General features: G+C 35.4%; 6 protein-coding genes across 7 annotated transcripts in view; 2 read left to right on the top strand and 4 right to left on the bottom strand.

The window, feature by feature from the left end:
* LOC142625682 (protein NETWORKED 1A-like) overlaps positions 1–5,895 on the top strand; it is an 8,761-nt gene extending 2,866 nt beyond the window's left edge. For both annotated transcript variants that reach the window (XM_075799363.1, XM_075799364.1), the window contains 2 exons: positions 1–4,044; positions 4,518–5,895. The exon at positions 1–4,044 is cut by the window's left edge and continues 194 nt beyond it. In XM_075799363.1, coding sequence (XP_075655478.1) covers positions 1–4,044; positions 4,518–5,648 — 5,175 coding nt within the window. In that variant the 3' untranslated portion in view covers positions 5,649–5,895. The remainder of the gene's footprint in view (positions 4,045–4,517) is intronic.
* A 1,178-nt stretch (positions 5,896–7,073) lies between these two features.
* On the bottom strand, positions 7,074–10,407 carry LOC142624329 (small ribosomal subunit protein eS1). The gene is made up of 7 exons (XM_075797863.1): positions 10,252–10,407; positions 10,110–10,157; positions 9,884–9,989; positions 8,814–8,951; positions 8,520–8,705; positions 7,873–8,073; positions 7,074–7,418 (listed from the first exon to the last, which is right to left on the bottom strand). Exons 1-7 carry the CDS (start codon positions 10,260–10,262, stop codon positions 7,323–7,325), a joined length of 786 nt encoding a protein of 261 aa, XP_075653978.1. The 5' UTR covers positions 10,263–10,407; the 3' UTR covers positions 7,074–7,322.
* An 8,061-nt stretch (positions 10,408–18,468) lies between these two features.
* Positions 18,469–19,779, bottom strand: LOC142624260 (uncharacterized). The gene is made up of 3 exons (XM_075797788.1): positions 19,740–19,779; positions 18,876–19,538; positions 18,469–18,755 (listed from the first exon to the last, which is right to left on the bottom strand). The coding sequence occupies exons 1-3, from the start codon at positions 19,777–19,779 to the stop codon at positions 18,469–18,471; spliced, it is 990 nt and encodes a 329-aa protein (XP_075653903.1).
* A 4,530-nt stretch (positions 19,780–24,309) lies between these two features.
* LOC142623960 (leucine-rich repeat extensin-like protein 4) lies at positions 24,310–25,841 on the bottom strand. Its single transcript, XM_075797452.1, has one exon. It carries the CDS (start codon positions 25,813–25,815, stop codon positions 24,526–24,528), a length of 1,290 nt encoding a protein of 429 aa, XP_075653567.1. The 5' UTR covers positions 25,816–25,841; the 3' UTR covers positions 24,310–24,525.
* Positions 25,842–40,085: 14,244 nt separating this feature from the next.
* Positions 40,086–46,949, top strand: LOC142624757 (uncharacterized). The gene is made up of 8 exons (XM_075798499.1): positions 40,086–40,405; positions 41,681–41,774; positions 41,861–41,911; positions 42,024–42,197; positions 43,833–44,012; positions 44,252–44,371; positions 44,995–45,128; positions 46,483–46,949. Exons 1-8 carry the CDS (start codon positions 40,227–40,229, stop codon positions 46,556–46,558), a joined length of 1,008 nt encoding a protein of 335 aa, XP_075654614.1. The 5' UTR covers positions 40,086–40,226; the 3' UTR covers positions 46,559–46,949.
* A 3,152-nt stretch (positions 46,950–50,101) lies between these two features.
* Positions 50,102–56,331, bottom strand: LOC142624756 (sulfate transporter 3.1-like). The gene is made up of 12 exons (XM_075798498.1): positions 55,802–56,331; positions 55,494–55,701; positions 54,979–55,150; positions 54,792–54,857; positions 53,704–53,817; positions 53,247–53,363; positions 51,887–52,013; positions 51,381–51,667; positions 51,100–51,290; positions 50,919–51,004; positions 50,728–50,804; positions 50,102–50,632 (listed from the first exon to the last, which is right to left on the bottom strand). Exons 1-12 carry the CDS (start codon positions 56,115–56,117, stop codon positions 50,444–50,446), a joined length of 1,950 nt encoding a protein of 649 aa, XP_075654613.1. The 5' UTR covers positions 56,118–56,331; the 3' UTR covers positions 50,102–50,443.
* Between the last annotated feature and the right edge of the window lie 15,188 nt (positions 56,332–71,519).

Genomic DNA, 71,519 nt, shown 5'->3' with positions numbered 1-71,519 from the left:
ATGGCAGAAGTGTTTCCCAACCAAGTACCTTATGTGCTGGCTGACGATTCACCCTCAGGTTCTTCAGGCCCCGAGGTTGATCCCCATATACCAGAAATGCCACATCCAATTCGTGCATTGTTAGACCCAGATGACTTGCGCAAGGATGCACTGGGACTCTCTTCAACCAGCTTACAAACTGTGAAAAGAAATGGAGAGCGTTCAGAAGAATTTGACACTGGAATAAGCAAAAGGGGTCTTAAACAATTCAATGAGATGTTTGGGTCAAGAGAACTAGTGGCACAAAATTCAAATGTTGCTGAAGGAAGGATGAGAAAAGACCCAAAAGTTCATGAAGCAGAAGAGAATGAACGAAATTTGCAACATGGTTTCTTTTCCAAGTCTCAGCATGCTGGGGAAGCTGAAAGAGAAGTTGAGACCTTAAAGAAAACCCTAGCAGAGATACAGGTTGAAAAGGAAGCTATCCTTCTTCAATACAAGCAGAGTCTGGAGAAGCTATCTCATCTCGAGAGAGAACTTAATCAAGCCCAAAAGGATGCTGGAGGGCTTGATGAACGAGCAAGCAAAGCAGAAATTGAAATTAAAATACTGAAGGAAGCCCTTGTTGAGTTAGAAGCTGAGAGGGATGCTGGTCTTCTTCAATACAATCAGAGTTTAGAAAGGATATCTAGCTTGGAGAATATGTTATCTGTTGCCCAAGATGAAGCAAAAGGACTTAATGTGCGAGCTGTTAAAGCAGAAACTGAAGCTCAATGTTTCAATCAAGAACTTTCTAGATTAGAGGCTGAAAAGGAGGCAGGTCTTCTTCATTACAAACAATGTCTTGAGAAGATATCAGTTCTGGAGACTAAAATATCACTTGCTGAGGAGAATGCTCGAATGCTAAATGAGCAAATTGAAAGAGCTGAAACTGAAGTTAAGGAACTAAAGAAAGCTCTTACCAAACTAAATGAAGAGAAAGAATCTGCAGCATTTCAGTATAAGCAGTGCTTGGAGATAATAGAGAAGATGGAGAGAGAACTTTTTCATGCCCAAGAAGATGCCAAACGCCTGAATCGTGAACTTCTGAAAGGGGCTGCAAAATTAAAGAGTGCAGAAGAACAGTGTTTTCAGTTGGAGAGATCCAATCAATCTCTGCAGTTAGAGGCAGACAATCTGGTGCAGAAGATTGTGGTGAAGGACCAAGAACTTTCAGAAAAGCATGGTGAGTTGGAAAAGTTGCAAACTCTAATGCATGAGGAACACTCACGGTTTGAGCAAGTGGAAGCCACTCTCCAAACTTTGCAGAAGTTGCACTCTCAATCTCAAGAGGAGCAGAGAGCTCTGGCATTGGAGCTTAAAAATGGGCTTCAGATGTTCAAGGACTTGGAGATCAGCAAACGTGGGATGGATGAACAAATGCAAAGGGTTAAGGAAGAAAACAGGAGCCTGAATGAAATTAACTTTTCTTCCACCGTATCAATAAATAATCTGCAAAATGAAATCTTTATCTTGAAGCTAATGAAAGAGAAACTCGAAGAGGAGGTTACACTAAAAGCAGACCAAAGCAATGCTCTCCAGCAGGAAATTTGGCATTTAAAGGAGGAAATCAAGGGCTTAAATGGAAGATACCAGGCTATTATCGAGCAAGTAGCATCTGTAGGTCTGAATCCTGAATGCCTCAAGTCATCCGTGAAAGACTTACAAGATGAGAATTCAAACCTGAAAGAGGTCTGTGAAAGGGAAAAAGACGAGAGAGAAGCCTTACATGAGAAGTTGAAGCATATGGATGAAGTTTCAAAAGAGAATGCTGTTCTGGAGAGTTCCCTGTCAGGATTAATGGCTGAGTTGGAAGGGTTGAGAGAGAAAGTTGGGAACTTGCAGGAGTCCTGTCAGTTTCTCCAAGGAGAAAAATCCACACTTGTTTCTGAAAAAGCTACTCTGTTTTCACAGTTACAAATTGTCACTGAGAATCTGCAGAAGCTCTTGGAGAAGAACACCTTGCTGGAGAATTCACTCTCCAGTGCAAATATGGAGCTTGAAGGTTTGAGGGCAAGATCTAAGAGCTTAGAAGAAGCATGCCAGTTGCTTGGTAATGAGAAGTCCAGCATCCTAAATGAGAGAGACACCCTGGTATCTGAGTTGGAAAACGTTGAACAGAGATTGGGTAGTCTGGAAAGGAGGTTTACGAAATTAGAAGAAAAATATTCGGATCTGGAAAACGAGAAAAAATCCACATTTTGCAGGGTAGAAGAATTGCAAGCTTACATCTTCATGGAGAAGCAAGAGCACACAAGTTACGTGCAGTCAAGTGAGGCGCGATTGGCAGGTTTGGAGAACCAAGTGCATATCCTGCAACAAGAAAGTAGGTTGGGGAAGAAGGAATTTGAGGAAGAACTTGATAGAGCTGTCAATGCTCAGGTTGAGGTTTTCATCCTTCAGAAGTTTATAGAAGATTTGGAAGAAAAGAATTTATCTCTACTAAATCAATGTCAAAAAAAGGTTGAAGCATCCAAATTTTCAGATAAACTGATCTCAGAGTTGGAGAGTGAGAATCTTGAGCAACAAGTAGAAGTAGAATTCTTGTTAGATGAAATCCAGAAGTTGAGGATGGTAATTCATCAAGTGTTCAGGGCTATTCAAATTGATCCAGATAATGGGAATGTAGATAAGATTGAGCTTGAGCATATACCTGTACCGCGTATTTTGGATGGTATTGAGGATTTAAAAGATTCTCTGTTGACAAGCAAGGATGAGAAGCAGCAGCTGCTGGTTGAGAACTCAGTTCTCTTAACTTTACTTGAGCAACTGAAATTAGAGGGTGCAGAACTTGATTCTGAGAAAAAGATCATTGAGCATGAGTTTGAGGTCATGACAGAGCGGTGTTCTATGCTGCAAAAGAACAAGCATGAGCTTCTAGAGATGAACATGCAGTTGAGATCAGAAATGGGCAAGAGTGAGCAACGGGAGGAAGTTTTAAAGGCTGAATTGGAAACTCTACACATTTCTCTGGCAACTTCGAAGGGGGCTTGCCTGGTATTGCAGAAAGAAAGTACAATGTTGCTTGAAGAGAAGAAATCCTTGCTGAAGAGTTTTTCTGACCTGAAAGAGGAAAAGCATATTCTTGAAGAGGAAAACAGATCTATTCTTCATGAAGCATTAGCTCTCAGCAATATGGCTATAGTCTTTGAGAGCTTTGCAACTGAGAAATCTGTGGAAATAGAAGCACTTTCTGCAAATATCGACAGTCTCCATGTTGTCAACATTGACCTCAAGGAGGAGGTTAGTATGTTGGGGAAGAAGATGGAAATGAAAGAGGAAGAAAATCTATGTCTGAATGAAACAGTAGTGAAGTTAGGGAAAGAGCTGAGTGAAGCCAAAGACTTAAATGACCAATTATGCATTCAATTGTCCGTTGAAAAAGATTTTCTGAGACAAAAGGCAACAGAGCTTTCAGAAGCAGAACAGAAGCTTAAGGCTTCAGAGAGCTTGAATGTTGAATTATGCAGAACTGTTGAAGACCTGAATATGGAACATAAAGAATCAAACCTAATCAGGGAAAATCTAGAGAGACAGATTCTTCAAGTATTGGATGATAGCGCAATTCAGAAAAAAGAAATTGAATGCCTTCGTGAAGTGAATGAGAATATGGAGTCTAAAGTAGCAATATTAAACAAAGAAATTGAAGAACATAGGATTAGAGAAGAGAATTTGAATTCAGAGCTGCAAGAGAAGAGAGATGAATTTGAACTATGGGATGCTGAGGCTGCAACATTTTATTTTGATCTCCAGATTTCTGCCACTCGTGAAGTTCTACTTGAAAAGAAGGTTCAAGAACTTGCTGGAGCTTGTGAGAGTCTTGAAGATGAAACTGCTGCAAAAGGTATGGAGATTGCACAGATGAAGGAAAGATTTAGCTTCTTAGAAAGTGAGATAGGAGGACTGAAGGCGCAGTTGTCTGCATATGTTCCTGTCATAGCTTCTTTAGGAGATGATATAGCCTCTCTTGAGCAGAATGCCCTTCTTCACACAAAGCTTTCTGTGGCACGAAATCTAGAAACACAGGTATTATTTTTAATTTTTTTGAAAACATCATGTTAATGTGCTTGGCTTCTTAATTCTTGGAGCTAACTTTTTTAGGGGCCAAACAACAAGCCCAAATCTATGAAGCCAGACCAACACGCACTCACACCTGTGTATTTCATTTTAGTAACCTTATTGAACTGTATAACATGAAGATCTTGTTAATTCAAATGGCACTAGAAATTGATATTCAACCACTTCAGTTTTTACACTTGGCTTCAAATCCTAACACCTCCCCCTTCCCCCTCTCCTCTTTTTCCAAAATTTAATTTTAAACTTGAAGGATAATTGGAAACCCTGCTTTTTCTTGAAATTTTCTGCATGCAGAAACAGATACATGCAGGATTGCAACTCACGCAAGTGGACTTGAAGTCCTTAGCCCTTCAACATAGATATTGTGTGTATAATACCTTTTTGCTGAATCTCATACTTATTTAACATGCATATTTCTGTAGGACAAGGAAATGGAAATTCATCCTTATGAAAACAGCTGTCAAGAGCTTAAAGAAGATCAAAGGACTGCGATACCAGATGGAATCTCACATTTGCAGAAGATGCAGACTAGGATTAAAGCAGTAGAAAAGACTGTTATGGAAGAAATGGAAAGGCTTGCAACACAAGAAAGCATAAACACCAACATCAAAGTAGAAGATGTAATGAAAGAGACTGAAGACTTCAAACCAAAAGGCAAATTGCCTCAAGAGAGAGGCCTGGAATCACACAGGACTAAACCTGAAAATGGGATTTTGATGAAAGATATTCCACTTGATCAAGTCTCAGATACTTCATTCTATGGGAGAAGCAAGATAGATAATGGTAGAGCTGATGATGAGATGCTTGAATTATGGGAAACTGCAGAGCAAGAGTGCGGCCAGGGTCCAATGGTCAATGAGACACAAAAGCAGGCATCTGCACCAGTAGAAGATGTTAATGCATGCCACAGGCTTGAAGATGGGGAGAAGAGTCAGGATCTCCCTTCAGAATTAGAGATTGAGAAGGAGTTGGGCATTGACAAGCTAGAGGTATCTGCTAGTGTTAGACAGCCAAATCAAGATGTCAACAAGGGAAAGTTCCTGGAGAGACTTGCTTCCGATGCTCAGAAATTGATGAGTCTTCAAACAACTTTACAAGATCTGAAAAAGAGAGTGGAGATGAACAAGAGAAGCAAGAAGGCCAATGACATTGAATATGAAACAATCAAAAGACAGTTACAGGAAGTTGAGGAGGCTATTTTGCAGCTGGTGGATGTCAATGATAAATTGACAAAAGATATTGAGGATAGCCCATCATCTTTGGATAAAAGACCTTCTGTAGAGCTGGAGGAGGCTGGAAATGTCCGCAGAAAGAGAGCAACAGAACAGGCAACTAAAGGGTCCGAAAAAATTGGACGTTTGCAGTTTGATTTACAAAACATTGAGTATGTTCTACTTAAATTGGAGGATGAAAAGAAAAGCAAAGGGAAGCACCGATTTCCTGAAACAGGCAGTCTCTTGAGAGACTTTATTTACAGTGGAGGGAGGGGTAGTGAGAGGCGTAAGAAGTCTTGTTTTTGTGGCTGTACAAGACCTTCAACTGATGGAGACTAGGGTAATTACTAAGAGGAAAGCATGTTTCCATCAGCTGTAAGTTTCACTCCCTGAGATGATCCTAATATTATGTTTAGGGGTCATTTCTTGGATTAATCAGTAAAAACTGTGCCTTTTAGCGTAGAGGAACTGTAAGAATTTAGGACCAAACTAATTATAATAAGCTGCTTTTCCAGCATTTTAATATGTTAATTTATAAGACAATCAATATCAGTAAAGGAACTCAGTAGTACAAGTTTCTTATACATATTTGATAGTTTTCTTGAATGACATTGTTTGACACCAACTATGGTAGAGAAGCATGGACTTGAACAAGTTCATTTTGACTTAACTTCACCTGGGAGATGGGAAGTCCTCGCATATGGTCTTATACAACTTTAACAAGGCCAATATGTGCTAAAGATGGAAGCCCACTTGGCCAATAGCCAACAAGTATATTAACTAAAAAGGCCCACTTCTATTAGTACTTGTTCTAATAACTTAAGAATTTGATGTGCACAATTTATCTATTTTGTGGCATACATTTACAGCAATGTTGTAAACCAGAAGATTTTGAGTTTGTTCTTATTAACTAAGATTGTGGATGCCTCATGAAATAACCCCTTACTCAGAATGATCTGATTAGCAGAATTATTATCAACATGGTCCTCTATTTCCTTCTTGTAATTGAGTCTTGGTTGTCCAATTGGCCATCTATTTGACATTAAGAGACTCAAATGTTGAATATTGATTAAAAACATTTGAGTACAGAAGTCAGTTAATGGCTTAATGCTGGGATCTAGAGTTTACACGTCTTGAAGCAGGTTAATTTTGTGTTCTGAGATGAAAGTTTTAGCAGGTGGAATTGAAAGCTTTGACAGTCAAGCAGGACAAACAATCCCTTAACACAAACCCAAAGGTCTAGCTGCATTAGTACAACCCTATAACTCTCAAGGTTGGAGATTTCGGAAAAAGATAAAAACTTCATGATTTTTCTAGAATCTGAGATCTGCTCAAACTCCACTCCAGGTTGAGCCTTCGAGGTTTGGACCTGCGTATGCAACGGATCTAAAAAATGTCGGTTGATCGTAGCTACTTCAAGACTTCAATTAAATTTTCTTTTTTTTTATAAAAAAAAATACTACTTTGTAATAGATACTATCAATTTTTTTATAGAAAAATACTAGATTAGCCCATCGTCAAATAAAGAACAGTTAGATAAACTAGTTCATGGTCACTTCAGATGATCCCGTAGATTTTGTAGCAATAGTTTCAAAACAAAATATTCAAGAAGTTTTAACTTAAAATGACCTAACTAGGTAGATGTAAAGCTTCATTCTACGGAAGTAGTTTAACTTAAAAGAAGCGTTTCATGTAATTGCACATGGTGGTGAATGTAAAGTTTCATCCACCCTTAACTTCTTTCCAGGGATGAAAATCTAGGGATTTATCTGAAAATAAGCGTTTCATGCTCATTACATCCGGATTTGGTTGGTAAAGATAACAAAATGTTGACTAAATTAAACGGACAAAAATGTCTCTTAATGACAAAATCACTCTAATTCTGACAGGTAGGACAAAGTAGGAGGAATGTTTAAATAAACATGTTCTCCATAAACAGCGAGCAACAAAATCTCAGAGCCACCAAAAAAAACAAGAAAGTAAAAGCTGAAGGGCAATTTCAGAATCCTTCATTCAAGCTCCAACTAGTTCAGCAGGGGCCTCAGCCATTGTCTCATCAGCAGGCCTATCCACCTTGACACCAACATCCTCTGAATAGTCACCATGAACCTGCATAGACAAACCACAGTGGACACATTTACATAATTACATGAGTGATTCAAAATATCCTAAAACACAAAGGAGGCTTATCAAGATCCCAAATATTGACACTTGAAAATGATCAATAATTTCAGGCATCAAAGTTGCTTCATGAAGGCAACTTAATTAAAAAATTTATTTAAAAAAAAAAAAAAAACTAACAGGGTGAACATAAGTAAATCTGATCATCCTGAAAAAATCAGAACCTAAAAGGGGGCTTAGGCCTTGGATTTGTCTGGGGTATGAAGTAACTGATTTCAGAAACAACGCTATAAACTGTATGAGCTCTAGGAAAACCTTAATTCCCAGGCTTTTTATTAGCAAAGGTTCAAAATTTTTAACACCACCACAAATGCCAAAGCTCTAATTTCTAAACTGGTATAATGTTATGCACACAAAGAAAGAGAGAAAGAGAGGGACTTGCCTCCATCAACTTTCCAAGGTCAAATTTTGGAGCTTTCAAGATCTTAACTTTCCGGATAAATACATTTTGTAGAGGGTAGATGCTTGATGTTGCCTTTTCGATATCCTTGCCAATTGACTCAGGAATGAACTTCCTCACTAATTCCTTCAGATCACAAGATGATGCTGAGTTGACCATGATCTCCCTCATCTTGCGGCGGATCTAACAGATCACAAGCAACATTATTTGTTAAATAAAGGTAAAATTTATATTGGAATGCAGCAATTTCAAAAGATGACACAATCATCAAAATACTTTGCTGTTCAGCCTAATGAAGTTCACAAACAATCTTAGAGAAGAAAGAAGGCATTGGGAAACAAATTATTGAGGATGTAAGCCAATGATAAGGCAACATTTGGCTCAATTAATTCATCTCTTATATTTTCCATATCTACACCATTCAAGCAGTTTAAAAATATTAAATAACTTGAAAAGAAAAAAAAAATCTCATTTATGTCGTTAAAGTTGGAAAACATTTTAATTAGAAACTATTACGTGTGCACACACTAGAACAGATCCGTGGTCACATATAGTACACATCCATCTTAGTTCAACTTGCTGATTAATTTCTATAAAACAATTTTTTAGTTAAATGACAGTATACAAACCTGTCTAATTTGGCTAGACTGGGCATAACAGGTCCTCTTGACTTGGTTTTGGCGCCTCTTGGTGAATCCAATGCAGAACATCCTCAAGGTGTAATTGTCTGTAGTCTTCACATCCACATGAGCTTCAATCAATGTCTGCCATTTCCTCACCAAAGACCTCAACTTGTCTGTTGTAAAATCCATTCCCTGAAATGTTTTATAAAGTAAGAACATAGCAGAAGTGACTGATTTTTTCATTAGAAACATAGCACCAACAATGTTGGAAGCAGATGAAACCATTTAAATTCCACATACCCAGAAATTTGTCAGAACATTCCTGCCTTGAACATCTTCAGCTCTCAATCTGATCTTCCTGTAAGCATGCTCCTCATCATCCTGAAGGTCAGCCAATGATATCTCAAAGACTCTGTGTTTGAGTCCTTCTGAAGCAATCTGTTAAGAGACAAAACAGAGGTCATATTGTATGCACGAACATGTAATCATCTGGCAATTTTAAAATAAATTAAAATTGCTAGGTTGAGGAAGAAGTATAGCCTTGGTGCAATGGCAAAGTGCATTCCACCAAAAGGAATGGTTGCAGGTGCCTACCAAAAACCTCTCTCAAACCCATCAAAAGTGGGAGAATTTTGCATTGAAAAAGGTCTTCAAAAAGAATGAAAATCAGGCCATGCTAAAGCAATCTTGCCACTATAAATCAACACTTCCATAAACTAGATCTCATACTTTCATCCACTTTACAATGAGAAAGGAATGAGGGTTGGTTCACAAACTTGAAAACCTCACAAAAGATTTGAACATCATTTGTCAAGACACTTTGAACGCATTTGCAAAATGCACATATTCCAACAACAATCCATAACCAAGCAATAGATTTCAAAGTCGCTTATGACACAGAATATCATTCGGTCTAACCTATAATTCTAACAGATTTCAAAGTCGCTTATGACACACAATACCGTTCAGCCTAACCTGTAATTCTAACACTAATAGGCTAATAGCACACCAAAGCAGCTCCTATCCATTAAATCCAACTGGATGATCTTATAAACAAAGTAGGGTTAAAATTAAACAACAATAACCATCCAAACCACTATAAGAACCCATGTAGATTAGCTTTAACCAACCACACTAACCAATTAAGCAAGCAACCACAAACAAAAAAATCAAAATAAAAAACCAATATTTTAGCTGCAGAGAAAGCTGACAACAAAACAGAAATGGAAACAACAAAAACCCCAGATACAAATTTTAACCTGGTTTCTAATCCCACAGTTTCTCGTTAACCAAACACATCATAAGATCAATAAAACAATAATAATTTTAAAAAAAAAAACCACAAAAAGATAATAGAAAAAAGAGCTAACCTTAGTTCCCTGAGTACGAGTGACGAGGGTTTTGCCAACGTTTTTGACAGTGAAAACTGATGGGGCCTTGATGTCATACCAGTCCTTCTTTGCAAAAGGATCAGCTCTGTAATACCCACATATTTACACATATTCAAAATCAATAACAATATCGAAAATGAAAAAAACAAAGAAAACCCAGATCTGAAAAACAAAAATTGAATGCAAAAACGCAAGAAAGACTCACGCTTTCTTCTTGCCTCCCTTCTTTCCCTTGGAAATCCTCTTGTTCTTGCTGCCAAATACAACATATTAGTCCCTCACAAATGTAAGAATTCTCAGTGTAAATATGAGAGAGAGAGAGAGAGAGAGAGAAAAAGAGAGAGTACCCGACGGCCATGATTGGATGAGCGGAGAGGAGGAGAGTGAGAGAGAGAGAGAGAACCAGACGGCTATGGAGGCAAAACAAAAAATGAATGTTTTGAGAGAGCAAAACCCTAATTTTGGATGAGGTATTTATATGGGGGGGTGTGTGCTTTGGGTTGTTGTACACTCAGATTGGGTGTGTCGTTTTGGTGATATTTAATTTTAGACTATAGAAGGGTAATTTCGAGATATTGGTATATCCAGTTGATGCAGGGACTGTTATTGGTTTATATATGAACCGATGTTGTTCTGTTCTCACCTTAAAAAATCATAGCCTTTTCACTTCTTAGGGCTTTTAAATTTTATATTTATAAACCTTTTTCTTTTTCGTGCTGCTTGTTTAGATAATTTTCCAGACTTCTTTTTGTGTTTGGTAACATTAAAAAAAAAAAAAAAAAACCCTAATAAGATAAGCTTATTTTTTATAGATTGTGTAAGGAAAAGGTTTATAGGACCTAAATGATTGGTTTATGGGCCCAAACGACATTGGATCATGAACTAAAATAAGCCCAATACATGCTTATTTAAGAATATAGTTTCCCTAAAATATCCATACCTTGGACCACGAACCAAATAGTGCATCACTATGGATTCGATGGTAAATTCACTAAGTACCCCATTTGAAGTCAAGATCTTCACCAAGGTGGCAAAGTCAATGCACCTACCTAGCTTTTGAGGATGAACTTTGAAACTTATAAGAGTATCTGAGGACATCTTCTAAACCTTCTTGATAAATCTATAGTTACCTTGTTAACATATATAGTGTTGTGGGCTTTAGGCCCAACTAGTTTACTTGTATAGCACTCTTACTTGTACTACACTTATATTTACTTTACTTGCATTTCGTATCACATCTATATAAAGGCACTCATGTATATTCTTTCAGTGAGAAATACAATACTATTCAATTCAGTATTTCTAACATGGTATCAGAGCTGCCTTCCTATGGCCATAGTTTTCTGTCCTTACGGTGTATTAAGAGCAATCTTTGTCTTCCTTGGTGTTTCTTCGCTGCGTTCATCTTCTTTGGTTTTCCACTGCTGCCGTCAAAATTCTCCGGTATAATCATGTCACCGTTAGAAGTCGCATCAACACTGCAAGACCATTGCCTTTCTCAAGCCACCATCACAGAGCCAAACTTCATTCAATGGATCTTTTCAACTAATCAAATCTCATGATTTCATCAAGTTTCCATCTTGAGTTTGAGAGGGGGTGTTAGAGATATATTAGCCCATTAGCATAAGCCCAAGCCTAATTCTACTTTGTGTGCAAGCCAAGTTTCCTACTTGTACTAGAAGTCTATTAGTTTAGGGTTTAGTCTACTATATATACACATGTTATGGTTCATTGTAACAAAGGATTTGTACTACACTCTAATATATTATTGATGTAGCCCTTTAGGGTTTCCTCCGTGAATGTAGGCCGTTAGGCTAAACCACGTAACCTCGTGTGTTATTGTGTTCTAAACTTTATGTTTTTGCTTCCGCATTCATACTAGCATATTCAACATAGTGTATCAATGCTAATATTTAAGACTCGCTCTGATGGGTCCATTGAGCGCTACAAAGCTCGTCTTGTTGCAAAAGGTTTTACACAGGCGTATGGGATTGATTATGAAGAGACCTTTGCTCCGGTTGCTCGTATCTCATCTGTTCGTGCCCTCTTAGCTGTTGCTGCTGCTAGTAAATGGGATCTTTTCCAGATGGATGTCAAAAATGCATTCCTTAATGGGGATTTGAGTGAAGAAGTTTATATGCAACCTCCTCCTGGTCTCTCTGTTGAATCAAACAAGGTTTGTCACCTTCGACGTGCACTTTATGGCCTTAAACAAGCTCCACGTGCTTGGTTTGCCAAGTTCAGCTCTACCATCTCTCGTTTGGGTTACATGGCCAGTCATTATGATTGCCTTATTTATTCGTCGCAAGACAAAGGCACTATTTTACTTCTCTGTATGTAGATGATATGATCATAGCGGTGATGACCTCGGTGGCATTCAAGAACTCAAAGATTTTCTCGATCGGCGAGTTTGAGATGAAAGATCTTGGACATCTCGGCTACTTCTTGGGTCTTGAAATCACTCGTTTTCTAGGATGGACTTTACATTACTCGAAGCCAAGTATGCCTCTGAACTCTTGTCTAGAAATTTGGACTCGTTGATAGCAAGGCTTGTTGACACTCCGAGTCGAGCTTAATGCGCATCGACTCTCTCGGGGGAAACCATTGTCTAATCCCTCTCTTCTGAGACGCTTAGTTGGTAGCCTAGCTTATCTCACATGTTACTCGTCCGGACATTTCCTATGTTGTTCACCGGAGTGAGCCAATATCCATGTACGCTCCACGATCGCTCACTATCTTTCTTTGTTCTACGCATTCTTCGGTACCTAAAGGGCACTCTCTTCCATGGTCTTTTCTACTCTGCTCGGTCTCCTCTTGTTCTCAGGTGCATTTTTCGATGCTTGATTGGGCGGGAGATCCCGCGATCGCGAGGTCCACCACTAGTTATTGCTTTCTTCTTGGTTCTTCTCTGATTTTTGGCGAAGCAAGAAACAAACTCATGTGGCCCGTTCTAGTGCTGAAGCGAATATCGTGCCCTTGCGATACCACATCGAGCTTCTTTGGCTACGATGGCTTCTCGAAAGACTTAGGTGTGTCTACATCCTCTGCTACTCCTCTTTATTGTGACAACAAGAGTGCCATTCATATTACTCACAATGATGTCTTCTATGAACGGACTAAACATATCGAGATCGATTGTCATTTTATCTGTTATCATCTTGTTCATGGTGCTCTCAAGCTAATCTCAGTCTCCTCTAAATATCAACTTGCAGATATCTTCACAAAGTCACATCCTAAGGGACGCCTTCGTACTTTGGTTGACAACCTCAAGTTGGTCTCACATCCACCTTGAGTTTGAGGGAGGCTGTTAACATATATAGTGTTGTGGGCTTTAGGCCCAACTAGTTTACTTGTTTAGCACTCTTACTTGTATAGCACTCTTACTTGTACTACACTTATATTTACTTGTACTGCACTCATATGCCTCCTATATAAAGGTACTCATGTATATTCTTTCAGTGAGAAATACAATACTATTCAATTCAGTATTTCTAACATACATGCCTGGCATATTTGCATTTAATGATGGTTGATCAGAATAGAACAAGAAGTCTCAAAAGTCTTCATTCATCATGACATTGAGGAAAGAAGAGACTGATGGGATAGAAAATTGTCCAACTATACAAAAACAGCTTATGCTGGAGAAGAAAACATGGCAAATATAAGTAAGGATAAGGGTGAAGAAGAAGACATGAGAAATAACGTGAAAGAATTGATAAAAGAGAAAAGTAGATTGTTCTTAGAGAAGAGCTTGTAATACTGTCCCAAAAAAAAAAAACCTTATGAATATACCTTTTTATGTGGTTTTTACGTATATTTTTGTGTTTATTGTTCAAATCTCTCATTGTGGATTGTTGTTAACCCATAACATAAATTAATTTTGATCTTAAGCCAGGTTTAACCAATTTTGGGCCACACAAATTTATTTTCTCGAAACCTCAAGGTTTATTTTCTATAGGTTGTTTTCAAAAAAAAATTATTGGAGAACAATCTCTCTCTCTCTCTCGCATAATGCATAACTCTTATAGCTCTCTCACTTCTTCTCTTCCTTTGCTTTTTCTCTTTTCTCTCACACTCACTAGTCACTATTACGCTCTTTGGTCTCTTCTCTTATCTCTTTTCTTCCTATTTCTCTTCCCTTTTGTAACGCAGTTCTATGAATTTTAAGCTTGACTTTCTTCTTTCTTTAAGCAATTTTTTGGCTTGATGGATTCTAGTATGGAAAGTTGCAGATGTTAATTCTCTTTTGCACGTAAAAGTGAAAAAAATAAATAAATAAAGAAGAATGAATAGAGTAAAAAAAAAAAATTTGCTAACATAGTGCGTATATGACTTTAAATTGCTTTCACATAGGACAATCTTTACAATAAATTAATAATGTTGTTACAGATAATAGTATAATGAATGATAAATTTTTAGGGGAATTGCATTTTGTCGCCTTGTTATCATATTAATATTATGAAGTGAATTGCAATATTTTCCTCAAACTTCAACGTTAAGCCATTGATTTCTTCAAACTATTAGATCAATTGTGATCTATTCCCGTCCTGTGTATGGGCTAGTGTTGTAGATACATTATGTTGAGTATTATTTGAGTAATATATGATTGTTTTAGTCCTACAAAGTGATCAATATATATATTTTTTATGTATGAATTGTCCATATATGAGCAAGATGAGTGGCAGAAATCATTCAAATTGGACAACTAATTTTGATTATATATATTGTCAAAATTTTAGTTTGAAAACCAAATTCATTCTTGGTTTTTTGTTTTTTTTTAATATTGATTACATTTGTTGAGTTTACACAATACACATGTTTTGAATTACACAAGAAATATTATAAAAAAATTATTTATACTAAACACCAAAAAACGTTCTCAAGTTCATTTTCAATGCTGTTATCAAACACTGAAAAAAGAGATAGTTTTCCAGAAAACACTTTCTAGAAAATTAAAAAATTTCCAAGAAAAGTTGTTGTTGAAACAAACAAAGCATTATATTTGTTTGGGTTCTAGTTTCTTCTTTCTCTTCTTTCTCCATTTTTTTTTCTTTTTGGTTGAGAAATATGCATAAAAAGAAAAAGAAAAAAGAACTCTCCTATGATTTTCGATTTCTGTGTAAAATAATATGAGTTGAACGTACTCTCGTTTTATGTAAAAATAATATGAACCCGTTTTATTGAATAAGTACCTCATTGTCAAGGGTGGAGGGACATATAGTCTTGGGGGGCCATGGTCCCCCCAAAATTTTTGAAACCCTTATAGTATTGTATAAAAATAAACTGGGCCTCTACAAAATGTAATGACTGGCCCCTCTAAATTTTTTTATGGAGGCAAGATTACTCTTAACTTAGTTTAAATCATATCATACTAAAAGAGAAGATAACCAAGCGGTCCACCTACTTGTATTACATGCCAAAAAAAACTGGAGTTTTCTAAGCTATTGGATAGAAGATAGTCCTTGGTTTTATCGTTTCAATTAGCTATGGATGTTTATCATCTTCACAGTTCATGCTCATTTTTTACTATTGTTTTGCTTTGTTTTTGAATAATGAAAACTTTATGACTTTCCTTAAAAAATGTCACAAATGTTAGTTTAGCGTTAGTTTTTTTTTTTTTTTTTTTAATGTTTTTTCCCTTTCAAATCTAGCAATAACTGCATTTAGCTATTTAAAATTCTATTATTTAGTTAGTTTCACAAGTGTACACCCAAACAAAACACACACTTCTACGAAAACCAAATATATCCTTAGCCTCCAATGCCTTTCTTTATTCTTTTCTTTTTTCTAAGAATACAAATTGTTTACAATTGTGAAATGTAATGTGCGTTGCTCAAATTGGTGTGTTTTTCTTTTTCATTCTTGGTCTTCAAATTTTATTTATTTATTTTTCTCATCATTAGTACCACAATCATCATTTTTTTCACAAAATTTGATATTTTTCTCATATTACCAATTTGTTTTCCTCGTAGTTATATATTATTTTTTCTCCTACTATAATCATAGTTATACTTATATTTCAATAATAAAATATGGTTATTAGTTATGAGTTATGACTAACTTATAACTTATAAGTACTTGATTCGGTCCTCAGCTCCTATGTGAAAAATCCTGACTATGCCTCTGCTTACTGTTTATATTCATATAGGTTTAATGATTTACAAATGTCTTTCTCCACTCTAATATACTACTCGATCCTTGATGTCATATCTTGCATGTCCTTAGTTGGTTTTTTCATAAGGGATTGTATGAGCATCAATCCTAAGGGTTAGCCCGCATTGAAGGTCTTAACTGAGAAAACCTCATTGCATTTGCAGGTGTCAACTTTAGCATTAGCAACCCTTATTTGCATAGACATTAATGTGTCTATCTCCTTCAATTCAGTCATCGGTTGTTAATGACTAAAAAGGTATGAAAATCTTAATCATTTCTTTACAATAATAAATGGTGTTTAATTTGAACTCATCAGCCCTTCACAGTTCACAGTGCCACATTAAAAGGAAAGAAAAGTAGGGTTTTTAGTCAAAACACTTTATAAGTTATAAATAAGGACATTTAGGTTTGTATTGTTGTTTGTTTTCGCAACTTTTTAGTGCCTAAATAATTGTCGATTAAATTTACGCTAAAACTATTAAATCTTTTTGTTAATATTGGCCAAAATCAAATTGAATAAATATAATTTTTGTATTACACATACAAGTTTTTAAAATATTTAATTTGCATTTTCAATTATTTTATGTTTTGGTCTTTTATCTTACTGTACATTGTATAATTATAACATGTATAAATAAAATAAAAAGGTAAATTTCATTTACATATCTTAAGGTTTGGACTAATGTCAACATTGTCTAAAACTTTTTTAAAATTGACCAATTTAATCCTTAAAGCCAACTTAGTCTCTAAAATAGCTAAGAAAAATGACCAACTAGTCTAATAGTTTTTGGGGTTCAATCCCCGTTTACACCAAATACCGATTGGTATTTTGGTCTGATGATAAATAAAAAAGAAGTCTAATAGTTTTTTGAGACTAAGTTGACTTTAGGGACCAAATTGGTAAATTTTGAAAAATCTTGGATATGATTAGTATTAGCCCAAACCTTGGGGTATGTTAATGAAATTTATTCATAATTTTTATTTTACAAATGAAGGAATTCAAACCTCTTTGAGTATTTGATTATTTTCTTAAGTATATGCAATCCTCCATCTTACATGCACTAGGTTATTATAAGGAAGAATCTCATGGGGTAGCTCTAAGATGCTGGTAAGAGATGTAATACCTATGATCTCATGGATATCATGAAACTTCATAATTAAAAAAAAAAAAAACCCTAGTTTTAACTTTTATATTTGTTTGGCCTTTTCAAGAACAAATTTATGTCCCCACCACTTATTCAATGAGAGCAATTTTAGGCCAAGCCTAATTAATAACCTTTATTTGGTATAATCTGAACATTGACTAAGACCAATTAAAGATTCCCAATTCAGGCACGTTAACTTCAATTGTATGTAGTATAATTTGCCCCACCTTCCCTTAAAAGTTACCATGCATGGTTTTTTAATAGAGTTGCGGTGTGCCTTTGTATTAAAACTCATTTTCTTTTCTATTGTGTGTGTGTGTATGTGTTTGTTTCTCAAAAAAAAAGAATGGATATTGTCTCGTATTGCTTAAGAGAATGTGTTGTGTGCAGTATAACTTACCCTACCCTCTCTTAAAAGTTACCATGGCTTTTGGGTGGAGTTGTGGTATGTCTTTATGTTAGAACATATTTACCTCTCCCTTGTGTGTGTTTGTTTCTAAAAAAAAAGAAAAAAGGAAGAGGATGATGCCATTTTTTCGAAGACAAGACAAGAAGACAACCATTATGACCCACGCCCCACAGCCAAAAGTTTGAGAGAAAGAAGAAAGACACAGCAAACCAACCCAAGTATTCATCCATCATTCACTTTCTCTAGAAGACAAGAGGAAATTCCAAGGAATTATTAAGCATGGTAAATGCAAGGCATCTATCAGATGGAAGAAGAGAAACGTGGGTGTATATGTAAGTGTCTTAGCATTTAATCAAACTATTTTATTTATCATTTCTTACTCGAGATACTCCGAAAACCCTATAATCTAATAAAGTGATGAATTGAACTAGGAAATTTTAAGTTGAGTAGTGTTTATTGCACATAAATTGTATTACACAATTTTTCATACATTCTAAAACACAATGAAAACTTAACTTAAAGTCACAATTTTTAGATAAAAAATTTAACCCTTTCATATTTACGAGTTACGACACGTCCTTCGAGCTTATTAACTTCATCTTCCAAGTGTCCCCAAAGAAACAAGAAACATGCCTTTTTACAATATTACGTTATTTAATTTAATTTTTTTTATATAAGAAAGACTTTCATTTCATTAAAAAGTGGAAAATAACATAGCATCTTGAGAAACAGAGGGTGTGAGGAAAGGTGGACATTCTTCCATCCATGTTACAAAAGAGTAAATATTCTTAGCAAAAGCTGCCAAAGTATGAGTTGGCTTATTTCCTTGTCTTCCCCACATGTGATGCTTGGAAGGTTCAAAAATCACGTAATTTGGAGCAAAGTCCCAAGACTATAGTAGATATAGAGATTGGAGCATCCATGGGGCTCTCCATAGCATGACAAACAGTAGTGGAATTAGTTTCAAAAATCACATCTCTGACTCCTATATCCCATGTAAATATAGTAGCTTCATCTAGTGCTTTAGCCTCTGCTTCTAAAGGAGCCAAAGGAAGTGGTAGGCGCTTGCTTAGGGTAGCAACGACCGATCCAAAGTGGTCCTGTATCGTCACTCCAATTCCAGTCGTGTCGAGATGGGAGAAAACTGTAGTGTCCACATTGACCTTGTACCATGGAAATGTAGGTGGGACCCAACGGCCATCCGTGGTTTCCTTGAACTAGTTTGGCCGAATGTGAGCCATCTAGAATTCATGCAGCAGTGAACGAGCTCGCAACATGATTTCACGCAGAGGTTGACGAGCTTCTCCTAGGCAAGCTTTGTTGCAACTAAACCACGCACTCCATGCCGTGGTTATGACCAGCTCAACCAGTTTGGTGTCCACGTGTTGCTTGAAAAGCAAATACCAAAGGAGGTCCATGAAGTCCCTGTGGTTGATGCCGGTTTTATCGAGTGGTATGTCTGAAAGGTTCCACACATCCTTTGTGATAGTGCATTCCCAGAACAAGTGTCTCACAGTCTTCGGTGCACGAGCGCAGGCTTCACAAGTGGGGTCGTCAATGACTCCTCTATGGTAAAGGTTGGTTTTGGTAGGTAGAATCTTTTTGCATGCTTTCCATGCAAAGAGTTTGATCTTGTTAGGAACATGAAGGTTCCAAAGCTGGCGCCAAAAACGGGTCTGCTCAGTGTCATGGGAAGTTTCTACCAATGCCAAAGTTCGAGTCATGGATATTGCCACTTTATAAGCGCTGTTGACAGTGAAGTACCCTTTTGGTGTGTATGTCCAGATCATGCGGTCTTGTGGCTTGTGGCGACTTAGTGGAATGCTAAGGATGGAAGTGGCATTGTCTTGGATAAAACTTTGGTGAATCAGGTCAAGGTTCCAATCTCCACTTTCTTGGTCAATGAGGTACTCTACCCTTGTGTTTGCTGGAGGTTAAGCAGGAGGTGTTAAGACTCGGAAAGTGGAAGGTCGTGGCAACCAGCTATCAGTCCAAATGCCAATGGATTTGCCATCCCCTACCTGCCAACGGTATCTTGAATTCACAACAGATTGAGCGGCCAAAATGGTTTTGTACCCAACTCCGCATATAAGAAATCTGTGTTTGGAAAGTAGCGGGCTTTAAGTACCCGATGCACCAAAGAGCGGGAGTTCATCTGTAGTCGCCATCTTTGTTTAGATAAAAGAGCTAGGTTGAATGCCTTGAGATCTCTGAATCACAACCCTCCATTTTCTTTTGGTGTACACATTTTTTCCCAACTCAGCCATGCCATTTTATTTTTACCCTCCTTTTGGCCCCACCAAAATCTTCGGATCATCCCCGTTAACTCTGCACAAAGTGAATCAGGGAGCTTAAAAACACTCATCGTGTATGTGGGTAGAGCTTGTGCAACTGCTTTGATGAGAACTTCTTTACCTGCTTGGGATAGTAGTTTTTCTTTCCAGCTAGATAGTTTGTTGTCAAACTTTTCCTTTAGAGCCCTGAAGGTGTGTTTCTTTGATCTCTCCACTAAAGATGGAAGGCCCAAATAAGTATCATGTTGTCAAATAACCTTTGCTCCAAAGCGATTTTTTTATCTCTTCCTGTGTGGCTTGTGGGGTGCTCCTGCTAAAGAAAAAAACAGTCTTCTCCTTATTAAGTTGTTGGCTAGAGGCATGCTCATATATAGTCAAAAGATGCTCTAAGTAGCTGCATTGTTTCGAAGTTGCTTGATAGAAAATGATGCTATCATTGGCAGAGAATAGGTGGGAGATACATGGTCCAAGTGGGCCTACCGATACACCTCGAAGTCGACCAGCAACTGCAGATTGATTTAGAAGAGCTAAGAGTCCTTCTACACAGAAAAGAAACAAAAACGAGGAGATATGGTCCCCTTGTCTCAAACCCGATGAAGGGATTATGTGACTACGGGGTCTCTTGTTAATCTTGACAGAGTATGTAACTGAGGTAATACATTGCATTATAAGATTTACCCATTTGTCATTGAAACCCATTTTATACATAATCTTCTCCAAGCAACCCCATTCAACATGGTTAAAAGTTTTACTCATATCTAGTTTTAAGGCCATCTCCCCAACTTTACCACTTCTTTTTTGATTAAGGTAATGCATTGTTTCAAAAACCACAATAATATTATCAGTGATGAGGCAGTCAAACATGAAAGCACTCTGGTTTTCACTTACAATATAAGACAAAAAGCGCTTCAGTCAATTAGCAATGACTTTGTCCATGAGTTTAGAGATAACTTTACATAGACTTATCGGCCTGTACTGAGTCACCTTTGTGGAGTTTTTGGTTTTTGGAATGAGGACAATATGTGTCTCATTGAATTTTGGAGGGATAATACCCAAGTTCAAAAAATCAAGAACAATTTTTGTGACACAGTCTCCTCTATGAGACCAAAAATGTTGATAAAAGAGAGGGGACATACCATCAGGACACGGGGATTTTTTTGGATGCATATGTCCGAGTGCCTTGTGGACCTTTTTAGCTATATAAGGCCGAGTAAGAGAGTTGTTCATCTCTTCTGTTACCACAGGTTGGACCGTGTCAACAAGGGGTGATGTATCAGTAGGACCATTGGAGTGAAAGATATCCTCGAAGTAGGCCAAAATGATGGACTCAGTAATTTGATCATCTTCTTATCATTGCCTTGCCGCGTCACATATGCCTCGAATGGAGTTTCGATCTTTCCTGTTAAACACTTTTTGGTGGAAAAAAGAAATGTTACGATCCCCATCAATGATCCACAAGTTATGTGAACGTTGGTGCCACATAGTATTTCAGCGTCTAGCCATTAGTTCAAAGCCACTCGTACCTCGGTTCAAAACTAGGACTACAATCAAGGCCTCGTGGTTTCTAGTGATGGTCTAAGTGGCAGCTTAGCTCTTCTGTGGAAATCAGATACAAAGGTACACGTAAAAAATTTCTCGCGTTGGTTTATTGATGCTCATGTTTTTTGTGAAAATACAGGATTGTGTTGGAGATTGACAGGTTTTTATGGGCATCTCGAAACTAGCAAGCATGAGGAAACTTGGACTCTCCTTGAGTTTCTCAGACAATCTAATCATCTTCCTTGGCTGTGTGTTGGTGATTTTAATGAGATTACAAGTCGGGCTGAGAAAGCAAGTGGATGTCTACGTCCGACTCGCTAAATGGATTGCTTCCGCATTGCCATCCATAGCAGTAATTTCATTGATCTTGACTACTTTGGCTCTCCCTTCACTTGGTCCCACAACCACCCTACTAAAGGTCGCATTCGCGTTATTTAAATATTAATCACACACTCTTGGATAAAAAGGTTGATTGCTAAAGATACATACGTCTATATCATTCCATATTAATTGGTGTGGGCCTTTATTTCATAGAATATTAGGTGTACCGCTAGCTTTACCCAATGTTTATAGCAAAAGGAAAATTAATGATTATGACAATACAATTTAAGTTGCCTTTAGGGACCAAATTGGTAAAATTTGAAAAATCTTAGATATGATTAGTATTAGCCCAAACCTTGGGGTATGTAAATGAAATTTATTCATAATATTGTTTTTATTTTACAAATGAAGGTATCCAAACCTCTTCGAGTATTTGATTATTCTCTTAAGTATGATGTCCTCCATCTTACACGTACAAGGTTATTATAAGGAGGAATCCTATGAGGTAGCTCCAAGGTGCTGGTAAGAGATTTTAAACCTATGATCTCATGAATATCATAAAACTTTAGGATTAAAAAAAAAACTTAGTCTTATATTTGTTTGGCCTTTTCAAGAACAAATTTCTGCCCCCGCCACTTATTCAACGAGAGCAATTTTAGGCCACCTAATTAATAACCTTTATTTGGTATAATCTGAACATGAACCAAGGCCAATTAAAGATTCACAATTCAGGCATGTTAACTTCAATTGTGTGTGATATAATTTGCTCCATCATTCCTTAAAAGTTACCATGCATGGTTTTTTAGTGGAGTTGTGGTGTGCATTTGTATTAGAACCATTTTCCCTCTCTATTGTGTGTGTGTTTGTTTCTAAAAAAGAAAAGAAAAGAATGGATATTGTCTTATATTGCTTAAGAGAGTGTGTTGTGTGCAGTATAAGTTACCCCACTCTCCCTTAAAATTTATCATGATTTTTTAGTGGAGTTGTGGTGTGCCTTTGTGTTAGAACCTCTTTCTCTTACCCTTGTGTGTGTTTGCTTCTCAAAAGAAAAAATTTCAATCAATCTAATAATAAAAAAAAAAAAAGAAAAAAAAGAAAAAGGATGATGCCATTTTTTCAAAGACAACCATTATGACCCACGGCCAAAAGTTAGAGAGAAAGAAGAAAGACACAACAAACCAACCCAAGTATTCATCCATTATTCACTTTCTCTAAAAGACGAGGAAATTCCAAGGAATTATTAAGCATGGTAAATGCAAGGTCTTAACATTTAATCAAACATTTAATCACTGTATCAAAAAACATTTAATCAAACTATTTTATTTATCATTTCGTACTCATGAGATACTCCGAAAACTCTATAAACTAATAAAGTGATGAATTGAACTAGAAAATTTTAAGTTTTTTTTTTTTTTTTTTTTTTGAGAAGGTAGTAAATTTTAAGTTGAGTAGTGTTTATTACACATAAATTGTATTACCAAATTTTACACACATTCTAAAAAATAACTAAAACTTAACTTAAAGTCACAATTTTGAAATAAAAAATTAACCCTTTTGTATTTACGAGTTAAGACACATCCTTCAAAAGAAAAAATAGTGGGTTAATCTCACATTGAAAAATAAATGTAAGTTAAAGAGGTTTAAAACTTGTGCTGTATATTCAAGAGTTAGACCCTTTTGATATACAACACGATAAGTTTCTTTAAAACCTTCTCCCATCTCCTCGTATGTGTTAAAAATATTTAGTATCCTAAAAAAAACTTCATCTTCGAAGTGTCGCAAAGAAACAAAAAACATGCCTTTTTACAAGATTACGTAATTTTTTTTGATGAATTCAAGATTACGTTATTTAAATATTAATCACACACACTCTTGGATAAGAAGGTTTGATTGCTAAAAATACACACGTCTATATCATTCCATATTGGTGTGGGCCTTTATTTCATAGAATTTTTGGTGTACCGCCAGCTTTACCCAATGTTTTTAGCAAAAGGAAAATTAATGATTATGACAATACGATTTAGGTGTACCACCAGCTTTACCCAATGTTTGTAATACTGTTATTAAAATATCTCGGTATTGAATAGCCACATAACTAAAAGAGAGTTGACTAGACCTTTCTCCTAGACTAGAGCAACAGTTTCCATTACATTATTGCAGTCTGCAAAACGTTTTTATTATAAAACACCCTCGAGTGAGAATTAAGAAACATCCAATCTAATTATAAAAAGCAAAAGAAAGAAAAGAAACATCCACACTTTCATGCATCACTGAAATGAAATCATGAAATAAGACAAGAAAGTTCTGAATTATTACCCAAAAAAGAAAGGTAAAATTGCAATTTAAAGATTATCAATTAACTTTTTATAGGTTTCAAAGTATAACAAATTAAATTTCAACCCATTTAAGTGGAAGGACATTATATTTAAGTTTTCATATGGATTGAGAATTTAATCTTTAGCTTTTCAAACTGTAAGTTTTAATTGGTTACTTTTTAAACTATAAGATTTAGTTTCACTTAAAATAAAAAGAATTCATCTCACAAATTAGAATTTTATTTTTTATTTAGTAAATTAAAAATTATCACCTCAAAGGTTACATTGAATACAGCTTTAAATATAAAATATTTAATCTAATGCATAAGGTAGATTAATTTCATGTGAAGAACAATCTAAATACCTAATACACGAGAAATCAAACATGAAATTAATTAGTCTCTTTTGGAGGAATACTTTCTATATCTCATTTATCTCCCTCCATTCATGGATTAGTATAATGAGGCATTGGCGGGGGTTGTGACCAGTGCCTCTTTGGCGGTGGTGGAGGTGGTGGCGGCGGCGGTGGAGGTGGCGGCGGCGGCGGTGGAGGAGGAGGAGGTGGAGGTGGTGGTGGTGGCGGTGGCGGTGGACTTCTAACTGAGCAGCCAGATGCACCACAATCAACAGGATGCGCATAGAAAGAAAAACATTCCTCTGGTGACCTTTGCAATGGCCTATCTGGAATACAATTCTTCTTGTCATCTTTGTCAGGCAGCTTCAAGCACATGGGTGGTTCACCACAGAAATAGTTATATGAGTAGGTAAAGTTCTGCAACTTAGGCAACATGCATATACTCGGTGGAATCACACCTGACAACTTGTTATGCGCCACATCCAATTGCTCCAAGCTCTTCATTTTCCCTATTGATTCAGGCAAAGCACCAACCAATTCGTTAAAGCTCACATCAAACACTGTCACTTTGTCTAGCAACCCTATCTCTGGGGGCACACACCCTTTTAATCCACTGTTCATTAGTATAATCTCTTTCAAAGTGTCCTTCATGTTCGACAAACTCGAAGGCAAGCAACCATTAAGGTTGTTGTTGGCAAAAACAATCACTGAAACTGGAGAGTTGCCTATGTTTTCAGGTAAAGATGTTTGGAACTTGTTGTTGTTGACGAACAAAGCATCGAGTTTCAAGTCGAAAAGGCGTGAAGGGATGCTTCCTTCGAATTCATTGAATCGGATATCAAGGAATATGAGTGAAGGAATGTAAAGAACAACCGAAGGGAATGGACCAGAAAATTGGTTATTACTAATGTCAAACTCATGGAGAAGGTGAAGGTAGCGAAAGCAATCAGGGATAGTGCCATAGAAGCGGTTGGAGTTTATGTGGAAGAAAGCAAGGTCAGTCAAGAGGCCTAGTTTTTCTGGTAGTGTACCGGCTATGTCACCATGGTTTAAGTCTATTCCAGCCACTGTAAGAACGTGAGGGTCATCTGGGGCTGGTGCACAGGTCACACCAGTGTAATTGCAGACATTTGGGCCACACCAATTTAAGGTGAAGTTTTTTGGGTCAGAGGTGATTGAGTGTTTCCATGCTTGGAGGGCAGTATAAGCCTTTAGGAGTCTTGGGTTTGGGAATGGTGGTTGTGGTGGTGGAAAGTTTGAAGCTTGGTGAGAGGGCTTGGAGAGGAATATGAGAGAGAAGATGCCCCAAAGGGCTAGAGTGAGAAGTGGGTTAGCCTTCATTTGGAAGAATATGCCATGTATTGGTATAGGGTTGTTCATTCTTGTTTGATATTTGAGGCAATTAGACCCTGATTTATAGAAGGGTAAACAGGAAGTTATGATGGTGATAGCGATTCATAGCATAAGATATGGTGTTTAAGTTAAAGGGTTTAATCAAACTTTGACTATATCTCCGTTTTCATTTTCCTTGTGATTATTTTGTAGGTAGAGTGAGGTATTGTAATTATTGGAGTACAGAAGTACTAATATGTTTTATATTTGAATTTGACTCATTATTAAGAAGGTTAGACGAATGTTCACATTTCACACTTCCTCTCTGTATATATTTTATAAGCTTTTCTTCTTTTGCATGGCTCACTGTAATGCACCAGCATGGCCTTAGTTTCCTGTGGAAAGTTGGAATGGAGTTTGGTAGCTGATCTTACCAAATACACGGTTCTTAAACCTGTTTGGGTTGTTATATTGGTTCAACTTAAGGCTGGATTATTCAACAAATTATAACAAATATTTTGCAGCTATACAAGTAATTGTAATTTTTCAAAGTGGGATCATTTGACAAAGATTTTTGATGGTGTCCCTAGTCTCAGACTCTCAATTCAAATAGTTTTCTAGGACCCAAGACAAGGGCAGGCAGGCATCAGAATTCAGAAGTAAAACTTGTTAGACATATCTTAAATTAATGCCGGTGCATTCAACAATGAATTGGGAAATGAATCAGAGGTTGATTTGTCAATCATCAGATGGGACTCAATCTACTTTAGTAGTTTAAGTTTTAACCAATGGGACCCCCATGCAGTAGCTGAAGGCCTAGAGGATATTTTTGGATCTTGTTTGGTTTTCCACAAGGCTCACCATCTTAAATTATGAAAGTCATGAAAAATATACATCATGTCATGGTTGTTGGAGATTCATAATGAGACTATGATCTCACAACAGAATTGAGCTATATAATGTATTATTGTACGTCCATTATATTTTTTTTGGAGTCATATATTACACCCATTGACGAAGTAAATGGTTCTAAAAATTCATAAAAGCATTTTATATTGCCACTTGGACTTGTTTATTTCATAGTTGGTCGGATTAAGCTTACTTTTGAAGAGAAAGGAAGGCTACAATGAGAAAGTTAGCAGTCTTTTCAATCTGAACCTATCAATTTAAACCACTGACTTTGTGTAGTGTTTTGATTCTTATGAACCCAAACCGACATTTTAAATTCACCATGGAGGCACATTGACGGTCAATGTGCCTCCATGGTTTTAGTATTACAGCAGTTGGTTTATGCATGTTTGACAAACCTAAATATGGAGGTTTGAATGAACACTTTATTTATTTGTTTATTTGTTGAAAGTTGGTTAAAGTAATTAGTAAATAGGCTTTAAAAAATCGTCAATAAACAAATAAACTAAAAACCTAAAAGAAAGAAATGCCAACGTATATATATATATATATAATTTTTTTTTTATGAAAGAAATGCCTACATATACTCTTTTTTCTTTTTTTTGATGAACTAGATGCTTACATATACTCTTGTATTGTTCCCAAATTTAATAAAGAGGTTCCATGAAAAAGCAAAAAGGGAGAGAGCCAATTTTGAAAACATTTGAATGTGTGTATTTTACACCATCTATTTTTTCCAAGCAAACATTATATATACTTGAGATCATAGACTGAGTTAAGTCACCTAGCGAGCAGGTAGGCTTTTTAATAAGAGCTACTATGACTCAGTTGCGTGGTCTATTCAAGCATGCTTAAATTAACACAAATTTCTTTTTCTTGTGATCTGAAATTCAATTAATTAGAACCCACTTGAGAGTTGATATTTGTGAGAGAGAGAGAGAGAGATATGAAGTCAATGACCACTAACATAGAAGAAGGAGAAGACAAATTAATCATGATATAATAGAAAATTGTCCCACACAGCGCACTGAGAGAGAATTTAAATGAACCTAGCCAGAAATCATAGAAATTATATTTGCATTTCCAAGTTTCCAACTCTAAACAAATGCAAAGAATGAAGTTTAGGCCTAGCTAAGAGGAAGCCAGTCAGACAGGTCTAGCAAAATATGAAGCTTGTATATGAGCCTAAATAATGCAGCCATGCTTAATGGCAAGTTAGCTGAAACATAGAAGCAGTCCCAAGACAAGGAGTCACTCTCAATGTAATAGTCAATTTAAAAGAATGATTACAATACAAAGCAATACATCAGTTTCTAGAATGTCGTTCCTAAAGTCCATAATACCAAACTCTTAAAGACCAAATCACTTAATTAAGAATGATAAGGTCAGCAATTGTCAACAACAACCTTGTACACCGTCAGAGATCGATGTGGATTAAAAACACGATGTTGGAAAATAATAACTCAAAAAAAATGAGGTAGATTTTGAAACTAAGTGGCACCAAGAGAAAATCAGCAAAGCACTTAATATGAATTCGATTGGTCACAGACGGAAAAAAGTAATAGTGCTAATTAAAGCATAAAGGGTTAGTAATAGGGTCCCTCAGCGGACCTTTTTCTGCTTATATTGCTTGTAATCAGCACAAAGAAAGAAAGAAGAAAGGAGGAAAAAAAATCCAAAAAGAATATGCCAGATGACTAGATGAGCATTATTAGTAATTTTTTTGAATGATAATGTTTGTCTACAACTCCGGTTGAAAAAATTCACATAACTATATATTTTGAAAATCTAACTGTTAAAAAGATATGCTATTGAATTCTCTTGAGGAATACATTTAATGGGGTGTTCTCTCTAGAATGCCTAGGTATTTGTTATAGATAGTTAACGGTTCAACAAGATGGCTCTCGATAGCTCTCTCTCTTGCGAAGAAAAAGATGAACTTGCGCTCAGCAAGAAGAAGGTCAAGGATGTTAACCATGCGGGTTTCAATGAGGGTCCAAGCTCAAGCCCTTTTTCTTTGAGACAAGCCATGGACTCTTGGAAACAGGGGTTGTCCTTTAAGGATAAGTTAGTCGGGGAAATCCCAGGGGCTTTCACTCAAGCTTTTAACTTTTGGGATGAAATAGAGGATGATGCTAGTGTTGATGCTGACTCAGATGAAGATGTGGAGACACTCAGGCAAGGCATTGTGGCTGTCAAATTTTCCAAGGAATTTAAGCAGCATATTAGAAGGCCATGGGCAAGAGCCCTCATTGTTAAGGTGTATGGCAGGGCTGTTGGGCTTAGCTTCCTTCGATCCAAACTGCTTGCTTTATGGAAACCAGCAGGAAGATTGGATTGTGTGGACCTAGGACATGGTTTTTTTCTCACTAGGCTGTCTCTGAAAGAAGACTTTGAGAATGTCTTGCGAAAGGGGCCGTGGTGTGTGGGAGACCATTTCCTGTCTATTAGGTTATGGGAGCCGAACTTTAAGCTAGCTTCGGCAAATGTATCTTCTATTGCAGTTTGGATTAGACTTAATGAATTACCTATTGAATATTATTACGCGGAGGCTTTACAACACATTGGAAGAGCAATTGGTAATGTTCTAAGGGTGGATACGTTCACTGCAACTGAGACAAGAGGTAGGTTTGCTAGAATATGTGTGCAAATAGATGTGGAAAAGCCCTTGGTTACTGCGGTCATGATAGGGAAGCTTGAACAAACAGTGAGCTATGAAGGAATCCAAAAGCTTTGCTTTGGATGTGGCATAATGGGCCACAAAAAGGAGAATTGTCCATATACTATCCGGTAAGAGTTGTCGTCCAGGGAGTTGCATATGGAAGTCGGAACAAGCACGGGAGTAGAGTCACATGAAAATTGTGATGATAATCGTCCAAAGCCTGGCATGGGACCCAATGGTCAAGTGCATGATGCTGAGCAGGAGGTAGTGCGCGATGGTACGTATTGTCCGTGGGTTATGGTGGCTCGCAAAAGGAATGGTACAAGAGCACAGAAGTATGGAAGGTCCCCACATACCCAAAGAAATGGGAAGCCTGGATTTCCCAATGGCTTTATTGATTTGGAGACAATAAGCATGCAAGAGGGGGGTAGGGTCGAATCCTCCTATGGCCATTAAAGGAGAATAAGAGGAAGTTGTCCCCACCAAGGGTGTTAGAGAAGGCCCAAGTAGAGGCAGCAATTAAGAATATAGTGAAAGATAATAAGTACCAAGCCCAACCTAGTCCAGCCCAAACCTAAGAGCCTAAACCAATAAGTTGTAGGTCCACCCGAGTTCCTTCAGCACAAAGCCCACCCATTCAGAGTTCAGTGAAGGGTAAGAAAGCCTTAGCGCGTCAAAGGGCTCCACACCTTTCTTCACTTAGCATCGTGGACAGAAGGGTAGGTAGTAAACGCCTTGGTGAGCAACTGAAGGGTAACGTAGAGAAACACTTGGAGAAAGGAGGGATTTGTGATGGTGAGACATGCGAGAGAGCTCTTAATGGGTTCCAATTTACTGCTTCTGCTCGGTCCGAGATAGGTAATAGCGGTGGAGATGGTGATTGTGGGGATTTTCGAGGGTACTCTGGCGGAGAGAGGAGCTTACCCGATTCGAACCATGGGATGGTTCAATTTGGAATTAAAGGTAGTGGCGTGGGGAGAAGCAACGTTCTTGTGGTGGGGAAGCCTACTTCAGTTTCCTCCAATGTGTGTGTTTTGCAGTGTGATGCCGATGGAGGGCATGTTGGAGAGGTGATTGCTAGAGAAACTCTCCACCAAGTTGGTACAAGTCCTTAGGCTAATGGTGCTCTTCAAACTGTATGTAATGGCTCAAGGAATGAAGATGGGAGTATTATTGCGAACCGAATGGATCTTGAGGGCGACGGCGAAGCCAATGCCGCCTGTTGATGATTACCTAATTCTTATCCATTGTTTCCTTATGAATCTCATCATTTGGAATTGTAGAGGTGCCCATAAGCCCTCCTTTCAAAAAAAAATTAGAGAGTTGGTTTAGAACCATAATCCGGCGATCCTAATTGTTATGGAGACCCAAGTTGGGGGTGACAGAGCTAAGGAATTGACGGACAGGCTTCCGTTTAATGGGGCGATTCATATTGATACCATCGGATATGCTGGTGGTTTATGGGTATTGTAAAATTCGAACCGGGTGGAAGTGTCTTTACTTGCTAAAACTGAGCAAGAAATTCACGTTATGGTTAAGGTACGATTCTTTAACGTTGCTTGGTTAATGTCTGCTGTGTATGTTAGCCCTAGAAATGCAGAGAGACAGATTTTATGGAATAACCTTATGAATGTTGCTGAGTTTCACAGCTTGCCTTAGGTCATAGTAGGGGATTTCAATGAACCCTTGTTGGATGACGATAAATTTGGGGGGAGAGCAGTGAATGTCAATAGGTCTTTATTGCTTAAAGAGTGTCTTGACAAGTGTAATATGATGAATATTGGTTTCTCGGGTCCTCATTTCACTTGGACTAATAGGAGAGAAGTTCAAGCCTTAATCCAAGAAAGAATAGATAGATTTTTTGTCAATCCCAATTGGTGCTTATTATATCTGGAGGCTAGGGTCACCTACCTTACTAGAAGTCATTCTGATCATTGTCCCGTCTTGATGGAGTTGTTGCCGAGGGTGAATGGAGTTAAAAAGAGGCCTTTTAGGTTTTAACTTGCTGGCTTTTGGATTCAACTTTTCCAAACATTGTTTCTCAAGCTTGGGGAGGTAGTATTGGGTTACCTGATGCCTTAGAAACTTTTTCTAGGGAAGCTTCTGCCTGGAACAAAAATCAATTTGGGAATGTTTTTACAAGGAAAAAGAATTTGATGGCTCGAATTAATGGTATTCAGAGGGCTGTTGCAAATAAGCCTTCAAATTTCCTTCTTAATTTGGAGAAAGAGCTTCTTAATGAGCTAGATGTTGTGCTAAATCAGGAGGAGGAACTTTGGGCCTTGAAGTCTAGGGTTAATTGGATGATCCAAGGTGATCGGAATACGGCTTTTTACCACGTTTCGACCCTAATCAGGAGGAAAAGGAATCAAATTTTGGCTATAAAAGATACTATGGGGTTGTGGCTGAATGTAGAGGAGGATATTAAGAATTTCATTAGAAGTGGTTTTGAAGGGATTTACTCCACATCCCTGATTTCTGTGGCTAGAGCAAAGCCGTCTATCTCTCATTGGCAGTTGAGGCTTACGGAGGAGGAAAAGGAGATCCTTAGTGGTGCTACCTCTGAAGATGAGATTAGAGGTGCCTTATGGTCGTTAAAACCTTTTAAGGCACCGGGACCGAATGGGTTGCATGCGGGTTTCTTTCAAAGGTTTGACCTATTGTGGGGAGATCGGTGATTAGGGAGGTGCAAAAGATCTTTGCTGATAGAAAGGTTCTTGAGTATCTAAATGAAACGCATATTACTCTTATACCTAAGACTCAAGGTCCAAAAACGTTGGGTAGCTTTAGACCCATAAGTTTATGTAACACAGTATACAAAGTGGTGACAAAGATAATTGTGACTAGGTTGAGACCATTTTTGGATAAACTCATATCTCCCTTTCAAGCGGCCTTTGTGCCAAGAAGGAAGGGAGTTGACAATGTTATCATTGCTCAGGAGATTATCCATTCCCTTGGGAAAAAGAGAGGTAGAGTGGGATATATGGCACTTAAGATTGATTTGGAGAAGGCTTATGACAAGTTAGAGTGGAATTTCATTAGAGAAGCTCTTCATAAAGCTAACCTCCCTTCTGATTTAATTGACATTATCATGAGTTATGTCTCCACAGTTTCCATTTCCATTTTGTTTAATGGTGAAGCTATGGATCTTATATTTCCTTCGAGAGGGATTAGGCAAGGTGACCCACTCTCTCTCTACCTTTTCATTCTTTGCATGGACTTCTTAGGCCAGCTTATTGAGGAAAAATGTAGTGCAAAGCTATGGCATCCAATTAAGGCCTCCCAAAGTGGCCCTGACTTCTCTCATCTCATGTTTGCAGATGATGTTATCTTCTTTGCAAGAGCTGATGGTACTAATTGTTCAGCCATTAGAGATGTGCTTGATGAATTTTGTGTCTTATCGAGGCAGACGATTAGTGAGGCTAAGTCCAAAGTTTATTTTTCTCCAAATGTGGATAGGGATACTAGGGAGTTGATGTGCGACATTCTTGGTTTCTTGGAAAATATCTTGGATTTCCTCTTAAGCATCCTGGCTCCTCATCCCAAGACTATAATTTCAGAACTTTTTATGGGGGTCTTCTGATACAACAAGGAGAATTCATTGGGTTGGTTGGGAGAAGGTTACCAAACCCAAGAAGGGGGGGTCTCGGATTGCAATCAGCTAAGGGAAGGAATGTTGCCCTTCTTGCTAAGCTTAATTGGAGATTTAACACGGAGAAAAAGGCTCATTGGGTCCAAGTGTTGAAAAGGAAATATTGTACCCGAAGGAGAAGCAATGCCCAAAATGCAAATAACATTCCTTGCTCTTCGGTTTGGGCTGCAATGAAGAAAGGTATGGGCACTTTCAATAAGGGTAGTAGATGGATGGTGGGCAGAGATAGTAGCTTAAGTGTTTGACATAGTAATTAGACTCAAAGAGGTTCTTTAAGACAGCTTATTCAAGGGCCACTTACTCAGGAAGTAAGCCTCTTGGAAATTAAGGACTTTATGGTGGACATGGGTTGGGACTGGCTGAAAATTCCTTTTGAGCTTCCTCATGATATCAAGATTATGATTCTAGCTACCCCCACTGCTCTTACTAGTAGAGGATTTGATTACTTGGCTTGGGCAGAGTCACCTAAAGGCACCTTTGAGCTGAAAAGTGCTTACAAAATTGCTTTGGGCTTCTTGGATGCACCTTCTTTCTTAGCTAAATGGATTTAGAAAGCTGAAACTCTCCCTCGAATCAAAACCTTCTTTTGGATGTGTGCCCATAATAGTATTGGGGTCAAGGCGTGCCTTGAAAGAAGGGGAATAGTTCAAGACAATTCATGTCTTATTTGCCACAGAGGGTCGGAAACCATTCTTCATGCTTCCATGACTGCCTTCAGTTAAAGCTTGTGTGGAATAAGCTGGGGATATCATCCATGAACCATGGCTTTTGGAGAAGTGACTTACAGACATGGTTGTCTTTTAATGGTAGGGAAACCCGAAGCTTTCTTGCTACTAATCCCCCTTAGAGAATTGTTTTTCCCTTTGCTGTGTGGAGCATTTGGAAAAGTAGGAACAATGTTGTGTTTAGTAATAAGAGGAGAAACCCAAACCTGGCTGGGGATATTCTGAACCAAGCCTTGGAGTTTATGCATTGTGTTTCAACTCCAAGAGCTCCAATGCAGAAGGTGTTAAGAGGTGTTTGTTGGGAGAAGCCGCTTGAAGGTTGGGTTAAACTTAATACAGATGGTTTGGTGGATAGGGATAGCGGGTTGGCTTGCTGTGGAGGGGTCATCAGAGATGTTGAAGGGCAGTGGATTAGAGGGTTTAGCAAGAAGATTGGCGCCACTACTAGCTTTGCAGCAGAACTTTGGAGGCTGAGGGAAGGGCTTTTGATATGTAGAAACCTTAATAAATCAGGCCTTGTCATTGAATTAGATGCTGAATCCATTGTGAATGTGTTGCAAAACTCTTCCTATGCTAACAATATTATCTCTCCTATATTGGATGATTACAGATTGTTGATCTCTCACATGCAGCGAACCTGGATTAAGCACTGCTTCTGCCAAGTGAATCGTTGTGCAGATAGTTTAGCTAGATTTAGTTTCAGTCAGACTTCTGATTTTTCTTTATTTGATAATCCACCTGTGGACATGATTGATGTGTATGAGGATGACCTCAATGGGGAGTTCTCTAACAGGTTATGCCCTGAACATTTTGTTTCTTCTTAGTTGTTTAATGAATCATCTGTTCACAAAAAAAAAAAAAAAAAAAATCTAACTGTTAGATTGCATATTCTTTATGTTGTTCACACACATCAAATTTTGTGCTAATTGGATTTTATTTACTATTCAATCCATAAATTTATTTATTATGTATAATTTTAGACTACAATTTTTTTTTTTTAAATTTAAACATTTGATTGATGACATAGTTATTTATTTTTGATTTTCTGAAAATTTAGCATGTATGAATGATATAAGAAGAAAATATAATCTAATGGTAAATTTGTCAAAATTCATATCTAATAAAAAGATATTGAATGGAGTTGTAGAACTATGAATTCATATCCAAGTTTATTGCCAAATTTTGTCATTCTCTAGAAAAGACATTGAAAATATAAACATTAAACTATGAATTTCTTTTCCAAAACGCCACATATATATACACACACACACACACTGGTGTATCTAGAAGAGTTGGGCTTATTTTGGCTTTTCTTGCACACAAAAATAAAACTCCTCCTTTTTTGTAATTGTGGGGAGTAAAAGGACCCAAGTGGGCATATGGGCCTTTGGGCTGTAACATGGAGGACCGACCTGCTCCAGGATTAAACTCTATGAGTTGGCCCATACACCGAGAGTCCGAGGATGCAGCCGAGGGAGAGTTTCACCTCGGACAGATCCAAGAGAACTCAAGATTTCATTATAAAGGTCAAGGCACAACTCTGGAAAGACTAGTGATTAAAAGGGGACATCCTGAATCTTCTAGATGCACCAGTATTAAAGAAAATATCAAGAGTAAAGGCTGCCACCTCCGCATTAAAGGCTCTGTACCTACCTCCCTGGCCGCATTAATGGGGAGGTGACCCCTGAACAGTGAGGTGGAAACTTCTAGTCACTGTTCAAAAAGTATCAGGGAAGGAAGTATAAAAGGGGGGTAAAGGCCAAAGAAAAGGGGGAGGGGAAAAAAAAAATTAAGAAATTGTAATCTTGAAGGAAGAAAGAGAAATAATAAAGAAATAGTCCTCGGCTCGAGTCCGAGGAGATCCATTTGTCATTATCGTTCGTTATTTACTTGTGTTTGTTTATAAAAGCCTGTTATCAAGTTCCCAGTACTTCTAACCTAGGTTTCAAGCCCACACTCTACAAATTTTATTGTTTAAGGCTCATTGGGCCTGAGCCCGTGGTTGTCTTTGGGTCCAAGTGCAATTGTGCCCTTACAGTAGTACATTAAACAAATAAGCAATTAGAAGAAAAAAAGAAAAAAGAAATCCAAACACGCTATTAATAGGTGTGAATTTACCCATTTTACTAATTGAAGGCCATTTTTTTTTTGTGTTTCCAGTCACTGTTTTCAGAAACCGGACCGGACCGGACCGGGAGGTCAGACCATGAAAACCGGGAACTGGGATGAAAACCGGTTTTTTAAGCATAAAGAACCGTATTTTTAGTTAATTCCGTGAACCCCTAAAACCGGGGTTGGACCACACGAACCGGTCAAGAACCGTGCAGTCCAACCCCTTAGCAATTATTTTATTTTATTTTATAAAAACAACTTAACACAATTTTATTCTACTTAATTAAATTATCCATCTCTTACAAGGAATAAAAAAAATTATAATTAAAATCCTTTAAAAATATACAACTTTACTTCAAAAATTAATCATAAATTTTAATGTTTTCATGGTTATTATTTTATTTTATTAACTTTCTTATTTAATTATTAAATATATACTTGAAAATCATTAAATTTCTCTCACATATATAGATATATTAGTCAATTTTTCTAGTTTTATAAATTTAATATCTATATTTAGACTTTAATTAATTATTAAATTAATTATGACATCATTACGGTTCGACCCCGGTTCAATCTCGGATCGACCTCAAAAACCTTAAACCTCTCCCTTTTACGGTTCGAGTTTCAAAACCTTGTTTCCAGTATTTTAAATGTATTTTTTTAAACTTTATCTTTTTTTAGAGATAGTTTCAATCAATTGAGCTAATTGAAACTCACATTTAAAACATTATTTTATATCATTAAAGGATAAATGAAATTAAAAGACTATATCTTTTTTCTTTTGATCAAATAAAAGCCTATATCTTAGGTTTTTATAGTGGACAATACTTTCTCCCAAATAAAAACATTCACGTGTTAATTAGGATCAAAACACCTCATTGAAATTGTATGACATAGGATTTGAAATAAGTGCTAACAAAAAATTACAAGAAATTATCATGATAAAGAAAAATATAAGCTATAGGCCTATAGTAGGAATGGAAAGAGATTTAAACTAAAAAATACAACCTAAAACTATTAAAATACTATAGCTAAACATATGATCTACAAATTTTATTTATTTATTTATAGCCGCATATAATGCAGATTACATGCTAGTTTAAATAATACATGTGATTGTTAGGATGTGTGCCCTTAAATCCTATTGTATGACATTATGTATGACTTAATGTTGTGTTTGATAAAGTTTTTTTATTATTATCTAAAAATAATGGTAACATGAATATTGTGATATTATCATATAGTCCATGAGACGCATAGTATGTGATTTATGTGAAAAATCACAGAAGATATAAATCACAAGTTCTTTGTAAACTCAGAATTGTAGTACGTAGTCGGTGATGAAATTGGACATTTCACTGCGAAGACTATAACATATCAACTAAGATGATTTATCTTGATAATGAAAATGAGGATTTCTAGTTGGTATGTTGATATGTTTTAAGAGTTAAAACATATTGAACTGGACCGGTGTGAGATTTATTATTCTCCCAACGACTGTCAAATGAATAATAAACTCACGACTTATATTTGCATGAACTCTTAATCCTGAGAGAATAATGAAATTGATCATAAGGTGTAGGTTGCTTTGATATATCAGGAGTAAGATTTAAAGTAATGGTCAAAACCTTAGTATGTTGGGCAGCTACATTTAGTGTTAATGGAACATATATTCTCAAGATGAAATTCATAGTCTCTTGGAGATATAAAATATTTCATTGAGATAAATTTAATGGGTTTGTTATTCAGAGAGTTAGGTCTAACCACTTTAGTAAGGAGTTACTAAAGTATATATTTATGGAATTGGATTTCATAAATATATGATGAATAATATTAAAGGATTAAACGGTACTCAACGATAAGATGTAGTAATTTACAAAGTGGCAGTCTACGTTCATGACTTTGTGTTACTACGAATATTTTATGAAGGGGTTGTATGTACAATAAAGTATTGGGATATAGTTTATAAATAAGGCCTAGAGTGCAATTATATTTATATAGTAGTATTATATATAATTAATGGTAACTTTGGACTTGTCAAGAGTTGACAGAAAAGCCTAAAGCCCATTGGAGCTACTGTTTTATTGGTCCCTTTTGGTCCCACTCCAAGCCACATACTTAAACCCAATTGAAAAGGCTCAAAAGGTCAGTCTAATTAGATAATCAGTTAGACACAAAAGGAGAAATATATAGAATTTTTCTGTAGAGAATTACAAGAACACTATCGTGAAGTGGTGTGTATGTAAGTGTTAGACATTTTGACATTCTTCATTTGTAAACTGATTGAGAGACCACACATCTTGGGCATTAGTGGAATTGAAGTGAAGATTGAAAATGTTCTTAAGTGCTTTTGATCTTCGGTTTTGAAATTCACCGCTCCAAGGTACACTCACTTGTTCTTATATTCTGAAACTTACACAGTGCATGTTAACATTTATGAATGAAGTAGATCTGTTATTTTTCCGCTACATATATTTTGTATGTGATACAAACATGTTTTTAACCATTAGTGATTACGTTAATGGTTTTTGAGTTGACATTGATGAATTTTGCTTCGAATTGGCTTAAAAATAAACCCTTTCATTTTTCAATTTTAGTTTACTTGTAAAGTGAGGGAAATTACAACGAAAGCCTTGCAAACAAATATGAGGCCTGGCAGTTCTACAAGGTGACGACTTATCACACATGCGATTTCTTTGGCCCATTTATTTGGTTGCTGCGTTAGGTTGCCTCTTGCTTATCACACATGAATTGGCCCTTGGGGCCTTTGCTTTCTTCTTCTTAGTAATAGTCATTTAATTAAAAGAAAAAGAAAAAAACATTTGAATTTGACTTAATGGATTAAGGTCCTTTTTAGTTTGTTATTATTGTTATTAAAGTAATTTCCAATGCTGGTTTTGTTCCGTTTCAAAGCGATTTGTGATCAATCATGACAATTCTACTTAAATGTGATCATTGTACCCTTTTACCTTCTGACATGCAATTATTAGCATATAAAAGATTAACATATATTTGTCATTGTCCATGATTTCTTCATTTGGATCTAATTTCGTGACTTTAATAATAGTTGTAACAAAGATTGTTGGCATCATAAAAGCTAGGAACAGCAAAATGCCCTTGTCATACATACATATATATATATATATATATATAGGTGCCCCCATTTATTATATATATCATAAGCGATATGGAAATGGATACAATTTCAAGATTGCTTGCGAATGCATTATTATATTTAAGTTTGATTAGTTTAATAGTTGAGACTTAAGCCTAAATTTAATGTTAGGAATCCTAGGCTAGGATAACTTTACTTGTCTATTAAGTATTAAAGTAATGAATATAAACATTTTTTGTTGTCAAAGTTCAAATTATTTGTAAATAGTTTAATTAGTTTACAAAGCCTTTTAATTGAATTATAAAAAGAAAAACTCCCTAATTGAGACGGATGAAATCTATTGTCTACAATGGGGATAACAAAAAGGGATAGCAAAAATGTTGACCGCTTTACTTATCTTTTCTTGATTCGTCTCGCATGAGTTTTATTCGTCTCGACGGGGTAATGGGACTATGACGAGTTTTGCTTGCCCCATCTTGAATATGTATATACACATATATTTGAAATATTTATAGAGTATATTTTTTTTAGTGCATATCCTAGTTATAATGTGTTTTTTTTTAATACATATTCCATTAATAATTCCAAAACACTTGTTTAGCATTCTCTTCTGATGTTCTCACAAGTGTCTTTTTTCCTTTTTGTTTCATTTTTACCTCACATTAACATAAGAGTTATCTCATTAGGAATTGTAAAAACCTCTAAACCCACCCCAAACTCAACTTGCCCCACTCTCATATTGAGCAAGTTTTTCTTGCACCGAAGAAGAAATGGGACACCCATAAGCCTGACCTCATTGTCATTCTTAGGGTTTGTTTGGGATCCACTTATTTTGCTGAAACTGAAAACTTTTTACTGAAAGTACTATATATAAAAGTAAAAGTTAGCTGAAATAGTACAGTAGGACCCATGAATAATACCAAAAAGTATAGTGGAACACATGAAAAGTAGCAGAAATACGCTAAATAGTAAAATAAAATGATTTTTTAATTTTTGCCAAACCACACATAATAACCAAAAAGAAAAAGAAAAAGAATTTTTATTTTTGTTTTTTGCCACAATAGAAGTATTCCCCAAAACGCATCGTATCGCTCCCTCCCTCCTTGTTCCTTTCAACATAGATATTTGATAAAAAGAGACCCCAAACCAATCAAGCAGGAGCTGCTAGTGCTGTGAGAGAGAGAGAATATCATTCAGCCTTTTCTTTTTGTGTCAAAGAGCTACCCCATAAACCCTACTAATACCCCCACAAACCAAAAAGAACAAAAACAAAAACGAAGAATGAGTGAAGCAACAGCAGAGCCAAAATCGGGTGCGGTAAGCTCATCGGGAGGTGGTGGTGGTGAGATGTCTTTGAAAGACAAAGGCAATGAGTTTTTCAAAGCTGGGAATTATCTCAAAGCCGCTGCTTTGTACACCCAAGCCATCAAGCTTGACCCTTCTAACCCCACTCTTTATAGGTAAGGTTACCCTTAAATTTTTTTTAGCATTTCTGGTTAAAGTTTGATGCTTTCGTAGAAATTTTTGATTTTGGTTTCTGGGTTTCAAAGTTTACTTGATTCTGTCAAATGGTTACTTTGCAAATTTCATTTTGCTGGGTTCTTTTTTTATTGTGATTTTGATCTCTGTTAGTGGTTTTACTTCACTGTTCACGTGGTATATTGGTTTATAACTTTAGAAGCTTTACGTACGCTGGAAATTGAAATGAGTTTTGTTTGTGTTTGTTATGCATTTATGCATTTGAGCTCTACAAGGAGACAATGTGGATTTAAATTTTACATAAGCTTTGTCCTTGAATGTGAGGCAGTATAATGTAGTGGGGGGTTTTAGCTGTTGATGAGTTTTTGAGGCCAGTGTGCGATTAAGTGATGTCTATAAAACTTAATTTTTACAATTACACACGAGATGGGACACCGCACGAATTTGTGCATAATGTTTTGGCATGAGCACCCTGTTGTTGCTGTTCAACATAGTTGGACACTAGTGAAGTGACAGTTGGTTTTTGTGCTTTGTGAGGAAGTTAATATGACATAAGGGAGATGGAGGCATCAGCCAACCAATAAAATGATCTCATTTTGCATTGGTTGAAGAGAGATGTATTCAGTGCAGGCCAATTTGTTGATTTTTAAGTTACGGGCTTATGGTTTGTTCAATTCTTCATTGCAAGGTTTGGATAATTTCTGCTTGATTTACACAGTCACCTTGAGTATCACACAATTGGACAAGATCATGATGTTACTCTGAAGATAATGCTTTTGAAGAGGAGGGATTTGAAAGCAGCCAGTGCTTTTCTTATTGAGTGTGAATTTACTTTGGGACATAATTTGGATTTGGTAGATCCCTGATGGTGTGTAATAAAGTCTTCTCCACAATGGTTATTTCCAGCATGCATGCTGTCTGTAGTTCCTTATTCATTGACCACAGCCTTCATTTTTCCTGATCCCCTTTGTGCATTTACTGAGCAACCTATGGAAAAAGATGTAGAAGATAAGTATGGTTGCTAAGATTATAATCTAGATGGGTATTCATGTCAGTATGCATAAATATGAAATGGTACTTTGCTTTAGCATGTAGATACTGAAATTGCAGATTGATCAGGAGAAGTATCATGGTAGGATAAGCACCATCCTAAACTTACATTGTATGGTAGCTAAGATTAGAATCTAGATGGGTATTCCTGAATGCATATGTTGTGTAAACAACCTTTTCATTTATAATGTTCCATTATTGGCCAGCAACCGTGCTGCTGCATTTCTACAGTTGGTTAAGCTTAATAAAGCACTTGCTGATGCTGAGACAACAATTAAACTGAAACCCCAGTGGGAAAAGGTACGCATATATATGCATATGAAACATTAATTGTACTTGATGTCCTAATCTCTTCCTTAAACAGTACTGTTTTGATGCACCTACAGGGATATTTCAGGAAAGGATGCATATTAGAGGCCATGGAACAATATGATGATGTATGTTTTAAAGTGACTATTATTTTTATTTTCTGTGACAATGATTCTTCTGAACAAGAGCTCGTGGTTTTGGTATTTTGCTACTGATGTTTATCCTATCCACATATTGTAGGCCTTAGCTGCCTTTCAAACAGCTTTGCAATACAATCCACAAAGTTCTGAAGTTTCAAAAAAGATCAAGAGGATTTCCCAGTTGGCGAGAGATAAAAAGAGAGCTCAAGAAGTGGAGAACAAGAGATCCAATATTGATATGGCAAAGCATTTGGAGAAGTTGAAATCTGAAATGGTGAGTGTATTTTTCCAGCATAAACTCCAAATTTTCATATATTGTCACTTTTTGTTGGTACAGCTGAAAACTTATTGTCAACAAAAAATGTTTTGCTGGTTATTGTTAAAAATAAAGAAGCTAAAAAAAGTGGAAAATATTTTAAGCATAAACCATTTTCCATATGTTATAGGATCCATAGTTGACCCCTAAAATTTTGGGACTAAGGCTTAGTTGTTGTACAGGCAGCCGGGGGGGGGGGGGGGGGTAATATAATTATAGTTATAAAATATAGTGCCACTTGTCAAGGTGCAGCCTAGTGGTTGGAGGCTTGGGATGAGCAGTAGACCCAGACATCCTAGGTTCGATCCCCACTAGGAGTTCTTCTGGATTACTTTTCACCCAAAAAAAGAGAGCATATCATTCCCATGAAGCCCCACCATATTCTTCCCATCTTCCTGTCGACGCAGCCCACCAGTGGCAGTGAGCCTCCATAGCCTCAACTTTTCAGGCAACACCTTCTCAGGTCTCATCCATCCCCAAATCTACCTCTTGTCACTCTCCCATGAAGTCCCACTGTCCTTTACCTTTCTCATTGCCTGCAGTTTGATTTCGTATGGCTAGGACCTCAAGAGGCTGAAAAGGTTCTCTGTGGTGAACAACGATATTCCAAAATTGGTGCCATCTGATTTGGAAAATTTTGGTTTATCCAACTTTGATGTGAACAATGAGCTCTATTGGAAGCCCCTTGGGTCCAAGTTTCATTGAGGCTATGGTGTTGTTGAGCAATTGCTGCTAGAAAGTGAAGAGAATGTTGTCGGGTATTCTCTCAAAAATCCTAAAGTTGTGGTGGGACTGGGATGATAACCAAATCGACTGAATTTCCACAAAATCAAATCCAACTTTGATGAGAATTGGGGTTTGTTCTTCTTGGTTGCTTATACTTTCTGGGTTTTATATTTTTGTTTCTAGAATTGATTACTTTTGGTTCATTCTCAATTTTGAGCATGATTCCTATATCAAGAATTATGGGTAATTGGTGTCTACAGAATTTGGCGCTAAAAATTGTGATTTTGGAAGATTTGTTTCTTGTAATTGGGTTGATGGTTTTATTTATGTGAAAGTGGCTGTTTCTAACTTATCCAAAAAAAAAAAAAATGATTGACTTTTAGGTTTCATTCTGTAACCAAAGTTTGCCCAAGGTATTTTTGGACTATTTAGGATTATTCATTGAGCTTTGCCTTGCAATATTTATAGGCTTAGCTGCATTTGTAATTTGATGGATTTTGTGTGAACCAACCAAAACATGGAAATTTTTTTCATGACTATTTTTGGGAGTCCAACCAAACCATGGAAGATAAGTAATTTTCGTACTTTTCCATAGAATATGCTTATGTTGAAACAAACAGAGCAGTTTGACTTATTCTCGTTTTAGCTTGACTTATTCTCGTTTTCTTTAATAAACTTTCTAGTAATGGTGATATAATATAATTGCTTCTAGAGCAGTTTTATGTATCCTCTGAAACTGTCTAATGCAGGTAAGAGTTTACTACTTTATCAGCTACTTATGTTGAGACCATCAATAGACTATCTGGGGTAGGATTTGTTTTCAGTATTCACAAATAAGGAGGACTAAATTGGTCATTATCTTTGCAGTCAGAAAAGTGGGGACCTGAAGAATCCTGGAAAGAGATTTTCTCTTTCCTTGTTGAGACAATGGAGACTGCTGTAAAATCATGGCATGAAACGTCTAAAGTGGATCCAAGAGTCTACTTCCTTCTTGATAATGAAAAGACCCAGACTGATAAATATGCTCCAGTTGTGAATATTGATAAGGTATTTAAATTATGTCAATACTTTTTTTGCATTATAAGTTTGCTTGCTGATATTCAGTATGTTATGACCCATTAGTGTTGTTCAGGCTACATATGTGAACTCAACTTTGAATTTTTTTTTTTATCTTATCTTGCAATAAGTTTCTAACACTTGCATGCATGTTCTCTTTGTCCATCATTTGCAGCTTGTATTTGTTTCTTTCACATTTTTATTGATTACTTTTATCTTTTGCACACCAGGCCTTTGAATCACCCCATACACATGGCAGTTGTTTTTCATTTCTTAGGCAGTATGCTGATGATTCCTTCTCCAGAGCGGCCTGTGTGGTGGCTCCCAAAAGTATCATATCTTACCCACAGGTAACTTTTAAGTTCTTCAGGACATGGATGTTTAATATACAGGGATTTCATCATGTGACAAGCTGGATACCTCCCTGTATTTTATCCCCATGCTAATAGAAGCATGTCTCAACTTTAAATTTGATACTTATAATTGCTATTGTAAAGTGCTAAAAAGTTTCTTCGTCTTCAGATTTTTACTCTTGAATGGGCACTGCATAGAAAGTGCTTTAGGTCATTATATGTGTGTGTTAGGTGTGATAAAAATGGCAACTGGTTAGTTGGTAACTTCTTGGAAGTCACACCACAAATTTGGGTTCTAGTATTTCTAAAAGTTTGAAATATGCCTTCACCTACTAACACAATCAATGGCTGATAGTTGGTTGTTGACAGTCAAAAACCCAAATAATGATTTGATGTGGTTCATTGCAATTTTCTATTTCTATATAGAATGTGGCTGATGGTTCCAAGTGTAATAACTGTTGAAAGATTAATCAGGCAGTTGTGAACCTGCTTTAATTGATATGCCATATCTGTATTCCATAAAGAGTGATAACTTATTCAGTTGCCTAGGAAAAAAAGGCTTATGCAGTCTAGAAATTGAATGTGTAGTTGACAACCAGTACCAAAACACCCTTTTGCAGGTCTGGAAAGGTCAAGGATCTAGAAAGTGGAAACATGGGCAACACGATGGTTTCTTTGTTCAGTTTGAGTCACCTTCCCTGCGACAGCTTTGGTTTATTCCCAATTCCAGCGAAATGGGACAAACAGTGTGCAGGTTCTCTCTCTCTCTCTCTCTTGCATTCAATCTTATCCTTCATGAGTGTTATCAATGATTATTAATTAGTTTAGAATACAGAAAAGTATTTCAATAGTAGTTACCCTGAGTGTATCATTGCCAAAGCTGTCTTGAGACAAATGCTTTTCCTTTAATAAATGATTCTAGTTACATTAATCATCCATTTTAGGAAATTTTTTATGAGAATTTGAAAAAACTGTAAAAAAAAGTTAGGGTATGTTTGGTAATTGTTTTTTTCCTTTTATTTTCTATTTTCAAAAACTATTTTCTATTTTGAGACTAAAAAATTTGTTTGGTAACAAAAAATGGATAGAAAACAAAAACTGTTCTTAAAACTCAACTTGTGAAGGAAATTGAAGATAGGCAAAAGACTGTTTTTCGTTTCTAGTTTTCAAAAGCCAATGAAGACATGCACCTAATTTAATGAATTTATCCCATTTAATAAGTTAGTGCCAGAGTTTGAATTCTAGTAACAACATATTTCATTATTTTCTATTTTTTTTTTCAAAAAACTTTTTTTTTCAACTAACCAAACATGTTTTTGATTTAAAAAATACAAGAAAATAGTTTTTTCTTTCTATTCCCAGAAACAAGTTTTTGAAAATAGAAAACAAAAACTGTTACCAAACATAACCTTAGTTACCTTTTCATTTTTCCATAAAAAGTTTCCTAAAATGGTTTAATAATGTATGCCCTTAGGTCATACGTTAGTAAAACCCATAATAAAGGGTCTGGTTAATGTATGCGGCATACATTAATCATACATTTTATACTTCTAAGTATCAATTTCAGGAACATGTATTACTTTTGGAGCTAGTGATTTGATTGAACAGTCTGTACTGGCAGGTCCATCACATCTCATTCTTTTTTGTCTATACCTTGGTGAAAAGTGATAGTTTTTAATTTTATAAAAGAAAAGAAGAAAAGTGATAGTTTTGAACTCCCTTGTGGAGCTTTAATACTGATCCACATTATTCCCCCAAATTCACCAGTTATGGTTCGTTTTTCTTCTAAGGAAAAATTGAGAAAGTGAAACTGATTTTTTTTAATGGTGTTTGCAATCCCAGTAGATTGATTCCTCGTTGATTTCAAATCAAATTAATTCTTCATATTGATAGAGATTGGTTTCTTTTTGAGTTTCAGGATGTAACCCACTGCTTTCAAGGAAACAGGCCACTATGCATGTCCTTATCTTTTATTATTATAATCATTCAATAATTTATCATATAGAACTTTGTAGTAGTCATCCAATTGAATAGCATTGATAGACTCCTTTCCATACAATTTTTTCTTGTTAAAACATATGGAACCTTAATCTTAGGGCCCTTTTCAGGGATCCGGAGGTTCTTGACATCAGCGTCCATGAAGTGCTTCCACGCGTATTCAGGGAAACGCTGCCCAAATCTTAATACTCTTTCTTATCTTCTCATGGGATCCATCTCATAAATTTTGGAGGTCTGCTAAAGTTAGAGGGCTTTAAGTCAAAAGAAAGACACAACATCAGCTGTATGTGTTTTGCCTTGATTTGGTATGCAGGTTCCTGCTTTGATGTGGTAAATGCTTGCCAATGGGTGCTTTTCTTTGTCATATCATTCTTGTAGTCAGCTTTAAACTCTTTCTGAAAATTTGGCAGGCTTTTTGAGTGGTTTTGTTTTGCAGAGAATTTTTATTATATGAATGCTTTTCCTGTAATCTGATGAAAACGAGGGCTTTGGCCTTGAACTAAGTGAGTCATTTCTGGTGCTGATTTTATATTACTAACATCAATGTCAGGAACTCTTGGAAGTAATTGGCTTAAAAGTGTTTAAAATGGCTATATCTTAGAGCAACCACATCAGATCGTGTAAAAATTTCATCTATTTTACACAAAAAACCTCCTTTTAAAATTTTACACATCCATTTTTACAAATCACCCACATCAGTTTATTTATCCCACTACCTCTATTAATTAAATAATAATTTTCTGATTTTTTTAATTATATATTGCCAACTACCACTACTGCGCGCGTTTATTTATTTTTTTGGTAATTTCTCTCTCTCTCTCTCTCTCTCTCTTTCTCTTCATTTCTTCTCTTCATCATTTCTGATTCATGTCTCTCTCTCTCTCTCCTTTTCATTTCTCTTTCGTTCTCTCTCTCTCTACCCATCTCTCTACCTCCGACCCACGCCGATCTCCGATCTACAGCACCGATCTCCGATCCACGTCGAGCCCAGCCTCGATCGCCGATCCACGCCGAGCCCAGCGCGATCTCCGATCCTCGCACCGCCGAGCCCAGCTCGATCTCCGATCCACGCCGAGCCCAGCCGCGATCTCCGATCCTCGCACCGCCGAGCCCAGCCGCGATCTCCGATCCACGCACCACCGATCCCAGCTCCGATCTCCGATCCCAGCACCACCGATCCCAGCTCCGATCCGCAGCTCCGCCGACCAAAGTTTGTGTATCTGTGTGTTTTTTTTTTTTTGGAGCAAGTGTATGTCTGAGTTTGTTACTGAGGATCTGTTCTGTGTTAATTTCTCTGTGTTGATATTGAGTTTGTTGAGTTCGTTGAGAACGGAGTAGAGAGAGGAAAAATGGAGCGAACGGAAAGGATTAAAATAATCTATACACAAGCTACAGTGCTCGTGTATATTTACACGGTACTGTAGCTTGTTTAAGGGTTTTCACGTTTTTGCACCTTTATACACTTACTGATGTGGCTGATTTTTTGCATAAAATATGTAAAAGTTGTACTTTTTTTCATTTTACAAAATTTTAGCTGAAGAGATGTGGATGCTCTTATAAATAGTGTTAATACAGGTATTCCAGATTTCCATTTATGTAATTTTCAATGAAACAATTTTTTATTTATTGGTCTGTGTTTACTTGTATATAAAAAACTTGTTACTGTGTTGCTCATTAATTGCGTTATTCTGATTGACTGATATTGTTAACTTCTAAATCATTCTTTTATCTTGATTTCTGCTTAAAGGAAAGATGAATTGGTGGTTCAAAATCTATCATCTTTCATGTTCATATATTGTGTTATTGTTCTTATAAGAGACTGTCACATGTGTATCCTTCAATTCTTCTATTACTTACATGCTTGGTACTACATATGAGACCTTCAAAACCATATCTAAGCAATTGTAATTGTGTTTGGGAAAGTTGGTAATCTACTTACTTAAGGATTAGTTAGGGTTCTAAAAAATGATTAGTGAATTACTATAGGCGTATATAAATTATATTGTGATGTCACTAAACAGGAATTAAGGATGAATATTTCATCATCCTGAATTAGCTTTACCTAGATAGAGGGAAATTCAGTTAGCTAATGTGGAAAGGATTTATAGTGTTCGAGTGATTCTTGCATGCATATTAACATTGTAATCAATTCTGAGTCAATTATACGTGGTCATGTCTATTTTAAATTAGTGTATGAGAAACTGGACCTGAGAGTTGCAATGGTAAGCAAAGATAGTTGATTGTGAGATTTTATAAATTAAAGCAAGCGCCATATCTGACATACAAATAATTGCACAAATCAAGAGTGAAAAATGTGATATGGGTCTTGTTGATGGGGCTTCAGCATGTACAACGGATAATTAGGGGTGAGAATGGGATTAAGCCAGTTTGTACTGGGGCCATTTGATTATGGTTTGGTTCATATTGATCTCCCAAAACCTGGAGTTTTTTAGCTTTAGATCAGGATAAGACTTGGTAACTTGGTTGCGCTGAAATCTTCTAATAAAGCATATCCTAAATTTAGCTTCTCAAATGCTTAATGTGATAATCTTTGGAGTTGCTGAATACATGAAAGCAAATAGAGAGGCACTCACCTATTCAACTGAGTATCACAAAATAGGAAATAAATTTGAAGAGAACCATAACCAACAAGGGTTTAATAAAATTAGTAGAAGAAAAAAGAAGAAAAAGTAAGCAATTTCCAGTTATACTATAACTGGAAAATTGCATTAGTAGAATTAATAAAAAAAAGAAAAAGAAAAGACATTTCATGTCAATTAAGGAAGTAACAAAGTATATGACTTAAGATATAATATAATGGAGGAAAAAAATACTTGTGGTTTTCACAAGTTCTAAGAGCTTCTTCCGGTTGGGCCCTCTGCATATTTGGAGGCTCTTATGGTTTACATGGCTAACTTGAAGTCCTAACTTGAAGTGTGATTTATTTGGTTGATAAATGTCTCTTAATTAGTTAACAAGGTCATCCCATAAACTTCCAATTTCAAAACTAAAGCTTTCAATTGAGTTTCTTTAGGATCTGAACGCATAGATAAGAGTACCCGTTTTACATTGTTGTCGGAACTAGAATTTTAGTTGTAGAGATCACATGGGTGACTTGACATTTTTTAGAATGATCATATGGGGGCACGCAGACACGCACATAAGCTGCAAGTACACCATATTTTAAGATGATATTTCAATATGTTTTTTCCGATAACAAAGTTAGTACAAACTCCACTTCAATTTGTTTAGACTAATTAGGGTTATTGATTAACTTTGAAGAGACCCTAATAAAGACATTATCTAATTTCCTATTGTGTTGCATACGTGATAGGACAATGCCTATGAAAAAACCCAATAATATGTTTTTCTTTTGTAGAAATAACAATGATGAATATACAAGTGTTTGTGAACAGTTGCTCTATATAATTCTCGAGTACTTTAAAATTGTGGTCTTTATGCGTAATAATTATTTCACGTATTTGGCATATACAAAAGATACCTCCTTTATTATGTGCGTATTGCTATTTATAGGTCAACTATCGAAGATAAGATGTAAGTCTCAATTCAAGATCTAAGGACATTTCCTTCTCAGATTAGTTCTTTGCCTTCTATTTCAATGGCTGAAACAAAATGGTTAGTCTTAATCACAATTCACAGGCGACCTACTGAATGTGATGCCCATGATGGTCAAGTGGTAATGGTACTTTTCTATTAAAAGCTGAATCTAACATATCACTGTTGATCCATCATGCAATTGAGCCCCACAAGTGTGGCCAAGTATTGAAACTTCGATTACAGACTTTATAGTCAGAAACATTACATGTAGGAATCGGGGAATCACTTAATACCCCAGGCCCCATAAAGCCACTTGCCTCAGTACTAGTTCGATAAGCTTACATTTCGTATTTTATTTTCATGTACAATACATGAGAATTAGCAAAACACCCCAAAAATAATACTCCCTTTCTCACTCTGCATTGGTCCTCCTTGGTGGACACTCTTGCCTAATACTCATGGCTGCATCTAGTACGTATAAACATTTGGATCAACTACGCAATTGATCATAGCTTAGACCATGTTTTCTCGTCCTTGTAATTCAACTGCAGCTGGGTTGGGCTTGAACGAGTGTAGCATGAAGTTGCATGCTGCCACAGCTTCTGCCACTGTTAAATAAATCCATTCTTGACCAATGTTTTCGATGAATTTGGACTTGTCCAGCTTCTTAATCACCTCGCTTCTTGGGTTGGCTAGCACAAGCTATATTGAAAACAACATATATAGTACTTTAATAATCAACTAAAGCTATTTCTTGGCATTGAATTTGAAATAAGAAATGGCAATAAAATTTCTACCTTGAGACCCTTGCTATCTGAATTCTTCTTAACCTCTTCAAGCATGCTGATCCCACTCGTGTCAATGCTACCAACAGCTGTGATACGTAAATGCATCTTTAGCTATGAGGAGAGTAATTGCAATATTGTATAGGATAAACACTGATGTCTTTATTGAGTTCTAGAGAGACTGTTTCTAATTGATTACTTACTGCTCAAGTCTAGGATAATGTACTGTAGGCTGGTTTGTCCTGAAGATTTTAGTTTCTCTTCCTCCTCGCAAATCCATCTTTGGATTCTGTGAACAAGTTTAGCACCAAGATAAATATTTTCTTCATGCTCAATAATAGTGAGTTATCATTAACAACTTGAATATTGCATATGTTTATGTACCTTTCTCTTAAGTAGTTTGAATTTGCAAAGTAGATGGGGGCGTCAATTTGGAGAATGAGTACTCCAGGAACATTATTAGCGATTGGATATTGATCAATGCTTCTGTAAGCCACGGAGTTGGGTATGTTCCCTAAGGCAAAAGTCCTTGGTCTTGCTACAAATAGGAGTACCCTTAGCAAGGATAGTGTAACCTACATTTTCAAATATAAACCACATAAACAACTTTAAACAATAAATTAGACCATATTGTATTTTTTGGATGATGTTCTTAATTCACTTACCGCAACGACAAGGCCAACCTCAACGCTGAAAAAGACGACACCAATATAGGCACCCATACAGACAACGAAATCAAACTTGTCGATAGTCCAAAGGTGGATGGCAGCTTCATAGTCGATAATGCCAAGCATGGCAGCTATGATTATAGAGGAGAGCACTACAAGAGGTGTGTAGTGGAACAATGGCGTAAGGAATAGCAATGTGATCATCACTGCTGTCGCCATGACTATGTTGGACACTGCAGTCTTGCACCCTGCATTGAAATTCACTGCAGTTCGCGAAAAAGGTCCTGCAATCACATTGGATTGCATATTTATTAGCATTTGATCATGAAAAATCCTAGTCCTTCTTGTTACTGCAATAATAGTGTGGGGTTGTGATAACCCTTCTAGAGGCCCAAATCATCTAGCCCAAGTCAAATTAACCAAGGTTCTAATTTGGGTTTTCTTTGGATTAGGTGGGGTTTGTACCTCTCATATTATATATTTTGGACTTGTAAAAAATGTACCTGCGGTCAAGTAACATGAAGTGCAAGATCCAGCAATGTTCATCATCCCAAAGGCGATCATTTCTTTGTTTCCATCAATATGATAGTTCTTGAAAGCAGCGAAACTTCTCCCAACTGCTACACCTTCCTGTTGCACACCCAACAGTATGTGTTGTTAGCATTCTCTTCGGGGATACAATATAACGTGACCTATACTAACTAATTTTCTTGACCATGTTGTTATGACAGACAATGCCATAGTTTTCTTTCTAATAGTAAACATTATATGTGCAAAAAAATAATTCATGAGTTATGATAAACATGGCAAATGCTAAGGCAAGTATTAATTTTATTACAAAATGATGAATATGCTTGGTACCACATTAACAATATAATATATAATTTTTTTATTGTGTTAAAAAATTATCACATTAATTTGTAAAATTTATATATTAAAATTTATAGTATCCCAAATATTAATCTTTAATCATTAATATAAAATAAGAGACGTAGTATATTATATATATATATATATATATATATATATATATATATATATATATATATAAATTTAAGTTATACATATATTGCACAATAAGATAGATAATTTAGATTAGATATATATTAAATTGAATTATGAATGGGACCAGACAAAATTCATTCTTGCTCTATCCCTATTGGGTAAAAAAACATAAAAACCTGCACGAGATGAAGTAGGGCTGGATGGGACGCCGCGAGATGTAGCGTTTTGCCAATATCCTCTGTTTGCCGCCATTAATATTTTTCTATTACTACTTGTCCATGTATTGTCTATCTTTGTTTATTTACTTTTGACCTTATTATCAAAAGTTAAAAAAAACATGCCAAACTTTTAATTTGTTTTGTTTTGTTTTGTTTTTCTATTGGCGAAAAGAAAGACAGGTTGAATTGCAATCTTTAGCCGGTGACGACTCATGGGCCAATGGTCTAATGTGGAGGCGCTAATAAACAATATTAGTCGGTGATCATGCAATTTTCATCATATGGGTCCCTTCATTGATAGTTCCCACATATGGATTTGTCTTGTTTTCAGTATTCTGAGAGGAGATGTGAGTATAACATGTGTTATTAAAGAGTAAAGCTTGGCTTCGGAGCCAACACAATTTTGATATAGGATAAAAATTAGACACGTGTTTGTATTGTGTCGGATCTAGTGCATTGAAATTGTGAATGTAACTTGAGTTTGTTTTGAAATAGTGACGCATCAGTTCAAAATTCCATCCAGTGCACGTAAGCAAAGCGCAAATGATAAATATCAAGATATAATTAATCAGAAGTGGTGCTAAATGCCAAGCAATAACCATTTGATGCATGTGAAGGAAATGTATTGTTTGATACTTACAGCAAGGCCAATGATGCCCGTGATGATCCCAGTTTTGATTGCTGATGATAGATGCGGTGACCCAAAAGCCAACTCAGAGACAGAAAGCGGATTTATACCTTTCTTCAGATGTCCAATCTGGAGACCACAGATACAAACAAACAAACAAACACAAACTAATGAATATGATACACCCTGTAATTAAATCCCTCTAGCACCTTTTAAAATCTATAATACTATAGTTTGTCCAAGAATTTAAGTATAAATGAAGTGTGTGAGTTTGTGATATATATGCGGAACAGTGGAATAACATGGAAAGACAAAGAAGATTTGTTTGTCGTAGTCAGAGCTACTTTACAGGTTACATGTACGTCATAGAATATTGGTCGTATTTTCATGGTGGAGGCTTACTTGCTGGATAGCACAGACTAGCTAGTGCCTAGTGGGGTTAGCAAAGAGAAAGAGAGAGAGAGCTTACCACTTGAACACCATGTTTTTCAGCATGGGTCAGAAAGACAAGGAGGCTTCCCAAAATAACAGATGTCAAAGGTGCCATCGCATTTATCCAAAAGAAGGTTGGCTTTCTCTTGCTCTAGTAGATCAAAGAAACAAACAAAAATACAAAATATTAAAGCATGCAAACATAAATTTTGGTCTCAAGAGAGTGAAATATAAAGTTTTATAGTAAAGAAAATCTATAATTGTTTTATAATTTTTTCTTTGTAGATTGTTAGGTTCAAATTCATATATTCATGACCCCATCATGAAGGATTGAGAGGTTTAATTCTTAAAATTTATGCTTTCTAAAAGCAAGCTATGCACCTTTTATTGGAAATAAAATAATTCACTTATTGCACTAAAGATAAATTTTATTGGTTCCTAGTTTAATGCATCCAGAGAGAGCAATGAAGCCCCTAATGCTATTCTTTTGATTAAGTATTTCTATGGTCAAACCATATGTGCTGCTTGAGGTGTAACATACACTTCGAAGTAGCTTGTTTTTTTGCGGTGAAAAGTAAGTTAGGTTTTGACTAACTTGTATCTTAAAAAAAAGTGCAGTTTAAAAAAAAAAGTAAAAAAAAATTGACTTACTTTATAAGATAAATAAAACCAAACGAGTTTTTGGATAATAATGGTTGCATCATCTTGTGTAACGATTTGATTGGTTTAGCATTTTACTTTTTATCCATTATTGACTTACCATTTGAGATCTAGCTCTTTGTTTTCCAAAACTTATGAAGGGGTGAAAGGTGAGTGCTAACCCCTAGAGTGAGGAAAGGAATTAATGAAGATACGTGTGTGTTTATTTTTGGGTAGGTTCAGATGATGGCAGCCCTTACTGTAAAAGAAACGTAACCTTTACAATTTTCCATCACTAATTTGGTTACTATTATTGTTGGTAGTGGTTTTGATGATGTTATGTAATTATATAGACAGCAGCAGGTTGGTAAATGACATGAAAGGTAATATGTTTGATTCTTTCACAAACTTTGAAGATTGAACCTTTTCAAAACTTGGAACCGAAGGCTTAAAAAATAATGTTAATGCAATAAGTACTATACTTACGAAGTACTTAGTAAGAAGAAGGAAGGAGAGGAAACAGACGCCCAATACAGCACTTTCCCATCTCCACTGCAATATAGTAGCAAACATCATAAAAATTTCAACTAAGAAAAATAGGAGAGAATAATAATAATAATAATAATAATAATAATAATAATAATAATAATAATAGTAAAAGAAAGTTAATTACCTGGTGTTTTTGGCCAAACACAGCGCGCATAACCGAGACAACATCAGTCTCATGGGTGAAATGAATCAGCCCAAGAATCCCTTTGAGCTGCTGGAGACAAACAACTGTGGCTGCTCCACCCATGAAGCCCAAAATTGTTGCATGCGACAGAAAGTCCACGATAAATCCAAGTCTGCAATTTTAAAAGATCATTTCAAAAGATTATAAAATAGCATGAAGCATGTTGAAGTATGTTGGAGGTCATTTTTATTCTTCTTTCTTTGTATCTTTGTCCACATTTAACTATTTTTGTAGCCTTTAGTTATGCCCTAAAATTTAACCGGCATGCAATGAGTACAAAACCCTATATAATAGGTATTAAAATCCATTTTGTAGTCGTGTGTTGCATTATTTAAATGACGTGACATGCTATACGCTATTAAATTATAATTATTAAATTAATTAATGAAGTAAAATCTTAATTATGAAAAGGAATATCTTTCATTTTAAGTGAAATAAATAAGAGAACAACAGACCTTAAGAACCCGAGTGAAGCTTGGAAGATTCCGGCAAAGAACGTAGCAGTGAGAGCCAACTGAAAATAAAGTTTTGGGTTCTCATAAGGGCTAACTTCCTTTCCCAGCAGGGAAGATATGAGAAGTGATGCAACAGCCACAGTGCCTACTGCCAAATCTCTAGAGCTCCCCAACATGGCATAGACCAATGGTGGGACAAAGCTAGAATCTGCATGTTTTAGATATATAACCCATTTTAGCAAAACAGATTCATAAGGAGCATATTGTAATTCATAAGCTTATTTGTTATAAAATATTTGGCCACTTACACAATCCAAGAATCGCTGGCAAGTTAGCCAAATTTGCATAGCTTATCCCTTGAGGGACAGCTAGACTGGCAATAGTGATTCCAGCAATAAGATCAGCTTTGAAGAACTCGAAAGTGTAGCGAGGAGCCCATTCGAGGATTGGTACAAAGTATTGTAGGCCTAGTACAAACTTCTTAGCTAGAGGCTGGTTCTTAAACTGGCGAAAAGGGTCGTCAGGAAAGAGAGTCTCTTTGAAAGAAGACTGTATGGACTTGAACAATGGCTTGGATGGAGGAATGGCAACACGGTGTGGGCATTCATAGTCGGCGTTACCCATTGATTGAGAGCTTATGTTTGATTTAGAGATACAATGGTACAAAAGTAGCTAGCACAACTTATATGGTATGTGTCTTTTTCTTCAGGGGTGATTCTCCTAGTTGTAGTTGGCTAGGCTTGCTGACATTTGAGAGAGAAAGAGCTAGAGAGAGAGGGAAAGAGAGAGATTTGGCAAATGCTTAAACTTGGGTTTTGAGCTAAGAGCTGATTGCACTGAGGAAATGGCAAGGAGAGCTGGTATTTAAAGTGGTGATGGCGCGTGCTGGCTGTTCAAGTGCTTTATGGGACCCAGACACGGATTAACACGTGGCCTTAATTTTATATCAAAAACTTTGACCTCATTCGACTTTATACCCTGCCTTGCTTGGCAACTACCTTCCACTACTTTGTAACTTGTATCACTTCGTATGTGGGTTCTTAGGAAACATGATTATTGGTCATTTCAATCTAGCTAGTAGGATTCTGTTTAGATTTCTTTGAATTCAAAGAAGAAGTAATTTCCAAATGGGAAGTGTATTTCATATATAAATAGTAGATGTGGCAAAATTACCTTATAATTAGACTTGAATTTCGAAGGAAAAATACATTTTTTGAACTCGAATTTGTTGCTAAAGAATAAAAATAGGTTGATCTATGACCAAATTTGGCTGATCAGTGATTCGACTTGTTTTTTTAAACTATTTGTAAGTGCACAATTGCACCTGGCCCCAAGGAACAGTTACGGGCTCAGGCCCAATGAGCCTTAAACAATATGATTTGTAGAGCGTGGGCTTGAAACCCAGGTTAGAAGTGTTTGAGGATTAAATGACAAGCCAAAGATGGTAAACACTTGAAAACAACAATGAATACTGTAAATCAACCTGCTCGGACGTAAGCCGAGAACTGTTCTTATATTATTTCTCTCTCTTTTTTCTCTTTCTTTTAGGTTACAAAGAAGGGATCCCTATTTCTGTTCTAAGTTGCTCCTTAAATACTCCTCTTTTTGATACTTTGTACACGTGTTGCCCCTACTCCTCCTTAGCCTAGATATTTCTTTTCTCAGTGCCTTTGAATAGTAACCAGAAGTTTCCCTTCCACTGTTCAGGTGTCACTTCCCCATTAATGCGGCCAGGGTGGTAGGTGCAGGGTCTTTAATGTGGAGGTGACAGCCTTTATCCTTGGTGTTTCTCTAACATCGGTGCTTCTGGGACATTCAAGGGTTTACCCCTTTTATCCATTGGTTTGGACCATGTCACTGCCTAACGTTTATCATGAAGTCCCGGGTTCTCCGGTGTCCATCCGAAGAGAAATTCACCCTCGGCTGGATCCTTGGATCCTCGGCGTATGGGCCGACCCGTAGTACTAACAAGTTCTAAACTCAAGAGCAGGTCGGCCTTCCTTAGCACGGCCCAAAAGGCCCATATACCCATCAGGGTCTTTTTACTCCCCACACTATTATTTTCTTTAAAAAAAAAATTAGACCAAACGAGTTTTACTTGTTTATTTCAAGTTTTACGATGCGTAACTCAAACTTAATATACATATTAATATCATTTAAATACAATAGCCTAAAGAAATCAATTGAGGCCTTATGTAGTTGCATGCAAGCCAACTAAAAGATGAATGGTTGAGATCTTCTTCTTGCTTGAATATTGCAAGAAGCAAATGTTTTTAGATATCAAATGATAAAGTGTATGTCAAAATAATTTGGTTGTAGTAGAATAAAAAACAAATATTTGAAATTATAGACATCTATAAGAAGTATTCACAAGTGTGAAAAAAGTAAATCTAAAGTATATTAATGAAATTGGCATAAATTATCGGTCTTTAGGCTTATTTTTTTAATAGTCCATAACCAAAACAATTGACTTTTCAATGATAATACTTCTTAGGGTGTGTGTTGCTTAATAATGACATGATATTCATAAAATAGACCATCTATAAGTAAATAAACAATTAAACTTTGATGTGTATTCCTATATTGAAATAGAGTCTCAACTACTGTGTATCTAAAATTAAATACAAATTGAAATGAAACTTGCTCGTGTGTGTGTTTTGATTAGATTTTAAAAAAGGACAGACTAGACTCCTTTGTATTTATGTTATTTTGTTTTGGTTAACAATGTTAGAATTTGTATAGTTTATTAATGAATAAGTATCAATTTGTTGATCTAAGATTTTTCTTGAAATGAGTGAATCCAATTAATGCATTTCAAACCAAGTAATTTGATGTATGACTTATTAAGTGGCATACATGTTTTCAAAATTTTTATTTTTATTTTTTCAAGCTAAAACATGCGAGTTGACCAAATCTGATCCAGTTTGTAACCTGATTGATCGACCTGATCCATTTGTCACATAAAGTTTATGATACAGTGAAATATTTCTTGATTTTTTATTTTTGTTTTTCTTGTCCTTTCTCTCACAAATGGTCCCAATAGAACTAATATATTTTTATTTTATTTTATTTTTTTATGTGAACTAATATACTAAATTACACTTTTCTTTCTTTATATTTTGGTTTGCTTTCACTTTGGTCAATTAAATTAATTAATTTTTTCTTTTTCATTTTCACCCCCCTGAGTTTGACTTAATTTTCAAAATGTTCACTCTGCCCAATCTATTACTCTTAACTTCCATTGAATGCCACATAAGCTAACCAACTAAGCATTTTGAGAACCATTTCGAGTATGGCATAAAAAGTTACAACTTACACATAGACAATTACAGCAAAAATTGTGATTTTTATGTAGTCCTAGAATTTTTGACAGCTACAAGACCACCAACGGCCCAATCATCATTGCTCTAAATGAAACTTAAACACAGAATCCTCAATAAGCCTTCCCTCGTCCATCTCTTCTCCACCCTTCTTGAACCCACCCCTAACCAATCCCCATCCCTAGACTCCAACTCATCCTAATCCCAATCCCAATCCTTTTTGTCTTCCTATTTCTACGATGTACTCAAAGGTTGTCTTAAACAATAGCAGCATGCCAGCAACAACAACAACAACAAAGATCTAGTTCCCCATTTTCACTAGGGACCCCCACAAACCCTTTAAACCATCTTTCTTTAAGCTTTCCAAAGCCACTTCTCTTGAAGAAAAATCAACAAGAACCTTTTAAAGTTATGTAGCATATCCTTTGTGCTAACCTTATCGAACTCAGCCTCAGAAACCTCAACGGTGGCAAGCTCTCATTTGAAGCAATTCACAAGAGCTTGCGACAACATCGATCATCATTTGGGCCACCTAAAATATAGAATGAGTCACTGTAAGCCAATTACCAAAAGGCAAAGAAGGCCGCCTTTTCTCATTGTTGACGAGGGCTAGAGAAAGGACCTGCGACCTAAAGAGGGGAGTGATGACGACCATTACAAGAGAAGGGACCAATGATAGGTGGTGAGTTGGTTGGTAATTTGGAATTTTCATGCTGTGTGTGTGTTTTTTTACTTTTTTTTGGGTGCAAGGAATCGGAGAGAAAAGAAAACTTTTTTTTTAATGCAGCAACATCTAAAATGTAGTTATGTGTTGCCTATTTGATTAGGCATGTGTCAATGCTTATTTGACACTTAACTAACAAATTACTTATGGTAATGGACAAAATGATTATTTTGAAAATGAACTCAAGCTTGATGGGTTGAAGTAAAAAAAAAAAAAAAAATTCAAATTCAATAAATCAAAATGAAACAAGTCCCAACATATGAAGGGAAAAAAAAATCTAGTCAAACTAATAATTTAATAAATAGTGTACTATTCAAATAAATTTTACACATTTTATCAGTTCTTATTTAATGTTACACATATTATAGTTCAAGTAGCTTAAACTACAATGTACTTGTGAAATAATTAAGTAACTTCATTTTGGGTTAGTCTATAATTAGCTTAGAGTTGGTCAAATATTTTTTAGTATATAAACTTTATATTAATTTTATTGTAACACAAGAACTTAATATATATATATATATATATATATATGTGTGTGTGTGTGTGTGTGTGAAAGGCGTTCACACGTAGACGTAAACCATTAGGCTGAACTACATAAACCTTTATGTGCCTTTTTTTTCATGCTTTTGCTTATCAATCATCACACGCGATCACACAACAATTTCAATATTTATATTTTCAATTTAAAATTAGTACAATATATATTTCTATATATATATATATATATATATATATATATATATATATATCACTCAATTGAAATACTTGTTGTGCATCATGAATTTTAAAAAATCATTGTATTGTTGTCGGCGTACAGTATCATCTACTTACCTTGTATTTCATTCGTGCTTCCTGGGCTAGGTGTGCATCACAGAACCAGAAGAAGCAAATTTGCGCATGATTATCTTTATTACTATATATGAGAGGGGATATTGATGACTCACTACCTGCTTTGCATGTAGACTACATACGTGGTGCACTTCAATTGGATGGAAGAATAAAGCACCATATGTGTTAGGTCACTGATTTCGCAGGGCCAACAAAGTTGGGGTAGGATTTAATTAGGGAGGATTGTCCCACAAATATATAATAAGATATAGGCGATAGTTAATTTCTAATTAGTACTTTTTGTTGGTTAGTGAATTTTAACTTAAATAACTATTATAAGGATTATCAAAAAAAACTATTATAAGGGTTATATGGCCCCCCCAACTTCTTAGAAGAAGAAATTGGTTGGTCACAGATATTTTTAATTTATTATTTAACTATGTAGTTTTGTACCGGACAACACCTACCGAGGTTGATATTTTATGGAATGATTGAGTTAAGGAATTTGACTTAATCAACTATCAGTTACAAAATTAGATTTTACTTAATTAACTATCAATTACAAAATTGGATTTTTATCAGAAAATAAAAATTACAAAATTAGATAGTTAGTATTTAATTAGTAATATACAGGATGGAATATACTCTGTTTATAATGAGAATTTTTTTTTATGAGGTTTTACCAGTTGAGTTAATTAGAATCCATATACTATATTTTATTTAGTTGAATATATTTTTTTAAATATTCTAAAAATATTGTATGAAAAAATATAAATAGATATATGTACAAGTATATTTAACTCTTTGCTTGTTTTGTTTGTTAAATAAATAAATATAATTTTTTTTTATTTGAATTTAAATTTGATTTCAGTTTATTTACAGGTTTTATTGGAGGCTAGGTTCATATGAAGCTGATATATAATGACCAATTATAACATGTCTAATTAAGGAACATCATATATCATAAGTTGAACATAATTTAACTTATGCATAATGACATTTGACAAAAAAAAAAAATCATTTATGAACTATAAATTGTCTTAAATAAAAATGTATTTAGGCAATAGCTGTTGTGACTCAAGTCTTTTTTTTTTCTTCCCTTATTATTTTGTTTATACAACATAGTAATTATTCAATTAAATAAATAAATGAAAAGATATAATTTAATGAAAGCTGAGGAGTGAGGATATAGTCTGATTACGGATCATTGGTGGTGATGACCTTTAACTGTCATATGTTTGACGGGTTGACCAACATATTTGGCATGTGGTCCAAATACTTATCCTTAAAATGGAAAAAAAAAGTTGACCAAGTTTTGTAGGCTACTTAGTTCAACAACCCAAAATGTGATAACTGATGTTAAAGGTTCCCCCTAATTCTAAGACTGTCCACATTTTGTATTAATAATTAAGGTCAAATTAATGTGCAATCTGATATCATGGATCTTACACATTGTTTAGTGCGATTTTTTTCATCTAGGTTCGGTATGATTTGGTGGCAATTTTCAATGCTGACTGTTAGGTTCCTATCTTTTCTTAAATTTTACCTCAATTGATTTTTTCAAATTAAAAAAAATTAAGTTAAGATATATAGTAAACTTTACAAAAATATCAACATTTGGAAAATCGTTTTAGTAAAATTTGTGGACTTATATCTAGTTTTAAGAAAATACTCTTATATTTTTTTTTGATAAACACACTGAAAACTATTATTAATAACAACATCACAAACCAAATACATTTTGTATAAGAGCTTGCTGAATATAGCAAGGAATCTCTTCAATCCAAATTACATCATTGACAAAGCTTAGAGCTTGTCTTGCTAGAATATGGGCTGGCTTATTGCCTAATCTACACACATGAGAAAAATTAACAACATCAATTTCAGAGCCTAAAACATGAATGTCTTCCACGATAGCAGCAACAGAGGTGGGTGGTACTGAAATTCTCTTGGGAGCATTAGAAATAGTCAAGGAGTCTCCCTCTAACACCCTATCTCGCAACCCTAGGTGTCTAGCCAACAACATACCTGCTTCGTAGGCTTTAGCTTCAACTTCAAGCACTTGCAATGGGGTTTTAATTTTTCTGCATAACGCTACCATTAATCTACCTTGCAAGTCTCTTATGACTACACCAATTCCAACCAACTTCTTTGTGGGATAAAGAGCACCATCTACATTTATTTATTTTTGATAAATACTCCTATATGATTTGTTAAAAAATTTGAAATTTTTTTATGAGGTCAAGAATTGCCATTGTTCATATTGTGTATGTAAATGTTATTAGGTAATTTATCTTATGATAGGTGAAACTTTTAGAATAAGAGAATAGTGACAACAAAGTCTTGTTCATAAAATATCTTAGGGTTAACCATTAGGTACAATTTTCGACTGTGAAACATACTATAAGACACAGGGATGAAACTACTCAAGGGCAGAGGGGGGCCATGGCCCCCCTTCAACCTTTGAAAAAGAAAAGAAAAGAATACTAGTATGTATATTAACAATAACCAAAAAAAAAAAAAAATCCTGGCTCTTAAATTTATGTACTTGGCCCCCCTTCCCCAAAAAATTTACAAACTAACCCAAAAAATCCAACAAATAGATAATAAGAAAAATCTATTAAAAAAAAATGCACATATCCAAATAATAAGAAAATCTTTTGACAAATCATAAAATCGGTTTAAGTAAAAACAATAACAATAAATCAATTACAAGTTCTTGCAAAAAAAATCACAAAAACCCAATAATCTTTACCCAATTTTTACCTCTCACTTGAGAGCTCTATGCCCCTCTCAAATGACTCCACCCTCATAGGCACAGAGACAACTCTTATGCCAAATATTGATCGCTTTATCCACAAATTAGTTAGACTTTAAAAATATTAAGACGTGTCAATTGACTACAAATAATAATTAATAAATTAATACTCATATGCAACTTTGTTAACCTCTAGTATTGATATTCCAATTTTTTAAAATATTTCAACACAGAACTTCGGCCCTCTAAGTTTGAATCCTGGTTCCGTCCTTGATAAGACATTCATGCTCTTGGGTTGTTGAGTAAATTTGAGAACCATATTCTATATTATTGAGTTCACTCAAAACTTGGATTCCTGTACAGGTCCATGAATATGAATGATTCCTTGAATCAAGATGTGAGAGAGAGGGAAAAAAAACACATTGTACACGTTTCAGTGTGTATCATAATTAGAAGCTTCCTTGTATGATCGGTGGTGTTCTATGGAAAAGTGAGAAAATGCAGCTTATGTGTGTGTTTCTTGTGAGTTGTGACTGCAAGTGATTGCCAAATAGGACAGGATTGAAGTATCTATTTGACTTGGTAGAAGGAGGGTGGGAATTTTCCTAATTCTTTTTTGCTTTCTTTCTGCGTATAATGATGAGAAATGAAAGGATGATAGTGATAGCCATATTCTCTTCTAGACTCACTTCTTCTTCCTCCTTGAGGATCTCATTGGTGACACGACACAAATTACTTTTCTAATTATTTAATGAGGTCTCTTGCATTTTTTTTTTGGATGCTATATAATGACCATGCAATCACTCACAAATATAATAGGGCATGATTGATACACTATTATCATAGTGGTTACTTAGCAATAGAGATTAGTAATTACCAGTAATTCAAGAAACTAAATTGAAACAACTATTAATTACAACAAATTTGTTTGGTGAGAATACAATAGTAGAACCCTAAATTTGTATTACACATGCATGCAATTTGGTGCGACATAGTAAGATGATAAAATGGAATCATATTTTAATTAAATTTCCCAAAATGTCACGATGAAATTATATTTATACGGTTTGTGGGTTTGCCTAACTAAAACATTGCCCACATTTATAACGAGTTCACTGGCTTGACTATAATGATGACATATATAACACGCATGAGACTATTATTTTTAAATGTTTTCTAAATATTTATTACATATTGTTTCTAGAAAAAAGAACAAACAGATATTAAAACTTATACGAGTAATTAATAATTTTTTCTCGGGAACCTAAAGTGAAAAGTGAAAACCTATAACGATCCGTTCCACATTTACGGTAAAGACTAAGAAGTAAGAACCCAAAAACCCAATAATCAAAATATATGGCAAAGACTTATTTTACAACCAATAATTACAAATGTTATATTTTATTGAAAAGAAACATTAATCATTTATAGCTACGCCATTAAAGAATAAAGATGTTATATTTTATTGAAAAGAAACATTAATCTTTCATAATTGCGCCAAGGAATTCTCGCTTTTTATTTTATTGAAAAGAAACATTAATCTTTCATAATTGCACCAAGGAGACCAACTGCGATTTTTTTTTTTTGGGAAGAACTGCGAAAACTTGTAGATAACTGATGCACTATTACCGTAAAGACTATGAAATGAATAATTATAATATTTTGGAAAGACTATTACAAACCATTAATTACAAATGATACTATATTTTAGTGTGGAAAAACGATTCAATCTTTCATACTTACACTATTATGGAGAGAGAGAGAGAGAGAGAGAGAGAGAGAGAGAGAGAGAGAGAGAGTTTTTAAAGGAGTGTCAATGATGATTTTTGGGATTTTTATGATTTTAATAATCTTATATGTACTTTTTTTTTTTTGGAGAAGGATCTTATATGTAGTTAAGGGAATTGTTATTACAGACATTTTGGTGCTTTTCAAAAAAAAAAAAAAAAAATTGTTGATAGGAACAACTATTTTTCATACTAAAATTACAACTAAAACAAAATAGCAATTACATATCTTGGTCTATTCCCATCTGTCAAACGTGTCTTACTCTTAACAGGGGCGGCGGCACTTGAAGGTCAGCGTGGTCACAGGACAACCTTGGCCTGAATTTTTTTTTTTATATATATAATAATTTAAAATTTTATATTTGTCTATCCTTAAAAAAAATTTGGAAACACTCTCAGTTTTTTTTTATGTCAATAAAATTAAATTTTGCTCCATAATTTATTCTACTTAACAATATATTAGGGCTTTCAAGCAAAAAGAAGCCCAAAATTTTTTTTTTGAACTAAAATCTGAAAAAAAAAAAAAAAATTATAACATAGTAAGCTCAAATGCCCAATAGACCTTAGGAAAAAAGCTCAAGATTAATCTCTTTTATTAAATTGTGTAATTTATGTTTTTTAAGTAACCTTCAGAGAAAAATTCCTAGAGCGGCCACTGACTCTTAAGCTTCTTATCACCTCAATAATGAATCGAAATTCATTTATGATGTTAAATATTGGAGTAGATGGACAATAATTTAGATTTTTCCTAAATTGTGGTTTAGGAGACCGAAATTCATACTCATGAAGCTAAGTATAGACTATAGAAACACTTTATAAATTGAAAAGGTAGATCTAATGCGTGCAATACATTTTGAATTATTTCATGCGCATGAACAGGTCTATTTAAATTATGAAATAGTTATATTTTTAAGGCTCCTGTAAATTAAAAACATAAAATAAAATAAAAGGCAACAGCAGTTTTATTCCTGGTTAGGTGACACCTTGACAACAACATCATCTTAAATTAATGTGATATTGATTCTTACACGCTCTTTATTATATATTAGTTTTACACATTATTCATTTTATATTTTAAATGCGGACATCAATAGAGAATGTAAATGTCATATGTGAAATTATGAACATTGTGCGTACAAAATATATATACATCCACAAGTGTGCAAGAGAACAATTATTAAAATCATTGTTATTTTTTTTTTCACTTTTCCAATAAGTTCACCAATGATTATTTATAATATTAAGGTATAATTAACAATATGTATATAATAATAATAATAATAATAATAATAATAATGATGATGATGATGATGACGATGATGAGTGGGTTGCTTTGTATCCTTAAGTCATAATAGATCATTTGTTTATCAAGATATAAACCATAACATAGCTCTTTGTATATTAAGGTATAACAATATGTATATAATAATAATAATGATGATGGTGAGTGGGTTGCTTTGTATCCTAGGAAGCACCAACGCGGTTGGGAGGGTGCCGCATTGGAGTCTAACACGGCCCAACATAGGGTGCGGCCACCGACACCACTGCCTGTGCGTCGGTGCCACGTCTGAGTTTTTTTTTATTTAATCGAAGCCGAAAAAAAAACTCAGACGCGGCATTGAAATTGACCAAAACGGGTCAATTGACCAGGCCAATTTGATCAGAATCAGGTCATATTGACCAAATCGAATCGTTTCGGCCAGTAGTCGAAACTGACCGAAATGGTTGAAAAATGTTGAAATTGGCCTTGAATCATGCTGGAACAGCCAAACTCGGCTTTGAATGAAGCCCAAACATCCTAAATCTGTCATTCCTCAATTTTATTCTAAATATTTGTTGTTTTTTTTGTGTTTTCTTTTTTGTTTTGTGTTTCTTGCCTTCGTCTTTCTTTTGTTTTGTGAACCAAGGCCATAGTAACGTGTTTTTCAAGAATATTTTAATAGTAAAAATATATATAAAATATAAATAAAAATATTTTTAATAATTTTTTAATTGCCGCACCTGCATCCTATTTTTTTAAAAATTGCCGAGTCCTACACCCGCACCAGCACCAGCACCTGAGTCATGAAACGCATCCAAGTCGTGCACCCGAACTTCTTAGTTGTATCCTTAACTCATAATAGATCATTTATTTATCAAGATATAAACCATAACATAACTCTTTACTACTGAGTATTCATGCATTAATTACTCCAAAAAACTATCCATAATCAAGTGTTCCAAGAAAATCTCACCTCAACTGTAAATAAGTGGCCACCTTGGAGTTTTTCAAGATGACGATACAGGAATGACAGAACTTCAATAACTTGATATCACGTCATGACTTGCAATAATTTTTTATAGCCTCATAGTTGCAGCAAGTTTAAAAAATAATATAAGTCAGTGAATTGCAACATTATTGAAGACATATTCATGACATGATTGAATATATAAGGGTTAAAGTAAAGTGGAAAAGGGAACAAGAAGGAGCTTTCTTGAATCTCTTTGTTGGAGCATGGTTGAAATTAGTATATACAGTAATGATGAAGTTATATTTAAAAGCAATTTGGACTATGGAGTCCCATAAAAGACAGCCCAAGTAAACAACCTCCCCAAATATAACCTCCTCCTAATATTTCCACAGAAATCTAACCTGAGCAGGGATGGCCACTGAGAAGATATGAAAGACAAAAGAGAGGAGCAGTTGTGAGAGTACTGAAAGGTAGAGAAAGAAGGTGTTTGGGTGGGAGTGGTAATAGCAATATAGAATATGTGTAAAAAATAAATTATAAATGGGATATTTATAAAAAAAATTAAAGTATATATTAAATAAAAATATAGAAAAACATATTTGAGGTATGACACAATTACACGGAATGGAATAGAGTGAGCAAATCCTATACTTGTCTAATTAATCACCTTTTTGGTTGAAGAAAATTCGAACCAGACAAAATGAAAAAAGATGGGTCAAATGGGGCAAAGCATTTTTGCCATCCCTATACATGAATTCAAGGGAAAAAGAAAACATTAGACTTGAGTGAGATGTCAATCATATAAGTCAAAACAAAATGCATAGCTTTTATGGCTTAGTGGTCTCATTCACAGAGAACAATATGTCATTTTAATTTTTAAGCAATCTAATTATAAGTAAACTAGCTAGAATGCATCTTAGAAAGTGAGCAAAGTTTTACTGAAAATAGTAGTTGAGCTTGAAGAATTCATTACTTAGCTATTGGTTCTAATGATTTTAGCCATTTCACGTTTGAAAACCAATATGATTGGGTGACATCAAGTCAAACCTTAGTTTACAATTGAGGTACATAAGAGATTCTAGGCATCGACACAATCTGGCCACAAAATCAGCTTGGATAAGACTTGAAAAAAAACCATATTGAAGTTTGGTCGGTGTAGATGTGAAGCAAGATCTTCCTTTCACCATTGCATTTAGTCAATTGGCACCATACTACTACTAAGTACTAACATAACCTGATGCAATGCGCAATGCATAATATTCAACATACAATGTAGCAGTTTTTATTTTTATATTTAATTTTTAAAGAATACTAAGTATTAACACACACATGCACAAAAAGATGGGAGAATTTTTTTTAAAGAAACTTACAGAAATGTATATCTAAAAAGACCTTACTATTGGATATACAGTATAAACTTTAAACCTTTTTAATTTACACTTATTTTACAATATAGTAGTTAGAAACAAAAGATAATCTAAAGGACAACCATATAAGTATATATAACTTAGCTGCAGGAAAAAACAAAAAAATGGATGGCTCTAGTCTAAAGTGTAATAAAGGGCACTAGGTCCCCCGCATTCAGTGTCTTTTCTCTACAACACGACTTGCTTCATAGCCATTATCGCATGCAAAACAACCCCTCTAGCATGTAAACTGAGCTAACTAGGGGTACAACTATATATATAAACCAGTTTTCAACAATTAAACAAATAAGTTTTCAATAAAAAGTTGCATTCAAACGAACTCTTGATTATATTGTCTTTACGAATTAAGTTTTGTGATTGGACACTGAAGATTTGGTTCCCCTAGCAGATATAAGGGGTTAGAGGGAACCCACTGAGGGTCTGAGACCAATAATTGTTGCATTAGCTATACAGTTCATGTTATCTAAGTATTTTTTTTTGAGATTATCATGTTATCTAAGTATAATAGGCCAGAATATCATTAACTAAGTTGACAGCCCATGTGGCAGAAAATCCCATTAAATTGTGGGAAGCACTGTTATGAGCATCACCATTAAATTATTCGATTTTTAGATATGATAACAAAGGGCCCTATGATATTATGATCCTTTGAACTATATCTTTTTTGAAAAAACGATCTATATGTAGGAATTCTTATCGATATCCATGGATGTGGAACCCTAAGAACCAAGAAAATTATTGTGGTCGAGATGGAGTGTGTAGTCTTTTCGGAAATTATGATCATAAGAGTTTTAGAAGTAAATTTCAATAATGCATGAAAAAATCTTTTAGATTAGACCCCTTAGTTGATTAACCTATTATGTGATCATAGTTTTAACAATTCAAATACCACAAACAAGCAAGTCACCAAAAACAAAGTAATGAATACAACGATATAGCGACAAAGTGAAAAATATTTCAAAAGGAATAATCACTATAGGGGTACCCTACCCCCAATATGAGGGAATTCACCGTAGGAAAAGAAGTTTTAGAATCTAGTCTCATATGTCGTTTATCAAGTGAGTCAATTCATGGCAGCTCCACACTACTTAATTCATTGTTTTTCTTCACTATCTTCTCTATTTTAAGTCGACACTTTTTCATGGCTTATATTTCTCCTCACAATCACCTCTTATGCTTAGAGCCTACTTTGATTTAAATTTGGTAGCATGCCCTACCAATCGTCGTTCCACTTCTAGGCACTGCTTCTTACTTGGAACCTCTCTTATCATTTGGCGAAGTAATAAACAAATTGTTGTTGAGTATCAAGCTCCTTTGGTTTTGATGCTTATCTTCTGGTACTCTTGTATACTATGACAATAGGAGTGCTATTCAAATTGCCTATAACAGTGTCTTTCATGAATGGACCAAGTATATTGAGAAAGATTGTCCTTGTTTGTTTCTTCTCCTTTAGGGCTCCTTATAGCTTTACTCAATTGCATTTCATGATTAGTTCGTGAGCATTTTCACAAAGAACCATTCCCCAAGTCGTTTTTGTATACCAACTAAAGTTGGTTTCTTGCTATTCATCTTGAGTTTATGGGGACTGTTAGAATAGTACACCCAAGGCCATTCTTGGGCACATTGTACTACTCTTGTAGTGTATTTCTATATTGCTGTACTATTCTATTACACTGAGTACTACAATATTGTATTTGTTGGGAAATTTATACCCTAGTTTGATCTTTTAACCATTTTTAAATCGAATCAATTAATTAACCAAATATGATTTGAAATTTCAAAGTTAGGTTAATTATGCCACATAAAAAATATTGCTAAATAATCAGGTGCAGAAAGAAAGAACACATCCATATGTTAATGGAGTGAAAACCCTAACGGAAAAAAAAACCCCAAGGGTTTACCAACAATCCTCAAGGCAACAAAATCTATTAGTAGAATCGAAATTTGTACAATAGAATTAACCCTAATTCTAATGATACTTCTAGTAGTGACCACTGTTTTAAAAACCGGACCAGACCGGCCGGTCCGACCGGTTCAACCGAAAAAACCGGTGCAGTCCGGTCCAGTTAATAGTCTCAAAACCGGTCAAAAACCGAAAAACCGGTCAAAAACCGAAAATTTTGAAAAAAACGGTTTGATTCTCGGTTCGGTTTTTAAAACCATGGTAGTGACTTACTCAAATGATCACACGCACCTTCAATTTGGTTAAACTCTTCTACTATGGATTCCATTCACACAAACAACCCATTTGTGGCCTCAAGAAGCACCTTAAAGCTTTTCACAACAGCGTGTGTTGATTGTAGTGGCTTCAACTTGATCACGAGTCTTGAACATGAAACTCAAAAAGCATACAAAACGAACATTTTTATTCATAGTTTACCAAAAAACGTGCAATGTACCTAACCTTACATGTACTCTTAAGTTTTCTTACTTTTATATGTGGACTAGGGGTGGAGCTATAGCAATGCTGCCCCACCCCCCCTCCCCCCCCCCCCCAATTTTTTAAAAATACTATTATATTATGTTTATGTACTAAAAACTTTAAATATTTAGTTACAAGAATAGAATTTAGCCCTCCTAAATATTTGAGTTAGTTCAATGATGCTCATAAAAACCAAAAGAATTTGTTAATCGATCTAGTAATTATAGAAACAAGGTAGTTTTTGTTTTTACAAATTCTTTTTTTTACATTTTTAATATCAAACTAGATAGCTTTTATATTCTCATTAGAACTTAAAAGATGATAAGTTCCCTAAAAAATTATCTTGTGAAGATACATATGCAAAAATTGTTAATTTTATATACACTATATTTTATAAACTATGACCAACTCTAGTATCAAAATATAATTGTTTATATATGTGTATGTGCGCATGTATGTAATGATTTATCTTGACTCGTGACTCCTATATTAGTACCAAAATTTGACCCCTCAAACAAAAAATCCT

This window comes from Castanea sativa, chromosome 2, assembly GCF_040712315.1.
Source record: "Castanea sativa cultivar Marrone di Chiusa Pesio chromosome 2, ASM4071231v1".
Lineage (NCBI taxonomy): Eukaryota > Viridiplantae > Streptophyta > Magnoliopsida > Fagales > Fagaceae > Castanea > Castanea sativa.
This window is presented reverse-complemented; position numbering and strand designations above follow the sequence as displayed.

What these genes read in the sequence shown, in the direction of transcription:
- LOC142624329 (XM_075797863.1), bottom strand. An exon ending in AAGGGAGGCAAGAAGAAAGC is followed by an intron (nt 9,990 to 10,109) that starts GTGAGTCTTTCT and finishes TGGGTATTACAG; the next exon opens with AGCTGATCCTTTTGCAAAGA. An exon ending in AGTCTAGCCAAATTAGACAG is followed by an intron (nt 8,074 to 8,519) that starts GTTTGTATACTG and finishes GTGATCTGTTAG; the next exon opens with ATCCGCCGCAAGATGAGGGA.
- LOC142624260 (XM_075797788.1), bottom strand. Translation starts at nt 19,779, where the DNA reads ATGGCGACTACAGATGAACTCCCGCTCTTTGGTGCATCGG. An exon ending in CCCGCTCTTTGGTGCATCGG is followed by an intron (nt 19,539 to 19,739) that starts GTACTTAAAGCC and finishes CTTAACCTCCAG; the next exon opens with CAAACACAAGGGTAGAGTAC. An exon ending in TGAAATCATGTTGCGAGCTC is followed by an intron (nt 18,756 to 18,875) that starts GTTCACTGCTGC and finishes TGGACACTACAG; the next exon opens with TTTTCTCCCATCTCGACACG.
- LOC142623960 (XM_075797452.1), bottom strand. Translation starts at nt 25,815, where the DNA reads ATGAACAACCCTATACCAATACATGGCATATTCTTCCAAATGAAGGCT.
- LOC142624757 (XM_075798499.1), top strand. Translation starts at nt 40,227, where the DNA reads ATGAGTGAAGCAACAGCAGAGCCAAAATCGGGTGCGGTAAGCTCATCG. An exon ending in TCTAACCCCACTCTTTATAG is followed by an intron (nt 40,406 to 41,680) that starts GTAAGGTTACCC and finishes ATTATTGGCCAG; the next exon opens with CAACCGTGCTGCTGCATTTC. An exon ending in ATGGGACAAACAGTGTGCAG is followed by an intron (nt 45,129 to 46,482) that starts GTTCTCTCTCTC and finishes GGCCCTTTTCAG; the next exon opens with GGATCCGGAGGTTCTTGACA.
- LOC142624756 (XM_075798498.1), bottom strand. Translation starts at nt 56,117, where the DNA reads ATGGGTAACGCCGACTATGAATGCCCACACCGTGTTGCCATTCCTCCA. An exon ending in TGTTTGGCCAAAAACACCAG is followed by an intron (nt 54,858 to 54,978) that starts GTAATTAACTTT and finishes ACTATATTGCAG; the next exon opens with TGGAGATGGGAAAGTGCTGT. An exon ending in TTCTTCTTACTAAGTACTTC is followed by an intron (nt 53,818 to 54,791) that starts GTAAGTATAGTA and finishes TTGATCTACTAG; the next exon opens with AGCAAGAGAAAGCCAACCTT.